The 64,657-nt window shown below is 40.4% G+C and overlaps 1 protein-coding gene across 2 annotated transcripts; it reads right to left on the bottom strand.

Moving 5' to 3' along the window:
- Positions 1-22,600: 22,600 nt before the first annotated feature.
- Positions 22,601-56,945, bottom strand: LOC114680710 (solute carrier family 22 member 19-like). Of its 2 annotated transcripts, XM_028853799.2 has the most exons (10): positions 56,349-56,944; positions 53,846-53,949; positions 53,343-53,497; positions 53,074-53,242; positions 52,202-52,325; positions 48,245-48,360; positions 46,732-46,946; positions 39,177-39,285; positions 23,980-24,183; positions 22,601-22,796 (listed from the first exon to the last, which is right to left on the bottom strand). In XM_028853799.2, the coding sequence occupies exons 1-10, from the start codon at positions 56,748-56,750 to the stop codon at positions 22,736-22,738; spliced, it is 1,659 nt and encodes a 552-aa protein (XP_028709632.1). In that variant the 5' UTR covers positions 56,751-56,944; the 3' UTR covers positions 22,601-22,735. The 2 variants fall into 2 exon arrangements, with proteins under 2 accessions (XP_028709632.1, XP_037063467.1); XM_037207572.1 differs by lacking the exon at positions 53,846-53,949 and having other exon boundaries at positions 53,383-53,497; positions 56,349-56,945.
- Positions 56,946-64,657: the final 7,712 nt, after the last annotated feature.

Here is a 64,657-nt window from a genome sequence, read left to right as displayed (position 1 = left end):
GGCCTGAATGTCCCTGTTGGCCGCTGCCGGGCCTGTCTACCTCTGTGGGCCGCCGCTGGGCCTGAATGTCCCTGTCAGCTGCCGCCACCAGGCCCATCTACCTCAGCGGGCCGCCGCTGGGCCCCGTCTACCTCTGCGGGCCGGCGCTGCAGGCCTACCTGCGTCTGCTTGTCTCCGCTGCGGAGCCCGTCTACTTCTATGGACCGCCGCTGGGCCCGTCTACCTCCGTGGGCCGCCGCTGGGCCTGAATGTCCCTGTCGGCTGCCGCCACCGGGCCCATCTACCTCAGCGGGCCGCCGCTGGGCCCCGTCTACCTCTGCGGGCCGGCGCTGCAGGCCTACCTGCGTCTGCTTGTCTCCGCTGCCGAGCCTGTCTACTTCTATGGGCCGCCGCTGGGCCCGTCTACCTCCGTGGGCCGCCGCCACAGGCCTACCTGTGTCTGCTTGTTTCCGCCGACAGGCCTGTCTACCTCTGTGGGCCGTCACTGGGCCTGAATGTCTCTGCTGGCTGCCGCCGGGACTGAATGTCCCTGTTGGCTGCTGCCGCCGGGCCCGTCTACCTCTGCGGGCCGCCGCTGCAGACCTACCTGCGTCTGCTTGTCTCTGCTGCCGGGGCCCGTCTACCTTCAGGATGATTTTTTCTAGATCCATCCATTTGCCTGCAAACCTCATGATGTCATTGTTTTTCTCTGCTGAGTAGTATTCCATTGTGTATGAGCCACAATTTATTTATCCATTCTTCAGTTGAAGGGCATCTAGGTTGTTTCCAGGTTTTGGCTATTACAAACAATGCTGATATAAACATAGCTGAGCAAGTGCTCTTGTGGTATGATTGAACATTTCTTGGGTATATGCCCAAGAGTGAGATAGCTGGATCTTGGGGGAGACTGATTCCCAATTTTCTAAGAAAGCGCTATATTGATTTCCAAAGTTGTTGTACAAGCTTGCATTCCCACCAGCAGTGGAGGAGAGTTCCCCTAGTTCCACATCCTCTTCAGCATAAAGTGTCCTCAGTGTTTTTGATTTTAGCCATTCTGAAAGGCGTAAGGTGGTATCTCAGAGTTGTTTTGATTTGCATTTCCCTGATGATTAGGGATGTTGAGCAATTCCTTAAATGTCTTTCAGCCATTTGAGTTTCCTCTGTTGAGAATTCTCTGTTTAGTTCTATAGCCCATTTCTTAATTGGACTGTTGGTTGTTTTGATGTCTAATTTCTTGAGTTCCTTATATATTCTGGGTAACCAACTATTCTAAACAATGACAAATATCCATAACCCATTGAATGACCAAAAACTACCCACTCCGCCTCTTGGGAATGTGGGCATTGTGTTCTTAAAAATTACTTGTTGCTGTCTGGGGGCAACAGCATCTGTAGGGGATCCTGAAAAGAAAAATTTGGGTTAATTGTCATGTCCTGGGAGAGGTAGCTGTATCATTTGTTGTCCAGTCTACTCATAATGGGAAAGGGCAGGGCTTGTCTCAAGTCCTGGCTAGAGTAATCTATGAGGCTATATCATCTCAGCTAGCCACCTCAAAATTGTCCTCTGAGCAGTTTGTAGTCTGAAGCCAATCTTTAGGTGTTGTCAGCTTAGTGGTGTTATCATAGTCCATGTGGAATCTTCATTGTGGAACCCAATCATCCTTTTGGAGACTTCAAAGATTGCTGTTAGGCATAGTCATGACTCACTGCAGAAAATGGGTAGAGACTCAAACCCAAAATCATGTACAGGAATCTAGATGAAGCTTTTTTTTTTATAGAATAAGTTAGTGCTCTATATGACCATTAATATCATGACAAAAAGTTTATATATACATATATTGAACTTATAAATTTTGAGATAATATTAATACCTTGAGAAAGTTTTAAAGAGTCAAAGTAAAATCAAAGGATTATGAGATTAGTAACAATAGAATAGCCCCTTAATTTTGATTTTTCTTCTGTCCCATATCAGGTGGCTATTCTGACATGAGACAGAGATTTTGGATTTTACTTTAACAAGGATGCTTGGGTTTAGAGAAGGAGAGAGCCATACTCCAACTCCAAAGCCAGCTTTAATTTTCAATTGAACTGGGACTACGAAAAGATTATTTGCTTTATGCATCTGTAGAAAACAGCAGAAACAAACATTTAGGAAGATTTATGAAATTTATTCTGTTGGAGATGTGATATATCAATATGCCAATTTACTCTTTTTCTTGGGACTTTAAAAAAATTCTGGATGATTTGTTGTTTTTCTTCACATCTCATTTGTCCAGTGGTGTTCAGATTCCTTAGCTGGTTGCCTTTATTCTCCCGAAAAGACAAAAGCAAAACCCTGCCCCAACCCTAACTTTGGGGAGGTTCCCTTTTAGCAAGTTATATCTGATCAAATGAAAAGCATTTATTAGTGGTATAAGTTAGTTTAAATTGAATGGCCATGGTGTTTGATGAACTATCATCTTTTCTAAGAGGTCTCTCGTTTAAATTGAACCTTTATCAATTTTGTTGGTATCCATAGCTTTTCTTCTCCTGTGGAAACAAAACCAAAACCTTTCCCCCAATGTAACACATATTCTAGTTTCCATTATGAGGTCAACACATCTTTAAAGTATATAGGCTGATTTAATTCCATAATTTTTTTCTATTATCCAATGTCTCTCCACAGCTGTTGTTGCTTTCTCATTAGCATTTAGAAAATTCAAAGTTAATAAAGCATTATGCAATCTATTTCTGGGGATCTTTATTATCCCTTTCTTTTTATTTAGCGTATCTTTTAGAGTTCAATTTGATCTTTCTATAACTGCTTGTCCTACAGGATTATGTGATATACCTGTAATATGCTTTATAATGTAATAAGCAAAAAACTTTCATTTTACTAGAGACATATTCTGGAGCATTGTCAGTCTTAATTTGTACAGGTATTCCCATGATGGCCATAACTTCTAGCAAATGTGTGATTATAGAATCAGCCTTTTCAGAACTCAAAGCAGTTCCCAATTGAAATCCTAAATAGGTATCAATGGTGTGGTGTACATATTTTAATTTTTCAAATTCTACAAAATGAAACACATCCATTTGCCAGATTTCATTCCTTTGAGCACCCTTTGTGTTACTTCCTGCAGGTAGTGGAGTTTGGTTTTATAAAGAACAAGTAGAACATTCCCTTATAATTTCCATGGCTTGTGATGGATAAATCCCTTTCAAACCCTTGCTACTGATATGATTTTTTTTAAATGAAACTCTGAGGCTTCTAGCACATTTTCTACCAACAGTTGATCAATTTCTTCATTATCTTGTGCTAGAGGGCCTGTCAGATCTGTATGGGATTGGATGTGTGTTATATATAAGGGATGATTCCTATTCCTGATTATTTCTTGTAACTGAATAAATAATGAAGTTAATTTTGACTCATCAGGAATAAATTAAGCAGTTTCAATGTATAAAACAACTCTTTCTGCATACTGAGAGTCAGTAATTATGTTAAGAGGTTCTGTAAAATCCATTAAAACCATCAGAATAGCATACAATTTTGACTTTTGAACAGAATAATAAGGACTTTGAGTCACTTTACTTAAATTTCCTGATGTATAATCTGCCTTTCCTGATTTGTTTGCATCAGTATAGAAGTAGGGGCTCCAGAAATTGGTGTTCCCTGTACAATATGAGGAAGAATCCAGTTAGTTCTCTATAAATTTAATTCTCTTGCTTTTGGCATATTTGTTATTAATCTCTCCTAAAAAATTACTGCAAGCTCTTTGCCAAGGGTTACTTCCTGCCCATAATTTGTCAGTTTCATCATTAGTAAAAGGTACTATAATTTCTGCTGGGTCTATTTCTGCTAATTGACAAAGTCTCAATTTTCCTTTTAGAATCAACTCAGAGAACTTTTCCACATAAGTTTTAATTTTTCACTCTGTTTATGTCATGAAAAGACACATTCTAAGATAATATCTTCCCTCTGCACTAAAATTCCTGTAGGAGAACACATAGAGGGTAAAATAACCAGAATGCAATCAGGCTCTGGATCCAAATGATCCACATGTGCATCCTGTAATTTTTTTCCACCAAAGTCAATTCTTTCTCAGCTTCAGCTGATAATTCTCTTGCACTGCTTAAGTCATTGCCACCATTTAAGGTTTTGAACAAATTACTCAGTCATCATTTTTTTTTTTATTCCAATAGTGGCTGTAGATTGGAAATGTCTCCTAGGAATCTTTGAAAGTCAGTAAGAGTCTGCAAACAATCTCTCCTAATTTTGTACCTTTGGTTTCTAAATTTTTTGTAGACCTACTTTATATCCTAAATAATTAATAGAATTTCCTCTTTGTATTTTTTCAGAAGCAATTTGTAATCCCCAGCAAGGCAAAACTTTCTTTACTTCTTCAAACATGTTTTCTAAGGTATCTAACTTTGGATCAGCTAATAAGATATCATCCATATAACGGTAGATTATAGATTGTGGAAATTTTGCACAAATTATCTCCAATGGTTTTTACACAAAATATTGGCACAAGGTAGGGCTATTTAACATTCCTTGTGGGAGGACCTTCCATTGATATCTCTTGACTGGCTGGGAAATGATATAAATAGGTACTGTGAAGGCAAATTTTTCTCTATCCTTTTCTTGTAGAGATATGGTAAAGAAACAGTCTTTTAAGTCAATAACTGTAATAGGCCATTCTTTGGGTAACAGAGAGGGCAAGGGCATCCCATTCTGTAGGGAGCCCATAGGCTGAATTACTTATTTGTGGCTCTCAGATCAATAAGCATTCTCTAATTACCAGACTTCTTTCTAATAATAAGTACAGGGGAATTCCAAGGGCTGGTAGATTCTTCAATGTGTTGAGCATTTAACTGCTCTTGAACCAGCTGTTCTAAAGCTTGTAGCTTCTCTTTTGTCAAAGGCCATTGTCCAACCCAGACAGGTGTATCAGTTAGCCATTTTAAAGATAGGGCTGTTGGCCTTTCTGAGAGTTTGACAGCAGTTGTGTTCTGTTTATGTACAGCCTGAATGGTTGGTGGCTGCTTTTTATAGTATCTTATAATTTTATCTCTAGAAACGTGAATTGGTCTGTATTCCATTTCTGAGACTGTAGAAAATTTAATCTGAGTATTCCACTGCTTTAACAGATCTTGGCCCCAAAGAGTCACTGCTACATTTGCCACATATGGCTTCAGCCTTCCTCTCTGTCCTTCTGACCCTATGCATTCAACCCATCTCTAACTTTGTTTTCACCTGAGATAGGGTTCCAATCCCTAGAAATTGGATATTTTCCCCTTTGAAGAGTCCAATTCAGATGCCATGATTTTGATGTAATTATAGTCATGTCTGCACCTGTGTATACCAGGCCCTCCAGAACAACACCATTAATTTGTACTCTAAGCTTTAGTCTTTGTTCATTTATGGAAGTCTGCCAAAATATTCATTTTATGGTGTTTTTTTGGCATTTTGATCCATCTATCAGAGCTGTTCTAATCATCCACTGCAGTATAATTTTTTACATGAGATATTGGGTTATTAATTGTCCTGGAGGAATTTCCTCCACAATGACTGGAGATGTTTGGACCATGTTCAATTTGGGGGCCTATGAGAGGCCCCCCTCAAGGTGTTTCTCACTGGTAAAGGGTTGCCTTGTATATCTATTGTTGATATAAATTCATTGGTCCAATATCAGCCTTTGCCACATCTTCTGCATAATCCAGAAGGTTAGGGTCTCCCATTTGGGTTATTTCTAGAAGGAGTATTACTACTAGGAGCACCCTGTGTACAGTTTCTTTTCATATGACATGGTGTACCACAGTTAAAACATTTGATAGCACGAGTCCTCCTTCCTCCTCTGGAAATTGCCTCTCCTATCCAAGCCTTAGTTAGTTAAGAGACTCAACACCATTTGTATATTAAATCCATTCCTCCAAAGGTGCTGACCTGACCTTTAAAGGTATAAGTATTCTTTTCCATTTTGTATCAGCATTATCAAAAGCCAAAGATTGAGTTAATACTTGTCTTAATTGTGGGTCTGACACTGCTTTGTTTACAGCTGTGGTTAGCCTTTGTATAAAATCAGTAAAAGGCTCTTGTGTTCCTTGAAAAATTTTTGTATATAGCTCAGTTGCTTTCCCTGGTTCTAGAATTTCCCCCCAAGCATTTAAAGCTGCTGTATGACATAGGGATATTGTATGCTCATCAAAAGTAGTTTGTACATTTCTATCAGCAAAACATCCATACCTATAATTTGATCTTGGGAGATCTCAAAACCTCTGACCTTTCCCTGCTGTTCCAGGCTTCTAGCTTTCTCTCTCAACCAGCTTTTCCATTGTAACTGCTGGCTACATTCTAGAACAGCTGAGATTAACTGATTTTGGTCATCTGATATGATTCTATTTGTGGAAGACCACATATTTAACATCTGTTTTACATATGTTGAGTGTATACCATAGGTGACCACTGCTTCCTTAATGGTTTTTAAATCTCTCATATTAATAGGTTGTAAAATATATTCTACATTGGCTCAGGATGTGTATCATCTGCTGGCTTCTCATGGATGGTGTCAGGATAAGACATTGTATGAGAGCCATCTGGTGAAGTTATGACTTGTATAGCCTTGCCCTTCTGGTTATTAGTTTCTTTGTCATACTTACTTACTGATTCTTCCAGAGCTTGCAATTGAGCAACTACAGTCTGTTGCAGCATTTGAACCTCCTCTGTTGTAAAGGTCTAGAGATTTCATGGACTCACACAACTTTTTATATTCTTCTGAAACATATGATCCATAGACTTTATTTTATCAATTATTAATAATCTTTCCTCCTTATAAATTATCTCAATAGTGTTAACAGTTCCCTGGAAACTTATTGTTTTATCCATTAAGTATTCATATTTATTATCAATATGTAGCATGAATCTTAAAAGGTCTTATTAATAGAAACAAACCTCGAGCCAGGTATTGGGGTGAATGCTGAAAGATCAGAGAAGCAGAACAAGCCACAGCTACCTCACCTTGCCAATTCCTCAGCTGATCCTGTTTCCTCAGACTGGAAGCCTCTGAGTCCTCATCCAGAATGAATCTCAGCTGAACTGTTGCTCAAAAGCCTAAAAGCTTAACCAACCTAGTTCCTGGTTTTCATGCCTTATATACCTTTTTGCTTTCTGCCACTACTTCCTGGGATTAAAGGCGTGAGTCACCATGCCTGGCTATTTCCAGTGTGGCTTTGAACTCACAGAGATCCAGATGGATCTCTGCCTCCAGAAGTCTAGGATTAAAGATGTGAGTGCCACCATTTTCTGGCCTCTATGTCTGTCTAGTGGCTGTTCTGTTCTCTGACCCCAGATAAATTTATTAGGGCACACAATATATTGGGGAGCATAATATCACCACATTCCCCCTTTTTTGTCTAAAATTAAAAAGCTTATAATTAATGCAAGAAAAACTATATCCAATAAGTATATACAATATATACAGTCAAGAATTACATTAACAATGTCTAGTCCATTAACATTTGGCAGATTCAGACAAAAAACTCCATTATATATATTAACAATGTCAAGTCCAGTAACATTTGATAATCTCAGACAAAAATTTTCATTACTTATCCTATTTAAAGCAAGTAGTTCCTTTTTAAAAGTAGATTCAATAATTGACCTTTTTAATCTTATCATACAATAATCTACCATTTGTCATTTTTATATCTCCCCCTTTTCTTTTTAGAGTAGATTCAATGATCTACCCATTTATCCTATTATTCCTTCATCTTTTTTTCTGAGTAGATTTAATGATCTACCTCATATCTATATTCTCTTTTTTATTTTTTTCAAACAAAAACTCTGAATCTAATCTCCTCATTCAGCTTTTTTCCTGACCACCAACAATTAACAACTTGTAACCAACCATCATAAACAATGACACTATCCATAACTCATTAAACAACCAAAAGCCACCACCCCACCTCTTGGGAATGTAGGCATTGTTTTCTTAAAATTACTTCCTGCTTTCTGGGGGCAAAGACATCTTTAGGGAATCCTGAAAAGAAAATTTTTGGGTTAATTGTCAAGTTCTGGGAGAGGTAGCTGTATCATTTGTTGTCTAGTCTCAGCATAATGGGAAAGTGTAGGGCTTGTCTCAAGTCCTTGCTTGAGTTATCTGTGAATCTGGATCATCTCAGCTAGCCATCTCAAAACTGTCCTGAGCAGTTTGTAGTCCAAAGTCAATCTTTCCGTGGTGTTAATGGCTTTACCATAGTCCACGTGGAATCATCATTGTGGGATCCTGTCACCTTTTGAAGATTTCAAAGTTACTGTTAGTTGTGGGCATGGTTCCCTGAAGACTTTTTTGTGTCTCCTGTGTGGTTTGGAGCAATCACAGTCTGATAACAGTGAATATTATATACATTCCAGTAAGGTCGTATATGTCCTGTAGAAATTCATTAATCATACAAGCAAAAAAAAATTTAAATTCCTGGATGTAGTATTTTTGCCATTTTTTTGAGAAGTATTCAAAATTTGTAAAGAAAATGTTATTACTTTTCTATTTTATTAACCAGTTTAAAGTGTAAAATTATCAGATAATTTACCTCAGATAAATCCTCAGAAGATTATCCTTTTAATCTTTTGTGTCCAGATGTCATTGACCAGGTTGAGTGAATGGTGGTTTGTTTAATGATTTTTGGATGCAGTATTGTTGCTTGGCCAGTGGATGTCCTAAGTGCACCCCCAAAACAGGTCTAGTGTGAGCTGACTCAGCTCTCTGAATGTGCACTGTGAATGAAACACTAACCCAGGTAATCCCTACCCATGAGTACTAGGCAGAGCTACCAGGATCACAACAGATGAGGCAATACACTGAACAATTAGAAGCGCTGCCTGGGATACCTGTAGACACTCTGGGGGACCGGCTGTGTGCATGTGCTCCACTGCAGCTGTGCACAAAACGGCAGCGGTGGCACACAAACTGGTGGTGGCAGTGGGAGTTTCAAAAGATGGAGTTGGCAGCAGTTACACAGAGCAGTTTTAAAAGTAAAGGAATAGACTGCTGGTAGTCTCTAACCAGGTGTGTGTGTGGGGGTCTGACCTGATCTGGCCACTACAAGCATGGAACTAGAAAGGTCCCTAGTGCAGGCACCTTTCTCTGGTGCTCTAGCTGCCTAAGAATGCACATGCTTCTAGTAGTGGTTACAAGAACCACTGCCTTGTGAATTGCCTGGCCAGAAAGTGACTGACTCACACGCCACTTGAGCTGCCTGGTCTACAGGCTCCCTGCAGGGCTGCTATATGCAGCTGGTCACCTGAGCAGGAGCCAGGTCATTCCTGGGGAGTTTTGGCTGTACACACTCTGCAGGGCAGAGAAACGCCAGTAGCTACCCATGTTTGTTAGTGTTTGGTCACACAGGTAGCCCCAGTAGGGTTGGGTGGGGCTCAGATCCACATGTTTGGGACTGAGTGGCTCAGGGGTGCTAGTGAGGCTGACCTGCAGCAAGCACACAAGCCTCTGAGCAACCTGTCACTGCTGCTGCAGAGGCTTGGGGCAGGAGCTACAGAGAGTGTGGGGTCTTTTTGTCATGTGGGTGCCACTTATTATGACCAATCCATGTGAGTCTATTAAACAGGTAATAGAATATATTAAGATATAAATTGAGGGAATACACTCATGATTAAAGAATGGAGTAGACAGATGAAGTTGTCCTCTGATCTGAAGGGGGAGGGGGTGAATCTACCTTGCAGGCAGGAGCAGGGAGAAGAGGATTGTGACCCTTCTCCAACTCCTTATAAGAGGTCACACACAAAGGCAGGAAACACTGCCTCTTTGGGCCATATAGCCCAAGGTCACGGGCAGAGCAAATACCACTACACTGCTCCTTACCTGAGGGGTGGTCCTAGCATCCCAGACTGAAAAGCTCAGCTACCACCCAGGCCACTCCTGGGCCTTGGATTGGGACACCCTAGCATCTACCCCATCTATGATCTGCTGGAGCATGTGAAGGGACTGATCCTGCAGAACCATAGTCACAGGATTTCCATGACTTGGGGCAACAGAAGGATATCCAAGATGAGTTTCGGTGAGGGTCCAGTGATGATGGTGTGCCAGAGGCCAGAGGCCTTGAACTAGACCAATGACTCATTGCAATGAACATTTGTGGATAGGGCTGATTGGACAAAAGGTTGTACTGTGTGTCTTAGTTAGGGTTTCTATTGCTGTGAGACACCATGACCAAAGCAATTCTTATAAAGGAATACATTTAATTTGGGGAGAGTTTACATTTTCAGAGGTTTCGTCCATTATCATCATGGTGTGACATGGTGGCATGCAGGCAGGCATGGTGCTGGAGTAGCTGCTCCATCCTGATATGTAGGCAACAGGAAGTGGACTGAGACACTGGGAGGTATCTTGAGCATATATGAGACTTCAAAGTCTGCCTCCACAGTGACACAGTTCCTCCCAACAAGACCACACCTACTCCAACAAGGCCATACCTCCTAATAGTGCCACTCCCTTTGGGGGCCATTTTTCTTTCAAACCACCACACCGTGTGACACACCATAGCTCCCAATGCCACCAGGATGAATGAAGAGGTGTTGGAGAGGTGGGAAGATGGAGGAGTGAGGTGTTTTTTGTTTATTTTAATTAACTTTTTGGGGTTTCCTTTATGCGTGGATGCTGCAAGGTGAATGGCAGATATGGAGGGACTGTGAGGTGAGCAGGATTAGGGTGCATAATGTGAAATTCCCAAAGAATCAATAAAGAATTATGTTATTAAATTTTTTTCTCCCAAGGGTTTAGACAAGACTATGGGGGTTTGCTCTCAAAGGAAAAACTGTACACTTTTTGTGAGATTGACTGGCTCTCCTTAAACATGATGGCCATTTACCAGATCTCAAAGTCAGTCCGGGTAAAGGTCTCAGGGAACCCAGTGCACTCTGATCAGTTCCCTTATATTGATCAATTGTTGAAACTTGTTCAAATCTTATCACCTAGGCTTAAGATTTATACTATTAGGGATTATTCTACTGTTTGGGTTTCTAAAGAACTCCCTGTAACTCATCTCTTGCCACCTTTTCTGCCACCTTCAGATGCCTAGGACCATCCGACAAGTTCTCTTACCCTTCCCTAAAACCACATTCACATCTCTCATCCTCATGCCAACCTCCTTTTCCTCCTCTCTCTCCAACCCCAGACTCCTCCATCCTTTCCCACCCTGCTCTATCTACTTCTGTCCTTTACCTCTATCCCTACTCCCCCACTTCCTGTCCTGGATCTATACCACTTATTTCCTCCCCCTCTCCTACTGTAACCATGACAATCCCATCTGTTGGAGACATTTCATTTCCTTACCCCATCCACACTTTCTTGGCTGCTTTTGGTCTTGTTTGAATGCCTACAATGTTCTGGACTCAGTCCTTGACCCTGTCTTTCTGCAGTCTCCTGGAAGAGGGGCAGGCATAGACTTAGGGGAAGGATGCTACCATTTTCAAGTCTGTATCACATTTTCTACTTCAGAGCTATATGACTGGAAATCATTCCCCCCATTTTCTGACAAATTCAAAGCCATAACTGTCCTCCTGGCATCTGTCCTCTGCATCCATGGCCTGACCTATGATTGCCAGTAACTCCTTCTGCCTCTGTTTACTTAAAGAGAAAAGAAACATATTGGGGCAGTGCTGTGGGATGTTCTATATGGCAAATGTGTTGCTCTGATTGGTCAATAAATAAAATACTGATTGGCCAGTGGCTAGGCAGGAAGTATAGGTGGGACTAACAGAGAGGAGAAATAAAAGAACAGGAAGGCAGAAGGAGTCACTGCCAGCTGCCACCATGACAAGCAGCATGAAAAGATACCGGTAAGCCACGAGCCACATGGCAAGGTATAGATTTATGGAAATGGATTAATTTAAGCTATAAGAACAGCTAGCAAGAAGCCTGCCATGGCCATACAGTTTGTAAGCAATATAAGTCTCTGTGTTTACTTGGTTGGGTCTGAGCGGCTGTGGGACTGGCGGGTGACAAAGATTTGTCTTGACTGTGGGCAAGGCAGGAAAACTCTAGCTACAGGGCAGAGGCAATGAAGGCCTTTATTTCTTTAGCCACTGATACAGATGCTGTTGTTGTTTGAAAGAAAATGGTCCCAAAAGGGAGTGGCACTATTAGGAAGCATGGCCTTTGTTGGAGGAAGTGTGTCACTGTGGAGGTGGGCTTAGAGGTCTCTTTCTCAAGCTTTACTCAGTGTGACAGTCAGTCGACCTCCTGTTGCCTGTAATATGTAGCACTCTCAGCTCTAGCACCACGTCTGCCTGCATACTGTCATGCTTCCCATCATGATGATAATGGGTTGAACCCCTGAAACTGTAAGCAAGCCATCCCAATTAAATATTTTCTTTATAAGAGTTGTTGTGGTCATGGTGTCTCTTCACAGCAGTAAAAACCCTAACCAAGACAGAGGTTGGTACCAGGAACTGGGGTATTGCTGTAATAGGCCTGGCCATTCTTTTGTTTGGAGTAATATGGACTTCAGTAGATTGGGTTAGGAAAGCAGTGGAATGCTTTAAGCACTGCTTAATGGGCCATACTAGTAGGAGCATGGAAGAGGATGGTGCTGATAATGATTTGAAATGTCGGGAGCTGACTCAAGAGGTTTCATAGAAGGATTTTAGTATGTTGCCTAGAGTTCATTCTTGTAACAGTTTGGTGAAGAATGTGGCTGCATTTTGCCCTTGTCTGAAGAGTCTGCCTGAGGCTAAAGTGAGTTTTGGATGAATTCCATTGGCAGAAGAAATCTCAAAACAGCCTAGTATAGACTCTGTCTTGTGGATATTAGTGGTGACTCTAATGAAGATAGATAATGAAAAGGAGCAAGAAAAAAATACTTGAGAAAAAAGGGCACCAGAAAGTGGAATGCAGCTAAATCCTGTGTTCAAGAAGGTAAATTGATTAAGACATGGGATAAAGGGAGCGGTGACCTTAGGGCATGATCCCACCCAGCTAAATTTCCAACTGGTGAAAAGGAACTGAAGAAAAACTTAGAGCTGTGTGTGGTGGGGCACATCTTTAATGACAGATTTGCGAAGGGCAGAGGCTGGCAGATCTCTGAGTTTGAGGCCAGCCTGGAGTACAAAACAAGTTTCAGGACAGCCAAGCTTCAACAGTGAAAGACAGGAAGCTGGTGAAGATGTAATTGAATGCAGGGGCCATGGTCCAGCCCAGTAAGCAGCAGAACTTGGCAGCTTCAACTACATGGTTCTGGCTTTAGAGTTAAGGATAAAAAGAAAAGAGTTATGGAATAAAGCCATTAAGTCCAGGCCTGTGTCAAGTGTGTCCCTGAATGGAGGCCTAGTAGAGAGGCCATTGTGTGAAGCTGTGAAGTTAAAGCCTGAATTACCTTGGAGAACCCAAGAAGTTAGAGCTGCCAGAGTCCTGGGATGCCTTCCCAGCAGAGCTGCCAACAGGAAGTGAAAGCAGCCCAAGAGAAAGAAGTGTGTTGCAGTCAACAAAGCTGAATGGAATTGGAGATGTGGAGAGTATTTTGACATCAGACATAGAGATGTAGAGTATGGCGTTTGCCTATCTGATTTTCGGTCTTGCTTTGGTCTAGCATTTCCATTGTGCTCCCTTCCCTGTGTTTTGGAACAGTAATGTATTTCCTGTGCCATTATATGTTGGAAGCATGTAATCTGCTTTTTGATTTTGATTTTTACAGGTGATTACAGTTAAGAGATTGCCATGAGTCTCATTTGGACTTTGAAATGAGTTTGAGATTGTTCTAGACTATGGGGACTTTTGAAGTTGGACTGAATGCATTTTTGCATTATGATATAAATGCTATAAGCTTTTGGGGTCCAGGGAATGGAATGTATGGTTTGAAAGAAAATGGGCCCCAAAGGGATTGGCACTATTAGGAAGTGTGGCTTTGTTGGAGGAAGTGTGTCACTGTGGGGGTGGGCTTTGAGGTCTTTTTCTCAAGCTTCATTCAGTGTGACAGTCAGTCGACCTCCTGTTGCCTGCAGGCTGTAGCACTCTCAGCTCCAGCACCGTCTGCCTGTACATGACTATGCTCCGCATCACGATGATAATGAGCTGAACCTCTGAAACCCTAAGCAAGTATCCTAAATAAATGTTTTCTTTATACATTTGCCATGGTCATGGCATCTCTTCATAGCAATAAAAACCTGAACTAAGACAGATGCTGAAAAGCCACTCAACTTTGAGGCAGTTTTGCTAACCAAGTATCCTTATCGGGACTCTAGTACACATGCTTGTTTTCAGGCCCTGGATACTTTTTCCCCCCTTTTATTTTATTTTACAATACCATTCAGTTCTACATATCAGTCACAGGTTCCCCTGTTCTCCCCCTCCCACCCCCTCCCCTTACCCCCACCCTACCCTCCATTCCCACAGGACTGGAATTCAGGGTGCAGCTCAAAATCCACTAATTTAAGTCCACAGAGATTCTCTAGGGTCCAGAGGACTCTCCTGGGCAATCTCTTAAGCCATTCCAAGAAGCTTCCTGAATGTATAGCTCTTTCAACCTACTGGCTCCAGAAAAAGCTAGGGTATTAAATTTGATTTTTATCACTCAGTTACCCTTAGACATTCACACAAGTCTCTAATGGGGCTAGTTACAAATGAAAAGTAGCCAGTCGAGGAATTCATGAGTACCATTAAACATACCTGGAACAGAAACAGGAGACTTACTCCTTTGTGGTGGTCTCAAATTGCCTTTCTCCCTTCTGGGCAGAGGTCTTCTACAAAAATTAGGCACCACCATCATCTTTACTCCTCAGAAAGCTAAATTTTCTTTGCATCTGCTTACCAGCTTAGGTTAACTGACTCTCTGGAGGTCTGTACAATATGTCTTAGTTCTTCCAGATTCCATAGCAGAAACAAATCCAGACCCAGGGGCCCTGATTCAGGACTTGCAACAATTTCTTAGTGTATTGGCCAAGGAAAATCCTCTGGGCTTGGCAACACACTATCCCGTAACTGAGGTAAGTCTCTTGGCTACAGCTAAACAGGTAAGGGTCTAACAATAACCCATGAACCAAAAGGCTAGACTTGGAATTGCTTCCCATATTGAGAGTCCGCTTGGAAGCTAACATCTTTACCCCAAGCCTGTTGGCTTAGAATCATCTTTCTTGCCTGTCCATAAACTAGAGACCTCAGATTACCTTCTAGTCCCAGATCACTGGGAGATAAATAAGTGGGGTGATATAATTTGCCCAACTATTCCAAACCTGTACACTTTTCTCAGTCTCCTCCCACCAGATGTGTATGGTCCTAGACTTTAAGTACCCTTTCTTTCTTACTCCCTTGCTTCCAGTAAGCCAGCCTATATTTGTCATTGAATGGACTGATCCACTGTCCAATGATGCTAATCATCTACCTTGGACACACTACCCCAAGGGTTCCTAAATTCCCCCATGCTCTTTGGGGAAGCACCACAAAAAGATTTAAGAGGATTCAGGGTGTCCCATCCTGACTCAACTCTGCTCGGTAAAAGTATGAACTTTTACTGGCAGCAATCGACACAGCCACCTGCTCGAAAGATACTAAGGACTTACTCCAGTTGTTGCAGATATTGGGATATGGTGTCTCCATGGAAAGGCTCATTTCTGTTAGACAGAGTCTCCTATCTGGGATACAAGCTTACTCAAGGTGGGAGAACTGGCAGGAGAACTCTCAGTGCTGCTCAGAAGGAAACCATTTTTTGGATCCCCACTCTCCAATACAAGAAGCAGGTATGTGAATTTCTGGATCAGAGAGGCTTCAGGATATTACAGGCTTTGTACTCATGGGTTTGTTGAAATAGCTACTTTTTCTGCCTCTACATGAGACCTGCCTTTGAAATGGGTTGAAACCGAGGGACAAGCCTTTCAAGAACTAAAGTAGTCTCTATCCTCGGCCCCAACTTTGGCCCCACCGGATGTCATTAAATCATTGTACATTTTTATTCACAGAACTTGGTGACTGCAAAGGGTGTTTTAACTCAGACCCTGGGACTTGACAGAGGCCCATAACATATCTGTCTAAGCGTCTGGATCCAGTGGTCTCCAGTTGATCATCCTGTTTGCATGTCATAGCTTCAACCACTGTACTAGTAAGGGAAGCTGAAATGTTCACTTTAGACTAGAATCTCACTCTAATGGGTCCCCATACTGTTGAAACTCTCTTATGAGGGGCTAATGACTGGAGTGTACACATCACTCAATATAAGTGTCTTTTACTTGAGCAGCCTGATCTGAATTTTACTGCTGTAGAGAATCTCAACCCTATGACATTGATGCCTGATGACAACTCTGATGTCCCTTTCCATGACTGTAAGGACTTGCTGGAAATTTCTCAGGCCAGTTGCCTAGATCTCTAGGACACTTCCTTGTGTGAGGTAGAGGCTGATCATTTTACCCATGGAATCAGTCTGGTCATCAATAGATTCAGGAGAGCAGGGGCAGCAGTAACTACCTAATGGATCACCAAACGGGCACCAGCCTTTCCACAGGGCACTCAGCCCAAAAGGCTGCACTGATTGTTCTCACTCAAGCTCTACACTGGGGAAAGGACAAGTGAGTAAACACACAGACAGCATGTATGTCTTTGCTAACCTTCATGTCCATGCCATGATTTATAAGGAGAGAGGCTCATTAATTATTGAAGGAAAAAGTGTTAAAAACCGAGGAAATTATGTATCTCCTTGAAGTGGCCTGGCTTCCCAAGGAGGCAGCAGTCATCCATTGGACCGGACATTAAACAGCCAACACACTTGAAGTCAAAGAACTCAGAGGGCAGATCAGGATGTCCAACAAGCAGCAAAGATGCCTGTGGATCCCATTTCTGTCTTGATCCTTGCCTTTCCACAGCTCCATCTCCAACCCATCTACCCCCAGAAGGCAGAGGACCAGGCCCATTCCCAAGTTGGAACACAGGATCTGAGTGGGTGGTGGATCTTGCCAGACTCAAGAATTATTCTCCTTGTGGCCAGCCCTTGGGCAACTTTTGTGCATCAACTACACCAGATCACACATCTGGGTGCCACTGACTGACTGAGTTGTTGTCTTCCAGGTAGCAGATTCTGCATCTCTGTGAACCTTCAATCAAATCACAAAGTACTTAGTTACTCCTCTGATGTTTCTGCCATGATTGCACCAGTTAGCATGTCTAGGCCAGCCATTCTTTTACCTTGCAGGGTTTACAACTGGGTAAAATTGATGATTACCTTTCTCTTCTGATAGCAAGGCACATTCCAGTCCTTTGAATGCTAGCCAGTAGGGATAAAACTTCCAGGCCAATCAATTTGCTTCATTTTGACATGTTCTATGACTCAAGCATGTGGTCTCTTCAGAAATAGGATCTTACTGGCAAGAGCAATGGCATCAGCCTGTAATGTTTGGGGGTCTATGGAACCTCACTGTCTCAAAATTCCAAAAGAACCCATTTCTGGCTCTGGGCTTTTTATTTGTTAGTTTCTGGTGTCTAGTGGGAGAATTGTTGTCCTTTCACAGTATAACTCTTTTACATTGTTTTTCAATACAAAAGAAAACAGACTAACAGCATTATCAATTTTAGGTAAATTTGAATTTTCTTCAAGGTGTTTAAAAAATGTTGTTATTATTCTTAATACACCAATTTGTCCTTCTATAAACTGTGGAAGATCCATGTTTTTAAACCTAATCTATTGGTTTGTTACAGTTTAGATAAGGATCTCACAATTTCTTCTGTGGAAGAATTGGTCCTTGGTGTTAGTACTTTTGTAAAGGTACTGATAACTTTGTAAGTTGGGGTTTGTTTTAGTTATAGTTTCTATTGCTATGAAGAGACACCATAACCATGGCAACTCTTGCAAAGAAAACATTTAATTGTGGTGTCTCAATTTCAGTTTCAGATGATCAGTCCATTAGCACCATGGCAGAGCATGGCAGCAAGTAGGCAGTTGTGGTCTTGGAGGAGTAGCTGAGAGTCCTACATCTTGCAGGCAACTGGAAGTTGACTGAAACACTAGCAACATCCTGAACATAGGAAACCTCAAATCCCACCACATAGTGTCACACTTCCTCCCTAGGGCCATTCCCACTCCAACAAAGTCATACCTCCTAATAGTGCCACAGCCTACAAGATTATGGTGGCCAACTCCATTTAAACTACCACAGTTTCCATAGTCTATAACAGTCTCAAACTTATTCAGAAGTATAAAGTTCAAAATCTCTTCTGAGATTGCTACAATTTCTTAACTGTAATCCCATGTAAAATCAAAATAAAAAAATGATCACATACTTTTAACTTAAAATGGAAAAGGATATACATTACCATTCCAAAATGGAGGGAAGACAGTATAGTGAAAAAAATACTGGAACAAAGCAAGACAGAAAACCGGTTGGGCAACCTTTATGTTCTGTATCTCCATGTCTGATTTCAAAATGTTCTTCAGTTCTCCAACTCCTTCCATCTTTGTGGACTGCAACATATTTCTTTCTCTTGGACTGGCTCCACTTCCCACTAGCAGCTCTCCTTAGCAGTATCCCACAACTCTGGCATCTCTAACATCTTGAGTTCTCCAAGACAATGCAGGCTTCAATTCCACAGCTTCATGCAATGGCCTCTCTAGCCCTCCATTCAGAGACACCCTTGACACATGCCTGGCCTCACCAGTTTTCCTTAATCTGAGGGGCAAATTCTATAACCCGTTTCTTTTATCCTTAACTCTAAAGCCTAAACCATGTGGCCAAAGCTGCCAAGTTCTGCTTCTTACTGTGGCTGGAACATGCCCTTCTTGTTCAATTACATCTTTACTAGCTTTCTGTCCTTCACTGCCTAAGGGTGGCAGTCCTGAAACTGGATCTCTAGACCAGGCTGGCCTCTAACTCAACAGGGAAGGGAGAGACTACTGGCCTCTCCCTTCCCTGTGCTGGCATTAAAGACATGCACTACCTCACCTGGCTCTAAGCTTTTCTTTAATTCCTTTTCACAAGTTGGAAATCTGCTGGGTGAGATCTTGGCCTGAGGCCACCACTTCCTTTATTCTACCTCTTAATCCATTTATCTCCTTGAGCACAGGATTATCTCTATTCCAGTCCCGGAGCCTCTTTTCTTAACATGTAAATTTTATATTTTTATTTGCTCAGCTTGCTACTTTTCATTATATATCTTTGTTAGAGTTACCACTAATAATCCCACAACAAAGTCTAGGCTAGACTGTTTTGAGATTTCTTCTGCCAACAGAATTAATCAAAAAAAATCTTCACTTTAGCCTCAGGCAGATTCTTCAGACAAGGGCAAAAAGCAGCCACATACTTCACCAAACTATTACAAGAATGATTTCTAGGGAAAATACTAAAATTCCTCTCCTCTGAAACATCTTGAGCCAGACCCCTGACAGTTTAAATCATTCTCAGTACTACTGTCTTCCATACTCCTAGTAGTGTGGGCCATTGAGCAGTGCTTAAAGCATTTCACTGCTTTCCTAACCCAATGTCTAAATTCCTTCAATCCAAAGAATGGTCAGGCCTATCAGAGCAATGCCCCAGTCCCTGGTATCATCTTCTGTCATCATTAGGGTTTCTATTGCTATGAATAGACACCATAACCATGACAATTCCTATAAAGGAAAACATTTAATTGGGTGGCTCACTTACAACTCAGAGCTTTAGTACATTATCGTCATGGTGGGACTTGGTGCTGGAGAAGGAGCTGAGAGTCCTACATGTCTCAGGCATCAGGAAGTGGTCTGTGACATTGAGAGCAGCTACAGCATATTGGAGACCTCAAAGTGTGCTCCACAGTGACACACTTCTTGCCACAATATCTCATCTCTCCAACAAAGACACACCTCCTAACAGAGTCACTCCTTTTGGGGCCATTTTCTTTCAAACCACCACAGGGGTGTATTTGGAGGCAGAAGCTTACTGGGGCACACCTTTGAAAGGAGTGTTTGGTTCTTGGCTTCTTTCCACTTTTATATTCTTGTTATTTTCCTCTTTCTCTTCTTCTTTATTACCCCCTGTCCCTCCTCATGCTCCTTCCCCGCACACCTTACTGCCCACTGGAAATAAGTAGCTTTCCTTCAGAAATCCTTCTGCTGTTGTACACCACTTCACACAGGCCTTAGATACTGCAGATAATGGCCAGGACTAGACACCAGTGAAAGGGTCAGCCATGACGATCTGTCTGAGGTACTACATCAGAGCTAAGGGAAGATGACCACCCCTATACTATCCAGAAACTTGGCCATTGTCTCTGACTATAAAAATACTCTGTCAGAATTTTGTTTATATATTGTTACTTTCTTCACAATTCTTTCTTTTCAATTTTTTTATTGATTCTTTGTGAATTTCACATCATGCACCCCGATTTCACTCAGCTCCCCATCCCTCCGTATCTGCCTTCCACTCTTGCATCTCCCAAAAAACAGACAGACAGACAGACAAACAAAAACCTCTCTGGAAGCTGCAGTGTGTCTCAGGGTGTCACATAATATACCCTTTTGCTCAAGTTGTTTTACTTGCAAATGCTCATTGTAATGAATCATTGGACTGGTTTGAGGCCTCTGGCTTCTACTACACTATCAATATTGTATTCTTATGAGGATCCCTCTCAGATATCCTGTTGTCCTGTGTCATGGAGATCCTGGGATGGTCCCTTCATATGCTCCAGCAGTTCTTAGATGGGGGAAATGTTAGAGTGTGCCAGCTTAATGCCCTGATCAGGGCCTGCATGGTGGCTGAGTTGGTCAGTCCATCTGCACTCCTGCACACAAGCGCCAGGGTCAGTTCTCCTACTTTGCCCAGGTGAGGAGTCTGGCCAGCTCTCCTGCCTGTGGTAGCTATAAAGTGGTGGGACCAGCTCTCCCATGCTATCAGGGCTATCTTTCTCTCACCTACATAATGAGAGCCAGCTCTCCAGCATTGCCCAGTGAGGGGGAGGACCAGCTCACCTGAGTGCCACAGCCAGCAAGAGGAAGGGCAATATCTCCCACTCTCACACCGTCAGGCTGGCTCTCCTGTGCCCATGGCACCATGGCCAGCTGTACTGTGCTGCCCAGGTAAGGTGTGGGGCTTGTTGTATGGTATTTTGTTTGTGTTATGACAAATAAAGCTTGCCTGGAGATCAGAGGCTTGAGCTAGCCACTAGTTAACCATAGAGCCGGGTGGTGGTCATACATGCCTTTAATCCCAGCACATGGGAGGCTCAGTCCTTTAATCCCAGCACATTGGGAGGTCAAGACAGGAATATAAGGTGGGTGAAGACAGGATCTTGGCCCCATTTGGTCAAAGGATCTGAGGAGGTAAGAAGTCTCTGGTGGCTGGTCCTTTGCTTCTCTGATCTTTCAGGTTATTACCCTGATACTTGACTCCTGGTTTTTATTGATAAGACAAAATATATTCATGCTTCAGGGGCTTGCTCTCTAGCATGCTACAGCTAGCAAATGAAGTGGCCAGCTCACTGGCCCTCATGCTTTCCAGGTCAGCTTTTCCACACTGCCCAGGTGAAGGATGAGACCAGCTCTCTGGAGTTCACACACTCAGAGCTGGCTCACTGGTACCTGTGCCACCAAGTCCAGTTCTACAGTGCAGCCCAGGTGAGGAGTGGGGCCTGATCTCCTGAGTGCTGCATCTGGGAAGGGGTGGGGCAGTTTTCCCACTCTAAAGACCTGTTCTCCCACCAGCCATCGGTGGCATCTCTTCCAAGTCTAATTCACAACAGGGCCTACAGGGGTTGGGGTTAGCTCTCCCAAGCTCATTCCATCAGAGCCAGCTCTCCTCTACTGCCCAGGCAACGGGTGAGGCCAGCCCTCCTGAGTACTGCAGCTGGTGAGGGGTCGAACTAGATCTCTTGTATCCAGTGAAGGGTGGTGTCAGATAAGCATGGCTTCAGGTGGCAGCAGAGACCATGGACTCCTGCATATCCACTCAGCCTTCAGTGGTAACACATGCTATGGACATCAACACGGACTCCGGCTAAAGTAGGACCATGGACCCATGGCCCTCATTTGCACCCCAGGCCCAGATATCCTCATGGCAGCACAGACCACAGTCATCCAAACGACCCTTGGTTGCAACCCAGGCCTCAGTTTTCAACATAGACCCCAGCAACTGTAGGGCTGCAGACCCAAACATGGCCCTCGGTAGCTGCTGGTTCTGGATGTAACTATGGCTTCAGGTGGCAGGACAGACCATGGAGTACTGTATGTCCTTTGGTGGTAACTCAGGCCATGGACATCAACACAGATTCAGGCTACAGTAAGTCCTTGGACCCAGATGTGGCCCTCAGCAGCAGCCTGGACCAGGACATCACCATGACCACATTGAGGTAGCAGCACAGGCCACTCAATCAGTGTGGTCCAGCTAACAGCAGGGCCCCAGGACATCAACATGGCTTTAAGAGGCAGCAAAGGCTCCTCATATCTGTCTGTTCCTCACAGCCTTTGAACCTCCACCTCTATCCACAGCACATGAACTGCTGTACTTCTCTTTCTCTCCCATCTCTACCACATGCTTTGTCTTTCCCATGTCTCCATCACACATTTGTTCATTGTAGTGGCATCTGCTGCCCCAATCTGTGGGACGAGGGCAGGCACTTGAGTGTCATCTCCACATTTCTTACTGTGAATAATTATAGGTGTTTCATGTATAATAATTTAGTAAAATGGTATAAAATACAATCCATATTTGCATCAGCATTTATTGAAAAATTTGCTAATAGCTAGGAATATTCCTGGGACAGCACATTCTGAGTGACTTTTTTCATTATCCTGCTATTTGACCAGAGGCCAGTTCTCAGAGTTCCTTAAAACGGTGTCACTTTGATGATGGCACCTTCCTCATTTGTATGCCTTGAACCTTTCCACCTAGAACACACACAACAAATACCATCAACGTGTAAACGAACCTGAAAGGACACAGAGAATAAAGTTATATCCCTAATTCATAAGAACAATCTCACCCTTTACCCATCATCTTTTGTAAAGTCTAAGATTTCTACCAAAGGATTTAAGTATCTGGGGAAATAAAAACCAACTCCTCCCTAGTAACCTCTAAGAGTCAGCTTTGATACTTACTACCTTGGTGGTCATAGCATTCTCCAAGGAGGTTTGAAGGAAAAATAGCCCAGGAAATACACCCACATTTAAAAATCCTGCTCATTCTTTTTGTTTAATCTTATTATTGACCTTGTCATTCTTTCTGTTGTGAACTTTTCATACTTAATGAAACCAAGATGATCTGAATCTCACAGCAAAAACTCACTGTCACCTCTGTCGGGTTCTATTTCCTCTAAGTTACTGAGTGATCATGGCAGACCCCTAAGCCTCCAGAAACTGTCAGTTTCAAACAGCTTGACAGCACTCACTGGGCTGACAGATGATTCTGATTCTTAAGGATGAAATGCCATTTGTATTTGTGCATAATTGTGAAATATAGGCAAGAACATCTGTTTCATGGTTTAATGGGTAAGCTCAGTGCATTGAGTATTTTCTGCAAAAGAAGCAGTTCCTGAGTTCAAATCCTAGGAACTTGTGTAAAAAGCTGGGCATGGACACAAATGCTTCTAATTGCAGTATTGTGGTACTCTTTGGTCACCATCCCAGCTCCTGGTTCATTGATGGAATCCTCAGAATGGGAAAAGAATGAGTTGAACATCTAATGCCCTTCTCTGTCCTCTCTCTGTATATATATATATATACACACACACACACACACACACATTACACATGCAACACATTAACACATATGCTTTATGTGTTTTACATAAAGGCATAGTGGGCAGAAGACATCAATTTGCCTATTTATTAATAAATTTCCTAGTACATCCTAGTAGAGCTGGTCTTTGTGTCCAGAGAAATCCAACCCCATTTGCAACTACCTTATGAAGCAATACAGGATAGACTCCTATGCCAAACTCAATGACCACATGGGAAAAAGTCTCAATGTCTGATCATTGGAAGAGAGATGGTCTGAATGCTATTTTGCTTTCCACATCATAGACCATTGACATACAAGTCCCCTCAAGTGGGAGGTAGAGGTGTTACTTACTCATTTTCCACATCTTGGATGGAGTCAGGCAGAGGCTTATTCTTGGTCTCAGGAAGGAGAAGAGGAACAAAGCCAGCAAGGATGGAGATGACTCCATAGATGATCCAGGGTAAAGAGGCAGAGTACATCGTGAGGGTCATTAAAACAGGAGCCACGGCTGCCCCCACATTACCAGCAGTACCAATGACTCCTAATGCTCTTGCCCTTGGAAAATAAAACATAATTCAGAAAAAAATCTAGCAAACTGGAACTCAATGTACTTGTGATTACATTAACCATGATTCAATGTGCAGAATAATTTTACTTAAGATTTTTGTTACTTGCTTTGGAAATTTGTTTTATTTGATAGTAATTTTGTCAAGGTCAAAGAATAAAGTCATTTATAAAGTGCTCAGAAAGATAAATACCATATGTGTTCTCTTACATGCAGGTCTTACATTTTAGCTTTTATGGAACTTTGTGTGATTTTGTGTGTGTGTGTGTGTGTGTGTGTGTGTGTGTGTGTGTGTGTGTGTGTGTGATATGGGTATAGGGTGTAAACTAGGAATGTCAACAGGAAGGGGATAGAAAAAAATCACTAAAGGAGAAGAGATTAGGTGTTTCTGTAGGACCAGAGAGGAGCAGGTGTCCAGGTTTCCAGTTTCTCAGGAAGACTAAACTCTGGGTAAACAACCTTAAGTTTCTGAGAGATAATAGATCACCAGGTGATCAGGCCTCCAGCTACAACAGGACCAGAGAGCACAAGGCACTCAGGCTTCCCATTATTGCAGGGTCACAGAGGAATCTGCAACCTGATCTCCAGCCCAGTGCTCTCAGAGTTCAGTGTAGAGTTGTCTCCAGGGTTCCCAGCATCCCTTGTGGAACTGGAGCTTTGGTTTTAGTCATCTCTGAGGTCATTATTGGTGCAGAGTTCTGAAGTTTCCAGTGTTAAAGGTCACTCCAGGACCAAGAGTCTATATTTCTGTAGTCCTATAGTTTACTTTGGCCTGTGGGGCCAACCACATCCCTCTGATAGCAGACAGATTTCATTTCTTAAGTTTGGTATCTTGCCTCCAGCAGGTTCATAGAATCTAAAAGGCCAAGATTTGATTCCAGCTGGTCACTTTGGTGCTTAGTATCCAGCCCCACCCTTGGTCCTCAGGCACACAACCATGACAACTTTATCAACTCATTCAATATCATCATGTTTCATCAGTCCTCATAGCTGAATGCCATGAAGACATTCCTTTAAGAAGACACAAAAGACAGCATATCCCAATAGGTTCTGAGACATGTCCAAGAGGCCCAAACCCAAGAATTTCTGGTATAGAAGAAGAAAAAGAAAAATGTAATGGAATAGACAATCCATTATGTAAATTATAGCAGAAAACTCCCCAATGTGTAGTGTAGCATGAATCTTAGAGGGTCTTATTAATAAAAACAAACCTGAGGCCAGTTATTGGGGTGAATGCTGAAAGATCAGAGAAGCAGAACAAGCCACAGCTATCTCACCTCACCAATTCCTCAACTGATTTTGCACGGGCTGCTCTTTTTTTTTTTTTTTTCCCCTAGAGCTGAGGACCAAAACCAGGGCTTTGTGCTTGCTAGGCAAGCGCTCTACCACTGAGATAAATCCCCAACCCCTTAGGTATTTATTGCTTATAGTTATCCTACTTTTGTATATAGTTTTTCTTATATTAGTTACAACTTTCCTTTTTTTTTATTAAAATAGAAAAGGGGAAATATGGTGATATTTATTTGTACTGAAATGTGATTTTAATTGTATATTAATAAATAAAGTTGCCTGGGGATCAGAGCTAATAGCAAGACATAGCAGAAGTCTGACGGTGGTAGCACATGCCCTTAATCCCGATCACACGACAGGCAGATCTCTGTGTGTTCAAGGATACCACCAGCATGAAGACATACTCCTTTAATCTCAATACCAACCATAGAAGATCTGGAGGTCTGTATAGATGGGCAGTGATGAGGAGGTCATGTGGTTGTGTTTACAACCAATGAGAAAGCAAAACAGAAAGTCTATAAGAAGACAGAGTCACAGGAAGGAGGTCTCTTGGCAGAGGGAAGGACAGGAGTGTCAGTGAAAGTAAGGTTTTTAGTGCTTAGCTATTACTCTGACCTCTTGGGCTTTCATCTCTGCATTGGCTGTGTTTCTTATTTAACAAGATGGTTACATCTACATCACAGAAGGCAGGCATCCAAATTCAAGATGTTATAGAACTCCGAACAGACAAACTAAGAGAAGAAATGCTCCATGATATATTACAGTCAGGACATCGAAATACACGTAACAAAGGAACCCAGAAAGCAGCAAGAGAAAGGCCTCCACTCACACACAAAGGCCCCACTGCAGAATTATCCCAGACTTTAGCCAGCAACCATACAACTCAGAAGAGCATCAGATGAAATATTCCAGGCTTTGAATATAAACAAATGTGAGCACAAAACGCCATAGCCAGTAAATTTATCTTTCAAAACCAATGGAGAAATGAGGACGTTTCAAGACAAATACAAATGAAAGTGATTCCTGACAACCAGGTGAGCAATGCAGAAAGTTCTTAGTTAATGATTTGCAGGGAGGGAGAGGAGAGGCAGCTTTCTTCAAGTGAATACATGCATGCATACACTTAATCAAAAGCACAGATGAATAAAGTACATTTGGGAAAGAAACAATCATGTCCAACATAGCAACTCATCAAACCCTCAAAATCAATATTGGAGGAAGAAAATAAATATCCACTGTTGGGAGCCAGGCCTGTCCAAGCCTTTCTTAACTGCCTTGATGAAAGAACAAAGGGAATGCTAATTCTGTGTCCTTGTCTAGGGGCAGACTTGGCAGGGTCCTGTCTGGAGCTGGGTCTTATTAGTCCCAAGGCTTCTTTGTCATTGGTCTCTGACATATCTTGTGATCTCTTTTCACAACATTGCTTGATTAGGTTCTTGTTCACTTTATCCCATCATGTGTTAGCTTTCTGATGACTCTGTCCCATTTTCCCCTGCAAACAGTATTTTATATGCTGTACCTTTTCATTCAACTTGCTGTCATGAGTCATCAGCTAATGTAGACCTCCTGACCCAGCTTTCTGTCCTCATTATACTCTCACCATTGTCCTCCCCTCTTGACACCTCTCCATCTGGGACCCTTATTCCTTCAGGTTCCAGTCAATCAATAATGCAGAAATCCAGACTATCACCTAACAAATTGTTAGGGAATATCAACCATTTCCATAATAAACTTAAGTGTAATTAGCTTGAATTCACCACTAAAAAGACACAGATTAATTGAGAGAATTAAAAAACAAGAACCAATTGCATGTTGTGGTCAAGAAACACTCTCATCCAGCAAATACTAAAAAACTCACTGTCAAATGATGGAAAACAAACTGCCAAACAAATGTAAACAAGCAGGTGTAGCTATATCATGGAAACCAAACTTCAAATCAAAGCTACATAGAGGAGATAAAAATGGACACTATGTATTGATAAGAGAAACAATTAATCAAAATAATATATAATTGTAAACTTTTATGCATCAAACATTAGGGCTTCTAATTTCGTAAAATGAACATTAAAAAGACGTAAAATATCATAGTGGTTCTGATGCAATAATAGTGAGTGATTTTAATACTCTACTCTCAAATTTAGTTTGGTCTTCCAAAGTATAAATAGAAACTTTAGAGCTAATGTATACTTTGAACTTAACACACACATATATATACAGAATATTCCATCCAACATGTAGGAAATATGCATTTTTTCGGCAGTAAATGGAACCTTCTCCAAAACTGGTCACATCACAGGACACAAAGTCAAATCTAAGAAGTAAAAAATTGAGTCAATTCCTTGTCTTCTATCAGACAATAATTCAAAAAAAAAAAACCCAGAAATCAACTATAAGAAATACTACAGAAACCACAAAAAAACTTGGACACTAAATAACATGTTTTTGACTGAACAGTTGGTTATCCAAGAAATCAGAGATGAAATTAAAAACTTCCTAGAGACAAGTGAAAATTATAACACATCCTATCAGAACATCTGGGAAGCTGTCAAGAAGTCCTAAGAGAAAAGTTTATAGCAACAAAGTTTCATATGAAAATCTTAGACATATCAATTAAATAACCCAATGATGTACCTCATGGCTCTTCAAAACAACAAGCAGCCAACTAAACACACTAGATGGCAAGACATAATAAAGAGTAAGAAATAAATTAATGCAATTGAGATTGAAAGAACAATTTACAAAGCCAAACAAAGACTTTGTTCTTTCAAAAAGTTAATAATATTGATAAACACTTAGCTAATCTGATGAAAACAAAGAGGGAGAAGATGAAAATTATTAAGATCAGAGCTCAGAAGGGTGTCATTGCAACTGACTCCAGTGAAATACAGAACATCATTAGAACTGATTGCAAAAACTTACACTATGAAAAACTGGACAATCCATAAGAGATGAAGGAACTTCTAAATGAATATCACCTATCAAAATTAAGCCCCTGAGATATGAAAACTTAAACAGATCGATCACAGGCAATGATATTGGAGCTGTTATTAAAAGTCTTTCCTCTAAGAAAAGCCTAGGACCAGATGGATTTACTGCTGAATTCCATTAAACTTTCAAGGAAGACACTAGACCTACCATTCTTAATTTGTTCCATAAAATGGAAAATAAAGGAATATTACCAAATCCATTCAATAAATACAGTAATATCATGATACCACAATCACACAAAAACACCACAAAAGAAAGAAGAGATAAGAAAACTAGAGACCAATTTCTTTCTTTTTATTTTGTTTTACAACACTATTCAGTTCTACATAACAGACACAGATTCCCTTGTTCTCCCTCTTCCTGCCCCCTCCCCTTCCCCCCAGTCCACCCCCCATTCCCACCTCCTCCAGAGCAAGGCCTCCCCTGAGGACTGAGATCGACCTGATAGACTCAGTCCAGGCAGGTCCAGTCCCCTCCTCCCAGATTGAGCCAAGTGTCCCTGCATAAGTCCCAGGTTTCAAACAGCTAACTCATGCAATGAGCCCAGGACCTGGTACCACTGCCTAGATGCCTCCCAAACAGATCAAGGCAATCAACTGTTTCACCTATTCAGAGGGCCTGATCTTGGTTCATAGTTCATGTGTTTCCATTCATTTGGCTATTTGTCCCTGTGCTTTATCCAACCTTGGTTTCAACAATTCTCGCTCATATAAACCCTCCTCTTTCTCGCTAATTAGACTCCTGGCGCTCCACCCAGGGCCTAGCTGTGGATCTCTGCATCCAGATCCCTCAGTCCTTGGATAAGGTTTCTGGCACAACTATTAGGGTGTTTGGCCATCCCATCACCAGAGTAGGTCAGTCCCGGCTGTCTCTCAGAGACCAATTTCTTTGATTAACATATGAAAAAAATCTTAACAAAATACTTGCAAACTGAATTCAGGAATACATGAAGAAGAATGTATATTGTGACCAAGTGGATTTCATCTCAGGAAGGCAAGTTTGATTCAATATATGTAAATAAAAACATAATACACTATATAAATCAACTGAAGGACAGAAATCACATAATTACTTCAGTTGATGCTAGAAAGACACTTGACAAGTTCACTATGCTTAAATCATAAAAGTTCTGAAAACTTTAGGATTACATGGAATATATCTCAAAATAATAAGGGTTACATTAAATAATTACATGGAGAAAATCTGAGAGCAATACTTCTAAAATCAAGAATGAGACAAGAATGCACACACTGTTCTCTCTTATTTTATATAGTGCTTGAAGTTTTAGCTATAACAATTAGGACACGAGAAACACACAAAACAGATAACATCAGTAAAGGAAGAAGTCAAATTGTCCCTATTCGCATATGACATGATTCTTTACTTAAAAGATTGTGGAGGCCCACAGAAGCTTCCTGGTAAGACCTTACTCAATGTCAGAGAATCTGAGCTTGCTTTACCCAGCAGGGATGCATAATGAAATGATTTGGCCACAGGTGTGGTTTACCAGGTGTTCTGAAGGGTCTACACTTGGCTGTACGTTGTGCTTTGATCTTGAAAGGGGGAGGTCTTTTACCTTGCTCCTTGACATTGTATAAAAAGCCTTTTGGAATAAATCTCAAGGTGGCTGGCCCGAAGCTATCCTGTGTCTCTGTCTTTCCACATAATACTCCCTCATTCCCCTCTTCTCGCCTCAAGAACCCTTTGACAGGTCAGAGTTGGACTCTGACAGACCCTGACAAAAGATCTTATTAACTATACCAGAAAACTCTTTAACCTACTAAATGCTTACAGTGATGTTGCAGAACAGAAATCATTATAAAAACTCAGTAGCCTTCATTTATACCATCAGTCTACTCTCAGTGAAAGAAACTAGGAAAAATATCCTATTCAAAATAATTCCCCCAAACAGGATTTAGGAATATATCTAACCAAAGAGGTGAAAGATCTCCTCAATGAAAGTTAAATGTATGGAGGAAATAAAAGAAGAATCTAGATGATTGGAAGACATCTCACAATACTGAATTAACAGAATTGATATTGTGGAAATGGCCATACTACTAAAATTAATTTACAGAATAAATATAATACCTCTCAAAATTTGTGTTATATTTCACATGTTTAGAAAAAAAACTATACAAGAATTCATATGGATCCACAGAGGCTGTGAATAGTGAAAGGAATCCTAAGAGTAAGAACAATGCTGGGCGTATTCTAATACTCAGTCTCAAATTACACTATAGAGCTATAGTGAAAAAGACTGCTTGGGACTCACATAAAAGCAGGCACAGTAGACCAGCGGAAAAGAATAGAGGACATGGAAATAAAATGTCAAAATTTTGCTAAAACAAAGTGATTTTTTTTACAAGGGAGGAAGAAATAAACACTGGAAAAAAGATAACCTATTCAACCAATGGTGCTGGCCAACTACCAGCAGAAGAATAAAACTTGATGCTTTCACTTTGTGCAAAAATCATTTCAAAATTGAATAAACACCTTTGACTTTAAACCTAAAATCTGAAATGTCTAGAACAAACATAAGGGAGACCATTTAAGATACTGAGGCAAGCCAACTTTCCAAACACCAATAGAACACCAATGGCACAGAATCGAATCCTGTTACCAACAGAGGAGACTAAGTGAAAACATGATTTCTGCACAGCAAAAGAAATGATTAGCAGAGTAAAGAGACAGCCTGCAGCTTTGAAGAAAAGCTTTATCAGCTACACTTCAGAAAACGATGGAATATCCAGAAAATACAAATTGCAGAAATTAAACACCAAATAAATAAACCTGTTGATTAACAAATGAGAAAATATACTGAATAGATAACTTTTAAAAGGAAAGAAACACAAATGGCCAATAGTATTTTAAAAGATGTTCAATATCCCTAGCAGTATAGGAAAGACAAATTTAAACTACTTTGAGATATCACCTCACCTTGATCAGAATAACTATCACCAAGACATCTGACAACAAATATACCTGAGAAAATGTGCTGAGAAAGGATCATGAATTCACTGTTGGTATGGTGCAAATTAATACAACCATTGTGAAAATCAGTTTGGAGATTTCTCAAAAAGTTAAGACTATAACTACCAAAAGACCTAGCAATTGCACTTTTGGACATAAACCCTTGCACCTCCACATTCAGTTACAGAAATATCTGCACCCTCATGTATATTGCTGACATATTTATGACAGGAAAGAACTGGAATGAAAGGAGTTGTTCTGCAACAGTTGAATGGGTAATGGAAATGTGCTGTATAAATACATATAAAAATGGAATACTACTCTGCTCTCCAGAAAAACGAAATTACAAAATTTGTAGGAAAATGGATGGACTTAGAATGCATGACATCACCCAGCTCTGAAAGAAAAATGCTATCCCTCATTTGCATATTGTTGTCAATTATATATATATATATACACACACACATACATACAAGTATACATATTGTTGTCAATAATATATATATATATACACACACACACATACATACAAGTATACATGGTTGTACAGTATAACAAGTAGAAAAGAGAATGAGACAGATGTAATATTAGGGAATGAGGAAGGAAGGAATTCTTATAATGGACAGGAGATATAAAAGAGGATATAAAGGTATCACACTGTTTTGTCAGTTCCAACTGTGTCATAGAATTTTTTCATTTTTGGTGGTGGATGAGTATAGAAAATTTTATTTAATAGTGAAAGTGTAAAATTGAATGTGAAGCTCCACAGCTCCAGAATTGTTATTCTAACTGGATAGAAGCTCATTGAAATGCATATATTTTGAATCTGACTAATTTTTGTGTGTGATGTTCATTTTGTTTGCAATGATTTTCTGTAATAAAATTTATAATGTTAAAATGATAAAAGAGGGGGGAGATTGGTAGCACACATTAAAATGAAATGATGAGGACAAGGGGATTCTACTGGCAGGAAGAAGGGCTTGCAAAACAGGGAACAAACAGATGGAAGAGTATTTTTAAAAATGTGATGAGCAGACCCTCTGAGACTGAAACTGCTCCCTGAGATAGCCTGCCAGTGCCAATTGGACTAAGAGGTGAATCTTTGTCCTCATAGCTGAACACTCCAACCTCGAGGCTTTGGGCCCAGGGGCACAACCCTGCACCCCCACACCCTCACCAATTGCAGTTCCAAATTCTGGCCAGCAGACAGGTCTCCTGCAGACAGGTTGGACTACCACCATCACCCAACAGACCCTGTAACCCACAAGCTCACCTCTCCCTAACCTACCCACCCACTGAATCTGCAGCTGCTCACTGAGACAGAGCCTGTCAGCACCAATTGGGCTTAGAGCTGCTCCCTGAGACACAGAATCCATCAGCAATGATTGGACAAAGTGCTCCAATTAGACCAAGTGCTCCCATTGGACCAAGAGTATCGATCAGACCAAGAGAGGCTCCCTCAGACACAGACACTGCTTGCACTGAGTGGAGGAAGAGATGGGTAGATGCCAGTGCAAAAATACAGTCAACAACATAAAGACCAATATGGCACCATCAGAACCTAATGGCTCTACATCAGCAAGACCTGAACATCCCAACACAGAAGAAGCAGAAGAAATTGACCTTAAAATTGACTTTAAGAAGATGATATATGTCTTTAAAGAGAAAATGAAAAATTCCCTTAAAGAAATGGAGGAAAAAAAAAACAAAAATGGAAGAAATCAATAAATCCCTTAAAGAAAGCCAAGAAAAAGCAAGTAAACAGGTGAAGGAAACAGTTCAAGTTTTAAAAACTGAAATAGAGATAATAAAGAAGACATAAACTGAGGGAATGCTGAAAATGGAAAATCTGAGTAAACGAACAAGAACTATAGATGCATATCCAACAGAATGCAAGAGATAGAAGAGAGAATCTCTGGCATTGAAGTTATGATAGAGGAAATAGATTTGGCAGTTAAAGAAAACACTAGAGCCAACAAAATCATAATACAAAATGTCCAGGATATTTGGGACATCATGAAAAGACCAAACCTAAGAATAATAGGGATAGAAGCAGAAGAATACCAACTCAAAGCCCAGAAAATATATTCAACAAAATCAGAGAAGAAAACTTTCCAACTTAAAGAAGGAAATGCCTATAAAGATACAAGCATCTTACAGAACATCAAATAGACTAGATCAAAAAAAAAGGTTCCCTCGCCACATAATAATCAAACCACTAAACATACAGAATAAAGAAAAAATATTAAGAGCTGCAAAGGAAAAAGGCCAAGTAACATATAAAGGCAGACCAATCAGAATAACACCTGACTTCTCAATGGAGACTATGAAAGCCAGGAGGTCCTGGACAAATGTTATTCAGACACTAAGAAACTACAGATGCCAACCCAGATTATTATACCCAGCAAAATTCCCAATTTCAATAGATAGAGTAAACAAAATATTCCATGATAAAACCAGATTTAAACAAAACCTATCCACAAATCCAGCCCTACATAAAGCACTAGAAGGAAAAAATCCAACCCAAGGAAGTTAGATACACCCATGAAAAAATAGGCATTAGATAATGCCACACCAACAAATACTAAAGAAGGGAAACACACAACACTTCCCCGGAAAAATAACAGGAATTAACAACCACTGGTCATTAATATCCATTGTCTCAATTTGACTATAAAAAGACACAGGCTAACACAATGGATACAAAAACAGGATACATCCTTCTGTTGCATACAAGAAACACACATCAACTTCAAAGACAGACACTACCTCAGAGTAAAAGGCTGGGAAAAGACTTTCCAATCAAATGAACTTAAGAAACAAGCTGGTGTAGCTACCCTAATATCTAATAAAATAGATTTCAAACTAAAATCAATCAAGAGACTGGGAAGGACATTAAATATTTGTCACAGGGAAAATCCAAGAAGATGAAGTCTCAATTCTGAACATTTATGCCCCAAATACAAGGGCATTCACATTTGTAAAAGAGAGATTACTAAAGCTCAAATAGCACATCAAACCCTATACACTAGTAGTGGGAGACTTCAGCATCCCACTATCACCAACTGATAGGCCTTCCAGACAGAAACTTAACAGAGAAATAAAGGAAGTAACAGACATTACAACCCAAATGGACTTAATAGATATCTACAGATCATTCCACCCTAACACAAAAGAATATACCTTCTCCTCAGCATTCCATGGAAACTTCTCTAAAATTGATGTGATCAGTCACAAAGCAAATCTCAACAGATACAAAAAAATTGGAATAACTTCCTGTGTTCTATCAAACCACCATGGCTTAAAGTGAGATTTCAACAACAATAAAAATTACAGAAAGCCTACAAGTTCATGGAAACTGAATAATGCCCAATGAATCACCAAAGGGTCCAGGAAGAAATAAAAGATTTCCTAGAATTCAATGAGAACGAATGTACAACATACCCAAACTTATGGGACACTATGAAAGCAGTGCTAAGAGGAAAATTCATAGTACAAAATGCACACATAAAGAAGATGGAGAAATCTCACACTAGCAACTTAAGAGCACACCTGAAAGCTCTAGAACAAAAATAAGCAAACTCATCCAGAGAGAATAGACACTAGAAAATAATCAAATTGAGAGCTGAAATCAATAAAATAGAAACAAAGAGAACAATACAAGGAAACAATGAGAAAAAGAGTTGATTCCTTGGGAAAATCAGCAAGATAGACAAGCCCTTATCCAAATTAACCAAAAGGCAGTGAGAGAGAGAGAGAGAGAGAGAGAGAGAGAGAGAGAGAGAGAGAGAGAGAGAGAGAGAGAGAAGAGAGACATAACAACAGACAATGAGGAAATCCAGAGAATCATCAGGTCATACTTCAAAAACCTCTACTCCACAAATGTGGAAAATGTGAAAGAAATGGACAATTTTCTGGATTGGTACTATATACCAAAGTTAAGTCAAGACCAGATAAACTATTTAAATAGACCAATAACCCCTAAGGAGATAGAAACAGTTATTAAAAGTATCCTAACCAAAAAAAGGCCAGGACCAGATGGTTTCAGCACAGAAATCTACCAGAGTTTCAAAGAAGAGCTAATACCAATACTCTTCAAATTGTTCCACACACTAGAAACAGAAGGAACATTACCAAACTCTTTTTATGAGACTAGTTACCCTGGTACCCAAATTTTACAAAAAAAGAAACAAAGAAAGAGAATTATAGACCAATCTCCCACATAAACATTGATGTAAAAATACCCAACAAAATACTGGCTAACCAAATCCAAGAAAACATCCAAAAAATTATCCACCATGACCAAGTAGGCTTCATGTCAGAGATGCAAGAATGGTTCAACACATGAAAATCTGTCAATGTAATATACCATATAAACAAACTGAAAGAAAAAAAAAACACATGATAATCTCATTAGATGCTTGGAAAAGCCTGTGAGAAAATCCAACACGCCTTCATGTCTCCTATGGGCAGTCAGCAGAGCCCGGCACACTGAGCCTAGGCAGGTCCAAGCCCCTTCCTACTGTACCAAGGCTGCTCAAGGTGCCAAGCACAGGCCCGGATTCCCAAAAGTTTGCCCATGCACCAGGGATGGATCCCGATCCCTCTGCCTGGGTGCTCCCCAAACAGTTCAAGCCAAACAACTGTCTTCCGTAGTATGATAAGAAATTTAAGTTTCTGAAGAAAAAATTGAAGAAGATATCAGAAATGGAAAGATCTCCTATGCTCATGGATAGGTAGGATTAACATAGTAAAAATGGCAATCTTACCAAATGCAATCTACAGATTCAGTGCAATCCCCATTAAAATCTCAACACAATTCTTCATAGACTTAGAAAGAAAAATACTCAACTTTGTATGGAAAAACAAAAAAACCCAGGATAGCTAAAATAATCCTGTACAATAGACTAAGCTCTGGAGGCATCACGATCCCTGACCATAAGCTGTACTATAGAACTATAGTAATAAAAACAGCTTAGTATTGGCATAAAAAGTGACTTGTGGACCAATGGAATTGAATTGAAGACCCTGACATTAGTCTGTACACCTATGAACACCTGTTTTTGACAAAGAAGCCAAAACTGTACCATGGAAAAACGAAAGCATCTTTAGCAAATGGTTCTGTCATAACTGGGTATATGCATAACATGTAGAAGATTGCAAATAGATCTATATCTGTTGCCATGTACAAAACTCAAGTCTAAGTGGATCAAGGACCTCAACATAAATCCAGTTACACTGAACTTGATAGAAGAGAAAGTAGGAAGTAGTCTTGAATGCATTGGCACAGGAGGCCACTTCCTAAATATAACACCAGTAGCACAGACACTGAGAGCAACAATTAATAAATGGGACCTCCTGAAAATTAGAAGCTTTTGTAGTACAAAGGACATGGTCAATAAGACAAAATGATAGCCTACAGAATGGGAAAAGATCTTCACCAAACCCACATCTGACAGAGGGCTGATCTTCAAAGTATATAAAGAACTCAAGAAACTAGACATCAAAATACTGAACAATCCAATTAAAAAATGGGCTACAGAGCTGAATCTCAAGTGGCTCAAAGACATTTAAGGAATTGTTCAAAATCCTTAGTCATGAGGGAAATGCAAATCAAAATGACTCTGAGATACCATCTTCCACCTGTCAGAATGGCTATGATCAAAATCACTGAAGACAGCTTATGTCAGAGAAGATGTGGAGCAAGGGGAACACTCCTCCATGTTTGGTGTAAGTGCAAACTTGTGCAGCCACTTTGGAAACCTGTATGGCAGTTTCTCAGAAAACTGGGAATCAATCTACCTCAAGACCTAGCTATACCACTCTTGGGCATATAGCCAAGGAATGCTCAATCTTACCACACAGACACATGCTAAACTATGTTCACAGCAGCATTATTTGTAATAGCCAGAACCTGGAAACAACCTAGATGTCCCTCAATTGAAGAGTGGATAAAGAAAATGTGGCACATATACACAATGGAGTACTACACAGCAGTAAGAAAAAATGATACCATGAAATTTGCATGCAAATGGATGAAACTAGAAAATACCATCCTGAGTGAGGTAACCCAGACTTAGTAGGAGAAACATGGTATGTACTCACTCATAAGTGACTACCAGTTGTAAAGCAAAGGATAACCAGACTACAACCCATAGCTCCAGAGAAGCTAGCTAACAAGGAGGACCCTAATGAGGACAAATAGATAGCCCAGTGAAGGAGAAATAGATGAGATCTGCATGAGCAAACTGGGGGTGAGGGGGGCAATGGAGGGCAAGGAATGGGGATGAGAACATAAGGGAATGGGAGGTTCAAGCTGGAACAGGGACAAAGTGGGAGAGCAATGAAAGAGATACTGTGATAAATGGAAACATCATAGTAATAGGGAAAAACAAAGTACTAGGGAAGTTCCCAGGAATCCAAAAGGATGACCCTACCTTAGACTACTAGCAATAGTCAAGAGGGTGTCTGAACTCGCCTACTCCAGTAATCAGATTAGTGAATACCCTAACTGTCATCATAGAGACTTCATCCAGTGACTGATGGAAGCAGATGCAGAGATCCATGGCCAGGCCCCAGGCCAAGCTCCAGGACTCCAATTGATGAAAGAGAGAGGAGGGATCATATGAGCAAGTGACATTGAGATCATGATGGGAAAATATACAGAGATAGACAGCCAAACTAGTGGAAACCCATGAACTGTGGACCAATAGCTGTGGAGCCCCCATAGGACTGGACTAAACAGCGAATCAGTTGTTCAGCTTGAACTGTTTAGGGGACCCCCAGGTAGTGGTATTGGGATCCATCCCTGGTGCATGATCAGGCTTTTTGGAGCCCAGTGCCTATGGGGGACACCTTGCACAGCCTTGGTACAGGGGGGAGTGGCTTAGATCTGCCTCTACTGAATGTACCAGGCTATGCTGACTGCCCATGGGAGGCCTTGCCTTGGAGGATGTGGGAATTGGGGGTGGGTTGGGGGCAGGAGGAGCAAGGAGAGGGGGATCTGTGGTTGATATGTAAAATGAATAGAAAATTTCTCTCTCTGTCTCTGTCTCTCTCTCTCGGTTTTTTAAGACAGGGTTTCTCTGTGTAGCTTTGTGCCTTTCCTGGATCTTGCTCTGTAGACCAGGCTGGCCTCCAACTCACAAAGATCCACCTGCCTCTGCCTCCCAAGTGCTGAGATTAAAGGAGTGTGTTACTACCACCTGGCAAATAGAAAATTTCTTAATAGTAAAAATTAAAAAAAAAAGTGATGACCAAACACATTACTTACACCCAATTTACGGCATGTACATGAGCGTATGCAGGGGTGCTTGAGTGCATGTGTGCATGTGTGCACACATGCACACACACCTGCATACAAATGAATGCAAAGATGTAATGGTAGATGTGGTACCAGCTGAGAAGAAGGAATTCAGCAGGAATGGTACATAGGTAAGAGTGATAGAGAACACAACCACAATCAATATCTACATGAAACTGCTAAAACAAAATAAATGTGAAAAAACATAATTGTAAGTGAAAGATACAGAAGTCTTATTTCTCACAGCACTTATGTTTTGGGTGGCTCCAAATATTTACATGAGATCTTTATTAGTTAATACAACCAGTTCACAGCTGGACTTAATCTATCTTGCAAAAAGAAAACTTCAGATAAACTTTGGTCACTCCTGTAATCACTACTATTGATTGCTGTTGATAACTACCCAGGTGTTTACACCAAATCATGTACCTGATCACGGTGGGGAGTAGCTCTTGTGAGTGTATGATATTATTGCTAGTCATCACAGCAGAGTTTGCTCCTGCCAGTGTTATCAAAACCACACGCAGGGTCTGCATTCCTGTGGAGAGGAAAATCAGGGACAATGGTCATTCTGAGGTGAAGGAATTCACTTTCCATTTGTAAGTGGCGAATACAGAGTGGAGAAACTGCAGAGAGTAAAAGTCCTCAGTTGCTGTGAAATGTCGTTCTGTATGCTGTGGATGTATGTTGCTCAGATTGGTTGATAAATAAGATCCTGATTGATCAGTAGCCAGGCAGGATGTATAGGCAGAATAAGCAGACAAAGAGAATTCTGGGAAGAGGAAGGCTGATTCAGGAGTTGCCAGCCAGACACAGAGGAAGCAAGATGACAAGGCAGAACTGAGAAAAGGTACCAAGCCACATGGCTAAATATAAATAAGAATTATGGGTGAATTTAAGTGTAAGAGCTGGTCAGCAATGAGCTTAAGCTAATGGCTGAGCAGTTGTAATTAATATAAGCCTCTACATGTTTACTTTGGGGATGTGAGTGGGAAAGACTTGCCCTGACCACTAGCTAGGAGGGACCCAATAAATTGCCAGCTACAAATGGAGCCCAATGTGGGGTACCACTTGTATCTGAAGTTTTCCTGGTCCCACCTGGCTCCTGTGGCCCTGTGGTCCTGTAGCCACTCAGACCCAAATAAACACACACAGGCTTATATTATTTTTAAACTACGGCCATGGCAGATTTCTTGCTAACTAGCTCTTATATCTCAAATTAACCAATTTCTATAAATCTATACTTTGCCATGTGACTTGTGGCTTACCAGTGTCTTCACATCTTGCTTCTCCTGGCAGCAGCTAGCAGCGTCTCCTCTGCTCTCCTCTTCTAAATGAGCCTGAGCTAATGGCTGAGCAGTTATAATTAATATAAGCCTCTGTGTGTTTACTTGGGGGGGGGACGTGAGCAGGAAAGACTTGTCCCAACCGCCAGCCAGGCAGGACCTGAGAAATTCCCGGCTACATTTGGTGCTCACCATCAGGCATTGAGCCATATAGACCTAAGAAAGTTTAAAAACTGTAAATGCACAGAAGTGGAGACACACTGGGCTTCCTAGTCTCACACTCCCGTGCCAGTAGCAGCACAAACTCGCCTCCTGACAGCTGCTGTGAGAAGGAGCTGGCTGCCAGCCTCTGTGAGCTAAGCAGCACAGCTGTGGGTTCCTGCTGCAGTACATAGAGGCATCTCCAAGTCACACAGTGTGGTGTGTGGTGGATTTAGCCTTTGCTAGTACAAACAGAAAAAAAAGGAAAGAAAGAAAAGGTTTTTGGGCTACATGCTGTTGGATGGAAGCATAGGCACACTGTTTCCTGGTTTTGGCAGTAGGCATACTTCTGCCATGTTGGGAAGCTGAGGTAGGCAGAGTCGGCAGCCAAGGCTGTTGTGTTGGTCCTAGCCAAGCAGTTTAACAATTTAAAGCCTCTCCTGGTCAGAGAAAGATTATAGATCCACAATAAGACAGATGCAGATGAAATAAAACTCTAAACTTTTTACAATGTGTGCAAAAATGTATGTAGGTTTGGAAGAAAAAGACAGTTACATAAAGAAATAAATTATTTTAAAAATAAAGTCTTTAAAGAGACAGTAAAAGTAATATAAAAAATAATCCACATAAAAATGGGAAATCACATAGAGAGTCTGGATTATATTGTCTTTGGGATTTTTAACTGCAGAGAGACATTTGTTTGTAAAAACTGCTGAGTTAAATCAATATGTATATTTTAAAGGTATCTTGATTTCAAAATTTATGTTTCAGGATATGTTGCTTTAGAAAAGAGGTTCTGCTTTTGTTTCCACAGAAGATGAGAACCTGTGGATTGCTTCCAGCCTCATATGGTTTGATCAAGGAAGACCCCCTGAGAGGCCCAGATGATCCAACATCCGAAAACAGCTTCAAGGCAACTGGCTTAGAGAATACAGCATCACTACTACTCCAGTCAGGTCTTTACCATAACTCTTAGTTTTCTCAGAATCCCCATTAGATTGCCAGTGCCTTTACCCAGCAGCAAACAGTATGAGAAGCTATGCCCAAATTCCCAAAATACTGTTTATAAATGTTCATTTTTATTTAAAGGGGGTTATTATAAATACAACCTCTTTCTAAAAGAAGAAAGGGGGATGATATAGAAATATAGGGTAAATGTTTTACATTGCTATAGATTTTAGTTTCTTACAAATTTAAAGTTAATTTTGTTCTATTGTGTGTATATTTCTACTCTTGTTTAAGGTATGTTTGTGAAGCTCATTTAAAATTGTAATGTATAATTAAGAAATACAGATTAATAATTAGTTATCTATGATAATCAAATTTGTAGTCATGTTAGTTAATTTTTCTAGATATACATAGATATATTTCAATCAGGTATATAATCTTCAAACACTTCAAAGACCTACAGAATATAGCATTTAAAATGTTGTAAGAACTTAGACTTTTCTGGACAATGAGACATGTCTGCTCCTAATTACTTCAAGGAGGCGAATGGGTGTCGAAGATACTCCATATGGAGTTTATCTTATTCATGGCAAAGTTAGCCATTTGTGTAAGAAACTGTTCTTTCCTAGACTGCTTGACAAAATGTTGTATAAATTGGACATGCAGGACCCATAGGAAGGTGTCCACTGAACTTTTTAAGGCGAGATGGTTCTTCAGTTTCCTGCTTTACAGAAGAAACTGCCAAATATTCTACAGGACATAGAGAGAAGTGATTAAAAAACTCTAGGCCTATTGGCTGAAGATGGATGCCCCAATGTTACAGAAGAAATTTGGATGACTGTCCAGGCAGGCAGCTGTCTCTGTCATTTCCAGAATTTTGGAAGTTGCTAACAATACATTTCCTGTTTACTTAGGTAATATATTCTTCTGAGGTCTTTGATGTATTTGAAGACTAGATAGTTATAATTTTCCTTGGTTATGATAAAACTTAAAAGCTTACATATGAAACCTTAGACTCACAAATATAGGATAGATAGAATATTTTATTTAATTTTGCCAAATATAAATAGACTAGATATTGTAACTGTAATTCTTGCTCAATAACTGTTTTGCCACATGTAATTTTACTGTTAAAGTTAAAACCTTCCTTTTTTATTAGAAAGAAAAGGGGAAGTGCTGTGGGATGTCATTTTGTATGCTGTGAATGTGTGTTTCTCTGATTGGCTGATAAATAAAATACTGATTGACCTGTAGCCTGGCAGGAAGCATAGGTGGGATAAGCAGACAAGGAGAATTCTGGGAGGAGGAAGGTTGAGTCAGGAGTTGCCAGCTAGACACAGAGGAAGCAAGATGGCAGACAAGGCAGAACTGAGAAAAGGTACCAAGCCATCTGGTTAAACATAAATAAGAATTATGAATGAATTTAAGTGTAAGATCTAGTCAGCAATGAGCCTGAGCTAATGGCCGAGCAGTTATAGTTAATATAAGCCTCTGTGTGTTTGCTTGGGAGATGCAAGTGGAAAAGACTTGTCCCTCTAGGCAGGACCTGAGAAATTTCTGGCTGCACTCAGTGGGTAATAATTTAAGGAAGGTGACCCATCTGCAAGTACTGGTTTATGGAGAGTCAACACTGTGGTTCACTGTATTCCTACACCTGGTATCTCTGACACATTTCAGAAGTAGAGAGCTTGATGAATCAAGGAGATACTCATCAACTTCCCTGGTTTCTACTCAGCATCTCACTGTCCTTCCAACAGAATGTAGGGCTGTCATAGGGAAATTACAGAGGACTGTGTGCTCATTTGAATATTCAGCAGGAATGTGCCATGGATAAGAATGATGGAGGGTGAACCTGACCATAGTACATTCTATCTACACCTGCATGTATGTCAGAAACAAAAGTAATTGTTATAAAAACATAATAAAAATTAGAAGAATAGAAGTTGTATATCTTATGACATTTGCATTTTGAGTGGCTCCAAATATTCACATGAGATGTTTATTCATTTTCTATGTCAATATGATAGAAGGGCGTCATGGAAGGACAGACATGGGCAAGCTGGGCATCAAGCTCGATTTGAAATGATATTTCAATATTCAAGAATAAGGGCTTCTATATGACACTCATCAGCCCTTTCATAGAGCCATTTTCTACTAAGTAAGAGAAGTTTCATGAACACTTCAAACATTGGAAGGTGCTTTGAGAAAAGGCAGAAAATGGGAGTTGCTGTTGACATTCAAGAGAGATCCCCAGAAATCCACAAAGATACCTCCACCGTAGACTACTGGCAATGGTCGAGAGAGTGCTTGAGCTGACCTACTCTGGTGATTGAATGGCTGAACACTCTGTCATGATAGAACTCTCATTCAGTGACTGATGGAAGCAGATGCAGAGATCCATGGACAAGCCCCAGGTGGAGCTCCAGGAGTCCAATCAGTGAGAGAGAGGAAGGATTATATGAACAAGAGATATTGAGACCATGATGGGAAAAAGCACAGGGACAAATAGCCAAACTAGTAGAAACACATGAACTGTGAACCAATAGTTGAGGAGCTCCCATGGAATTGGACCAGACCCTCTGGATAAGTGAGACAGTAGATTAGCTTGAACTGTTTGGGAGGTCCCCAGGCAGTGGGACTAGGACCTGTCCTTGGTGCATGAGTGGGCTTTTTGGAACCTAGTGCCTATGCTGAGACACTTTGCTCAGCCTTGGTGTAGGGAGGAGGGGACTACACCTGCCTCAAGAATCTACAAGACTGGGCTGACTCCCCAGGGGAGACCTTGCCTTGGAAGAGGTGGGAATGGGGGTGGATTGGTGAGCCATTAGCTCAGGCTCATTTAGAAGAGGAGAGCAGAGGAGACATTGCTAGCTGCTGCCATGAGAAGCAAGATGTAAAGTACCAGTAAGCCACAAGCCATGCGAAAACTTATAGATGAATAGAAATGGGTTAATTTAAGATGTAAGACCTAGGTAGCAAGAAGCCTGCCATAGCCATACAGTTTATAAGTAATATAAGTCTCTGTGTTGTTTACTTGGCTATGGGACTGGCAGGTGGGAGAGATTTGTCCTGACTGTGGGCCAGGCAGGACCAGGAAAACTTCAGCTATGAATGGTGCCCAATGTGGGGCAAGACTTTCCACCTAAAACCTGAGAAAGCTTAAAAAAAAGATTCTAAAACAGAGCTGAGCCGGGCGGTGGTGGCGGCGCACGCCTTTAATCCCAGCACTCGGGAGGCAGAGCCAGGCGGATCTCTGTGAGTTCGAGGCCAGCCTGGGCTACCAAGTGAGTCCCAGGAAAGGCGCAAAGCTACACAGAGAAACCCTGTCTCGAAAAACCAAAAACAAACAAACAAACAAACAAACAAAAAACAAAAAACCAAAAAAAAAAAAAATCAGAGCTGAAATAGCTTCCTAGTTGTCTCTTTCAAGTTAGTCACAGCCTGCATGCTTGAGCTACTATATGGTGGTGGATGGCAGTGTCTCCCTCTTCAGCCTTCTACCTCCCAGAATTCTCCTCTCTCTTTGTTTTGCCTATACCTCCTGCCTGGCTACCGGCCAATCAGCATTTTATTTATTAACCAATCAGAGCAACACATTCACAGCATCCCTAGCACTTCCCCTTTACTTTTTTCAAAGGGAAGGTTTTAACTTTAACATAGTAAAATTACATATAGCAAAACAATTATCAAGCAAGAATTACAGTTACAATATCTAGTCTATTTATAATATCTATAAGGATGGGCATTGAAGACACTCTATATGGAGTTTATCTTCTTCTTGGCAAAAATATCCATTTGGGTAAGAAACTGTTCTTGCCTGGACTGCTTCACAAAACGTTACATTTACTGGACATGCAGGATCCATAGGAAGGTGACCACTGAACTTTGCTTGGCAAAATGGTCCTTCAGGTTCCTGCCTTGCAGAGGAAACTGCCAGGCATTCTACAGGACACAGAGAGAAGTGACTGAGAGACTCTATCCCTGTAGGCTGAAGACAGATGCCCCAACTTTACAAAGTAACATTAGGTGGCTGTCCAGGCTGTCAGCTGTCTCTGTCTACCCTGCAAGACTCCTAAAAGTTGCTTACATCCTTCTCCCATTTCTCAGGTAATATATCCTTCTGAGGTCTTTGATGTAGTTGAAGACTAGATAGTTATAATTTCCTTAGTTATGATAAAAGATAAGTTAGATATAAAACCTTAGATTCACAAAAATATAGGATAGATAGGATACAAATAGACTAGATATTATAAATAGACTAGATATTGTAACTGTAATTCTTGCTTGATAATTGTTTTGCTATATGTAATTTTACTATGTTAAAGTTAAAACATTCCCTTTTGAAAAAAAGAAAAGGGGGGGGCTAGAGAGATGGCTCAGAGGTTAAGAGCACTGCTTGTTCTTCCAAAGGTCCTGAGTTCAATTCCCAGCAACCACATGGTGGCTCACAACCATCTGTAATGAGATCTGGTGCCCTCTTCTGACTTGTAGGGATATGTGTGACAGAACACTGTATACATAATAAATAAATATATCTTAAAAAAAAAAGAAAAGAAAAGAAAAGGGGAAGTGCTGGGGATGCTGTGAATGTGTTACTCTTATTGATTGATAAATAAAATGGTGATTGGCCAGTAGCCAGGCAGGAAGTATAGTGTAGGTGGGACAAGCAGAGAGGAGAATTCTGGGAGGTAGAAGGCTGAGTCAGGAGATGCTGCTAGCTGCTGCCATGAGGAGCAGAATGTAAAGTACCAGTAAGCCATGAGCTACGTGGCAAGGTATAGATTTATAGAAATGGGTTAATTTAAGATATAAGAACTAGAAAACAAGAAGTCTGAGCCACACAGCCATGTAATTTATAAATAATATAAGAATCTGTGTGTTTATTTGAGTCTGAGCAGCTGTGGGATTGGCAGGCTAGAGAGATTTTTTTTTTTTTTTGGTTTTTCGAGACAGGGTTTCTCTGTGTAGCTTTGTGCCTTTCCTGGAACTCACTCTGTAGACCAGGCTGGCCTTGAACTCACAGAGATCCGACTGGCTCTGCCTCCCAAGTGCTGGGATTAAAGGCATGTGCCACCACTGCCCGGCAGGTTAGAGAGATTTGTCCTGACTGTGGGCCAGGTAGGACCAGGAGATAACCCCACCTACATACATGACTGCTATGAAAATGTCATTGAGAACAAATGAGGGAAGGGCAGATACTTCAGAGGGATTGGAGAGAGGACAATGAAATAGAAAATGATGTAATTACATTTTAATTAAAAATGTAATTGAACAATGAGTAAATGATCTATTACTGACCTGTAGAAACTTGGGAATAAATGGCTCCAATGTTCCAGATACTTCTTGAATGTACTAGACTTTCACATATTTAAACCAAACTTACTGATTTTGGCTTTTCTCCCAGTGTCTGAATGGCCGAAAGTTTCCTAAATGTCTGCTTACAGAAAAATCTCTGGATATATATATATTTTTTCTGATAAGTAGGACCTGAAAAACACTGATGAAAAGTACTGGATATTCCCCCCCCCCACCATCAAGGCGTTATTCACCTTCAGGAACAAACACTGTAGCCAGGATGGTGATTCCAAACAGGAAACAGAAGAATAGTTGACTTATTCTACGGCCAATGTGGTTCAGTAAAAACACTGCAGCAACACAGACTGGGATGGATACTGAACTATAGAGACATTGCATTAGGAAGACATTACTTTTCAGGTGTTGGAGATGGATGCTGAAGCCAAAAAAAGATATTGCTGTTGAAAATCTGTAAGAAACAAAGAGGAGAGTCCCATCATACTACTTTGAGTTGACGTCCAAAGCCAAGAATATGATTATCCCAAGAAGATGGTTTTAGCTGTTATAGTATGATGGCCTATCTGTATTTTGACTTATTTGTATTTGCTTGAGTGAAAATGTAATAACCATCATAAAATCATTCTTTCCTGACAGGTTATTACTGTTGGAATTTTAAGGAGAGGCAGAGTATTTGTGGAATGCATAATAGAGCCAATCAGCTTTTTAGAGTTTTTTTCTTTAACTTGATCTTAGTGAAGGTTATAACATTTTTTAAATTTAAATAATATTTTCTTAATTTTTTGACAAATACATACAATGTATGTTGATGATATTCTTCCCTAATTCTTCATCACAATTTCTCCCTAGTCCACTCGCACATCCTGACCACTCCCAGCTTCAAGGCTTCTTTTCATTAAAAATAGGTATATTTTAATATAACATATTATGATTAAATTCCCCCCAAACTCCTCCCAGTTCTTCCTCACTTTCCCTTCCATGAAGGTCCACACCATTTCTGTCTCTTTTTAGAAAGCACACAGACATCTAAGGAATCATAATAAACTAAGGTGAGATGAAACAAAAACAGGTCTGAATAGGACAAAGGAGCAGATAGAACAAAAGAGCAAAAGAGTAAAGCACAAGAAACACATACAGATACAGAGACACACATGTTCACACACACAGGATCCTATACAAACATGGAAAGACATAATGTATACACAAATGATATGTAAGATTAGAAAAATGCCCTGACACAACAATATGAAACAAAAAAACCCTCCAAAGATACCACTGTGGGTTTTTTTGTGTGTGTGTGTGCTGGCCATGTACTGTTGGTAATAGAGCTTACCCTTAAGAGTGGTTTCTTTCCCTAGTGAGACTCCATTGGAGAAAACTAATTTTTCATTTACAAGTGGACTTGGTCCTTAAATGGGCTTTTCTCAAGTGAGGATATTATCACTGTACAATTGTATATATTATTGAAAAGTATATACTTGTGTAATTTACAAATTAGAAAATTTATTTCCATTGAAATGGAGAATGACAAATGGCAAATGCAGAGAAGTCTGGAACATGATTGAAGATTCATTGATAACCCTACCAGGGTGCTGTAAAACATACCCCTCACTCTATAATTAGTTCTGTGTTTCTATATTCTAAACTTCTAGAATACCACCAGATACAGAAATCCCTCATTTTTTCTTCAACTCCGAGTTGGGAAAATTCATCTCTCTGTTGTTTTAAGAGTCACTGTATGAAGCCTACCTCAAAAGGCACAGGAGAAACACACGCTTTCGCAAGTTGGGGGTACGGAATAAGTCACTCAGAGAAGTTTTTGTTTGTGTTGCCTCCAGCTCTTCCCTCATGGTGGTTCTCACAACCTTCAGCAAGAGCATCAAGAACTGTTTAGTTTTCACAAAATGATGAGCATTTTGGAGCATACTGGGCACTCACAGAATACCAGGTCAGAATCTACTATGTATTGTTGTTTTTACTCTTTCCTTGGGAGGCCTGCCACCCAGCTCCCAAATAAATTCCACATGGAGGCTTATTCTTAATTATCAATGCCTGGCCTTAGCTTGGCTTAGTTTCTAGCCAGCTTTCTTTAACTTAAAATATCCCGAGTACATTTTACCTCTGGGCTTTTCTTTTTCTCTAAATTCCATAAATGTTACTCTTACTCTGTTGCTTGCTCTGTAGTTGGGTGTCTGGCCCCTGGAGTCCTCCTCTGGCTGCTCGATCTTCCATCTGTCCTCCCAGTTTTCTCCTTCTATATATACTCGCTGCTTGCCAGCCCTGCCTAGCCTTTCTCCTGCCTTGCTATTGGCCAGTTTTTTTTATTTTAATTAAACCATCAGGTGTTTTACACAGGCATGGTTACACAGCTTTACAGAGTGAAACAAATGCAATATAAACAGAAGTAACACACTTTAAAATATTCTACTGCAACTACTTCTGTCTAGTGAAAACACAGACATCAAGAGACTTATGGCAAGCATAATAAAATGTTAAGAAGTGAGAGCCAAGGAGTTAAAGGAAATGTTTGTTATTTCTAGAGAGGACCATTTAAACAGTAGGTGACTACAGAATGTTGACAACAAGTAAAGAGTTATTTATATTCTGGTCCAAATCTTCAGTCACATCATAATGAATTTGAATGATATAGCAACTTAGCATGGTTCTCTGATTTGTGCATTCGTGTGTGTGTGTGTGTGTGTGTGTGTGTGTGTGTGTGTGTGTGTGTGCATGTCTGCCTGTTTTCTTTGATTTATTTCTTTTTGTCTCATTCTTCTTTAATGAGCACCCCATGTTTAGTCATTCTACCATTGATGGAAAAATAGACTCAGAAAAATGAGTCTTTAAGTCCATTTTGGAATCCTGATATTTGAAAGAATACATTGAACGAATATTGAGATGCTGGGTCTCTGTCTGGTTGTATGTTCAGAGGCTGAGGAACTCTTAGGAGTTAAAGCTTACCTCATGGGGGGGGGGCTTTGATGTGATAAGAATTTGCCACAAAGTTCTGTCTCAGTATTGTCATGCCTGTTCACTATGATTAACTGAATGTTGTGAATCCATGAGCCCAAATTCTTTTTATTCCATTTTTTTTTTTGTTTCTGTCATGAGACTTGGTCACATCGATCTTGGTAATAGCAAAGCAAATGTAGCCAACAGAATAATATGGTGCCATATGTGCAGTTGTTATTCTTAAAAATCTGACCATGGTGTAGACCATGTGTTGTGGTTTGGTGGTGGATTTTGGGAGAGTTTTCAGAGGCAGGGTAGAGAGAATGTTTCTTTGGAAGTTCACTATACTGAAATGCTGATACAAATCTTAACAGTGAAGCCCTTCTCCATGAGGTTTCAGATGGGAAAGGGCACATCATTGAGAATTTGGGAGGAGGACATTCAACTATCCCCTTTGAAGAACAACAAAAACAACAAATTCTGGCAGATTTCTGACCGTATTCTGAAAATGTGAGTGAGACTGAAGTCAAAGCAGTGCACTAATTTATTTACAGAGGAAATTTAAGACTGCACAGCATTTGGACATGACATGGTGAAGAAGAGGGGGCCATGAATGCCTATGCTGAGCTAGGTTTCTGTTTATATACTCTGAGACACAAGTTCAGGGCTGGTCTTCTGTCCTTTAGGGTGGATGTTCCCTCCTCAGTTAACATAATCAGGATAATCCCACACAGGCATGGCTAGAGGTGAACTAAACTAAGTCATCCCTCACAGATGTGCCTGGAGGTTTTCTCCTATATCTTGTAGAGCTGACAATCACAATTCACCATCACAGCTCTACTTTTTGTCAACTTCACATCAGAACACATTACCTTTGACCCATAACTTTCCAACTCTTATCTCCATGTTCTGATAGGAATTAATCTATGGAGAAATACAAATCATTTAAAAGTCCAAAGTCCAAGGTTCATCTGAGACTCAAGGGAGTTTCTTTTTTTCTCAGTGCCCTGTGAAATACTTCTTTATTTTGAAAATCAATAAAATATGTCAACAATGCTTTTCCCTTCATAATCCAAACTTTTATATAATAAACTATATGTTATACTTCTAGTATTCAAGAGAACAGAATAAATGTTCCTATTTCAAAAGAGAAGTGTGGGGATATAAGAACAAATGACTGTACTTATGCAGGACTGAACCTCAGAAATGAAAACATCTAATACTGAAGGTCCATGTCTGGCATCTGGGGCTCATAATGGAATCTTCTAAGCACTAAAAAATTAAGTAGTCTTTAAATATCTTTGTTCATGGCCATAGGTTAGTGCTCCTGTCAGCCTTAATAAAGATTTTGTATTTAGTGAGTAGCAGTCATTGAAGACTCACAATTGTCAAAGTAAGTGACTATTCAGTATTTATCTCCAAGGGAAATGTCTCCATCTCTCTTTTCCATGTTACAGAAACATCATGGAAAAGGGGGAGGAAAGGTCTAGAAGAAGTGGTTGAAAATGTGTGGTTTTATCTTACAGACATGCATTGGACTATGAACTTTCATCAACTGTGGTTACCTGCATAAGACTTGTCAAAGTTATGCTAGTCAATATACAATCTGTGGGGGTAGATGGTATATTTTTGTTAAAATGGCAGAAGAGAGGCCTTGGTGGTTTTGAGCCAAGGTGCCCCATGGCAGGTGAGGGAAACATACCATGCAGACATGGCCAGCAGTGGCCAAGGGGGCATGGTGGAAAGTCATTCACACCATGCAGACATAGTGCCCACATGGAATGTTTTACTGGGGGAAAGGGAAAAGGGAAGAGATGGAAAGAGAGGAAAAGAGAGATATTGAAAGAGAGAGAAAGAAAGGGAGTGAAAGGGAGGGAGGAAGAGAGAGAGGAGAGAGACAGAGACAGAGACAGCAATAGAGAGGTGTGTGTTCCTTTTTGAGCAAGGGATATCTATCTATCTATCTATCTATCTATATATATCTATATATATAATATAAAGAGAGAGAGAAAGAGAGAGAGAGAGAGAGAGAGAGAGAGAGAGAGAGAGAGAGAGAGAGAAAATGGGAGAGGTTTTCTCTTAAAGAGGACTTTACATAAGATGATGTTGTCAGGATCCTGGCCAGGTCTCCAATAGGCATGTCTGAATGCTAACATTATTGAGAGAAGAGCTCATGAGCCCCATCTCAGTTTCACAACCTGTATGTAGTTAGTCATTATTAGTGCATAGGGGCTCATAAAGCCATACTCCCTCCTGAGGATATTTTGGCAGCTAATGTTTGCTGAGGGATAGATAGACATGTCTCCATTGTGTACCCACATTTAAGTTGCCCATGTTCTTGTAGGTAAATTCTCAACATTTTTCTGTAAGTGACCTAAATTAAACAAAATAGATCACAAAAAAGAAGACACAAAAAGAGAGACTAGGATACTATAAGGTAGATAGATATAGGACTAGTTAAGAAGTTTATAAGAATCATGAGGTTTGGTAATAATGAGGGGGTATAAATAAATCAATACATTATATGCATGTATAAAATTTCAGACTTGATGCACTATGTATAACTTATATATCCTAATAAAATGTTTAAATGAAAGAAATCATCAATGAAGGATTTTGTTTTACAAAGTCCTCTATGAATGAAATAACTGTATTCAATGATTTAATGATGGCACATTATTTCCTGGGCTCTAACTCATACACATGTCAAGCTTGTGTTTCCTTTCTGTCATAACAAACTTGCATTATGCTCACCTCCATGGTTAGGGCATCTCCAGAATTCTTCACTCCATTCCTGCATGCAACTTTTCTAAGTTCCTGTAAGCCCTTCTGGGGTTTGTTGTTCACAATCAGCCACCTAGCTGACTCTGACATCCACCTACTCAAGAAGATATTGTTCATAAATTCTCAGGAAGTCAATTTCCATATTAAATTTATCCTTGAATAGTTGTGTTAAAATTGAATACCTATTGCTGGGTGGTGGTGGCGGCAGCTGCAGTGACACACACCTTTAATCCCAGCACTCGGGAGGCAGAGGCAGGTGGATCTCTGTGAGTTTGAGGCCAGCCTGAGCTACCAAGTGAGTTCCAATGAAAGGCTCAAGCTACACAGAGAAACCTTGTCTCGAAAAACAAAAAACAAAACAAAAAATTGAATAACTATCAGTTATTCAGTTATAACAAAATGTATAATCTTATATCATGAGGTACATTGCCTAAGAAAACAGGAAATGATTCAGCCATGCAGTGCATCTAAACTCCTAGAATGAAGACTTGGAGTCACATTGTTCTGTCCCTGTTGCTTGGATACAGGTTTTAATGGAGATCATAGAACTAGAATGTGAAGGATGTTTCTCCAGATAATTTTCAAATTTCTTGTTAGACTATAGGGAATATTTCTTCATCATATATGTCTGTTCCCTAAATTAAGAACCCAAGAATAATTTTTCCCCTAATTATATCATCCAGAGGAGCAATCATACAATGAAACATTGTCTTCCAGACACAACAGGACTGACACATATATGAACTCACAGAGACAGTGACAAATGCATTTCTTATGTCCTAATTTAATGGACATGGTCATCTCAGGAGTGCAAAACATAGAGGAGGAAAGAAAACTCATACCTTGTGGGTATAAGGAAGAAAAATATTGGCACAGACATTACCAGCTGGAGGTGGTGCCAGTTTCGAAATGCAAATGCCAGGCCTGCCATTACTATGCTTCCAAAACTGTAAGCACACATTGTCAAGGTTGTCACCAAGGCTTTGAATTTAGGGCTTGTCCATTCTATCACTGAAAGGAAAGAAAAATGAATCTTGATTTCTGCTAAAGGTGGGAAGGACATCAACATCAAACAAAGCTTGAACAATGTCCATCAAAAGCTCTGACTTACTGAGCAAAACACTATTCATGTATAAGGGTAAGGCACAAACCCCTTTCAGGAAGTGAAGTAAGCAGTAGATGGAGAAGGTGGGAGCCAAAGCTGCACAGGTCCCAGTGATGGCCATTGGAAGTAAAGCACATGTGAAGGTTAGTCTCCTCCCAAACCTGAGGAAAAAACAAAGACTCCTTCAGTGGAATAATGCAGTTGTTAAAAAGAAGAGACAGGAAGCACTTTATGTAATCCTTGTGGTTAATTTTTCTCTAAGCCATGTTTTTTTTTGTCTCTTAATCTTTTATGACCTCTTCCATGTTTAATAGACTGTTAGTTCTGTGTCAACAAAATACATAGACTTTTAAACACCAACTGAAATGTCTGTTTGTGTTTCGTGATCTCTAGTGTCAAAGGTACAACCCAGAGGAATATAATCTGCAATGACTGTTTTCTAGAGTGAATGAGTTGTAGATGATGAAAATACTCACATGTAGAGAGAACTGCAAAGCACAGACACTCACCTGTCTGATAAATGGCCACCTAGGAAACCTCCTACCAAAATTCCAATCATGAGTATGAATTTAGCCACTGAACCCAGTACCTGAGATCCACATACCAGGTCCCACTAAAAGAGAAGGAAATCAGCATGACAACCTCTCAGTGTAATTTGCTCAAAATTATTCAACATGAGCTTCCAATTCCACTGAATCCATCTTCCTCTCCAGCTTCCTTTTCATTATTACATGATTTCTACCATCCAGTTATAGCTTTAATAAATCTGTCCCCAGTAGGTTTTCTGTAATTATATAGGTTATAGTAGTAACTTGTAACCTATGCTAAGAAGTTCTCAAATGTGGCCCTAGAATGCAATGATTTATGAGCCTATTTTTTTCAATCCAGGTCCTATTCATCAGTGCACAGCCTCTTCTATGACTTCTCTCAGAGTACCACACAGTTAGAGTCTGATCATTGTTTTTGTTGTTGTGGATATCGCTGTGTATAAATAAAACACTGATTGACCAGTAGCCAGGCAGGAAGTATAGGTGGGACAAGGAGAGAGGAGAATTCTGGGAAGTGGAAGGCTGAGTCAGAGAGACGCTGCCAGCCACCTCCATGAGAAGATGTTAAGATACCGGTAAGCCAGGAGACATGTGGCAACTTATAGATTAATAGAAATGGGTTAATTTAAGATATAAGAACAGCTAGATAGAAGCCTGAGCCATTAGGCCAAACAATTTAAATAATATAAGAGTCTGTGTGTTGATTTTATAAGTGGGTTGCAGGACTGCCTGGGCTTGGTGGGGGCTGGAGAGAAACTCTCCAGCTACATTTTGTTTTACTTACTTACTTGTAAACTTTCGTCAATACAGAGGATGGAGCTCAGGGCAACTGCATGGGTGCAGTGTACTAGCAATCACCCACATTCTGGTCTATAAGGAAATGTGAACTACTGGGATTTTTTTTTTTGCAGTGTTCAGTACTGAATCTTGGTCCTCACAAGTGCTGCAGATGCATTCTGTCATGGACCTACATATTTAGCCATCACTGTGGCTTTGTATAACTTTCTAGATGTTTTACATTTAAATCAAAGCTGAATAGTGCTTGCTTGTCACAACACTTGGGCATTTAAACTAATTAGACACACAAGAATTATGTTTTTTACATACATTTTGTGATTATTATTTATTTTATTCTTTGAAATTTCATGCATGTATACAAAACACTATGATAATATCCAACCTTTATATCCCCTACAACTACCTCCAAAATATCTGAACATATCCTTTTCCAAACCTCATGTCTTTTTTCTTTTTTCTATAGTCTACTATTTGCTTAATGTTACCCATATGTACACAGGCACATAGGTAACCTAGTACTGGCCATGCCCCTAAAGTAGGGTAATAGTTCCTCCCCTAGCAACCATCAACTCCTAATAGATCTTCAGCTAGGAGTGGGGCCTTCTGAGTTCTGCTCTAATCTATGCTGGAATTTTGATTGGCTTGATCTTGTGCTGTTCTTGTGCAATTATTCAATGTTTCTGTGAATCATGTATAAGGATGTTTTCTATTCTTTCCAATTCTTTTTAACTGCTTGTAAAAATTTTAAACTAAAATATAATCATATAAGTTCCATCCTTCCCATTCTTTCCTCCAACACCCTCTCCAGCATCTCTCTGAAGGATGTCTATTATGGAAATTCACTGTTGAGTAAGCTAATTTCAAAATAAAATTTAAAATAAGGAATTTGAAAGGAAGTACAATATTTGGTCGGACAATGATGCTCCAAAAAGACCTGCAATGTTAAGCAGTAATCCCAGTGCCAGGCATACAGAATAATGTTATATGAGTTACTGGTCAGAGAGGTCCCACGGGTCTCCAAAACTACACAGGCCATTACTATTACATATGGTTACATACAGTAACTAAATGTTAAGACCCTATTCCTGAAGACATCACACACATTTTTTTTTTGCATAACATAGAGAACACTGTCAAATCAAACTGGACACTTTCTCCTTGTTGGCTACCTTTCATAGTTGCAGATGTTGCTATGCAGACTGTAGGTAGAAAAAGGATATCAACGGCCTTACCTAGCACTTTACCCTACACACTGCAATACCACCCTACAAGGCAGTGTGGTCATTGGTGCAATAGTGACATAACTTATATGAAAACAACCATTTCTGATTGGATTTGACCTTCTACAGAGGAAGAAAGCCATGCCTGAAAATGTAAGGTTACTTAGAATCCCATGACTTAGAAGGAGATTGGTGCTGAGAAAGAAGCTACTGTTGTTATTTTACTAAATGGTTCTGTTGTCAAAATTCCTTCTAAGTATTACTTCTTGATATGAGCTCATTACTAGAACAAAAGGATCAGAAACATACATCTTTATTTAAGTTTGAGTCATTAAAATTATTGAATAAGACTCTTGCATTTAACCAGGCAGTAAATAAGTTCCAATAACACACACTATTTGTGATATTGCCGAATTGCAGAGGTTGATATTATAGAAGGCACTTACCTCAGTCACAGTGGTGGAGAGGAAGGTGCTTTGGTCGTATACCCAACCATCTACACAGGGCTCTGTGTCTGGCTCTGTCACATTGGAGAAGGTGCCATTCAGATGAAGCAGATGCCACTGTGGTTGGACAAAGCGACGGCACTTGTCTGGCCTCAGGTTCGAGTCCAGTGGGATGGAGATCCTCAGGAGGTCATCTTGGCTCAGGGTTCCACTGTCACTGTCAGAGACAGTGTCATTGTCAAGGATGTGGACCCAGCAGCGATGACCGGGGATGGCTGCAGTGAAGTTCTCCAAAATAGTATGAGGAGTCACCACGACATTGCAAATCAGAAGGAAAGCCATCTGAAGGATCTGGTATCTCCCCATACTTCCAGCTTGATTCAAGAGATCTTGAAAGGCCATTGATGCTGAATGACTGTCTCCAGTGGGAAGCAGAAATGCCTACACCCAGGGGAGTATAAATATTTAAGTAAAGTTCTGTTTCACAGAAACACACTAAATAGGGTCGTTCTTGAGCTCTTCTTAATATGCCCATCTTCACGTCACACCAGTCACAGAACTGTGATTTGTTGTGTTGTTGATACCAGGGAGGGACCTGTTTTCTACCAAGTAACCCAAATATCTTGCTAATATTTTTTTCTGCAATCCAGTCTGTTAAACATTTACTTTATTAGAAACCTTGACCACCACCCCCATGGTCAACTCTGGAAAATGACCTGTAACTCATTGAAAGTAAACCAGAGTTAACCTGTTCCAAGGCATCCAGCCATTGGTGGATTATACAAATTTCCAGGAACTACAGTGGAGCATTTTTCATTTTCTGTTCCTTGGGAGTAATTTGTTTCACCTTGAATCTGTTTAACAGAGTTAATGAAAGGAATCTGGAAGTTAATGCAAAAGAATTATGGTGCAATTCTCCACCTTTGCTATCTGACATGATTTAGATCAATTAATTCCTACTGTATACATATTCATAGTTGTGAGAGGCTGGTCAAAGACAGGCCTTAAAGTGCTCCAGTGCAAAACTCACCTAGAAGTTTGATGATTCAGATAGTAAATGTGAAGACTACTTGTGTTCTAATACCAGAAATGCAGTAAGTGAGAGATAAGTGCTGGAGATCTTACAGTTCAGTGAGTAACAGAGAGGCACACAAGGAGGTATATTCTGCTATTTTAAATTAATCTCTATGTGTATAATATACACACTTACCTACCTACAAATATACACATGTGAATGAAATTTCCTGGAAAGAAACTGTTACTACAATGGCTGTTCAGCTGATCTGAACTTTATTGATGTGGAGAGGTGGAATGTTGCAGGTGCAGAGCTGAGTCACTCTGGGCCATCTCTCACCCTCCTGATAACCATTTACTGCCCTCACTATTTGTGAGCAAATGACTTCGTGACCATTTTAAAGTGTTTGGAATCTACAAACTGACCCTCATTTTCTAACAACCAAAAGGCAGATACTGCCATCTGATAGCATCCGAGGCCCATAGTTGAGATTTTCCCACATTTCTCTGACCAGCTTATCTGATGTAAAATGTCCTGATTCATGATTTTCTTCTTTCTGTGAGTATAAACTGCAGGAAACTGTTACCAGATAGGAACATGGGATTTGGCACAAGCAAACTCTATAGTCCTGAGCTCTGGTCATTCGTATTTGGGTCCAGTGTGTTTCTTTGTCTGCTTTCAGAAGAGTGTTGTGTTTTCGCATTGACATATACATGAGCTTTAACACATACTATATACATTGACCTAACATTCTTTTCTCTTGATGTTACTTCTTTGGCATTCTTTATCCATTTTTCATTCTGATATCTTCTATGAGCCTGTTTTCTTTTTAATTTTTTCATATAATATATTTTGATTATTCTATTTCTTCATCTGCTTAAAACCTCCAAGATCTCGCTCACTTCCCAACCCACCCAACTTTATGATTTTTCTTTCTCAAAAACAAAACAAATCAACCATACAAAAATCAAAAGTGAAAAAATTCCTGAATGGGGACTGGAGAGATGCTAAAGTTGTTAAGATCACTGGCTGTTCTTCCAATGCCCTGATTTGATTCCCTGCACCTACATGGTGGCTTATATCTGTCTAACAGCTGTTCCAGGGGAGCCTGATGCTGTTTTCTTTCCTTCATGGGAACCAGATGTACAAGTAGTACACAGTCATAATTCAGACCAAATGTACACATAAAATAAAAACCTTTCAAAAACCATTTGAGCCGGGTGGTGGTGGCGCACGGCTTTAATCCCAGCACTCGGGAGGCAGAGGCAGGCGGATCTCTGTGAGTTCGAGGCCAGCCTGGGCTACCAAGTGAGTCCCAGGAAAGGCACAAAGCTACACAGAGAAACCCTGTCTTGAAAAACCAAAAAAAAAAAAAAAAAAAAAAAACATTTGAAAATCAAAACAAAAAAATGCAATAGAATCAAAACAACAAGAAGAACATCAACAAAACACAAAGCAAAACAAAAGAAAATGAGACAAACCCTGTTCCTCAGCTTGATATGCTATGCTTTGCTAATGCCCATGGGAGACCTGCCCCTTTCTGAGAGAACATGGAAGAGAGATGGATTGAGCAGAGGGGGAGGGAGTGGGAGGAGAGGAGGGAGGGGAGGCTGCAGTTGGGATGTAAAATAAATAAATACATTATAGAAAAGCAAACCCTGCCCCCACCACAAACCCATCCAGTTTGTCTTGTGTTGGTTCCACTTGTTGAAAATAAATATTTAGTATCAGGAGCACGAGACTTATTTCCTTTCTTTGCTGCTCAATCAGTTAGTAGTGGTCAGGTTCATGAGCCCCAGTAGGTTCTGTAATCCCAAGTGTTCAGCCCTAAATGAATGGACGATGAGTAACACTTAATCGACTCAATAGGTTTCACATATATACACATGTGTGTGTATGTAACAACAATAAATAAAGGAGAGATCATGCATTTGAGAGGAAGTTGGGGACATGGGAGGAATTGTTTGTGAGAAGGGGGGTTAGAAATTTTGTACATACACTACTCCTGTATCAATTCTAAACAGTTTATTTAAATTAAAAATAATCCCTGGGAGATTCTGGTCACAGTGGTGTCCTTCAATCCCAGTACTTGGCTGTAGAGGCAGGTACAACTCTATGAGTTCAAGGCCAGCCTGGTTTACATAACAAGTTCTAGGTTAGCCAGGGCTACACACTGGTGACCTGTCTAAAAACACATAAACAGCTATTTCTGTGGTTTTCCCCCACCATAGTCCTGACCCCCCTTGCTCTTATAACCCTTCCTCCTTCTCTTCAATTGAACTCCAGGATTTTGGCCAAATACTTGGCTGTGGGTCTCTGCATCTGCATTCATCAGTCACTGGATGTAGGTTCTATGATGATAATTAGGGTAGACACTAGTCTGAGTGCAGGGGAAGGCTTGTTCAAACACACTCTCCACCATTGCTATAAGTCTTGGTTGGGGATAATCTTGTGAATTCCTGGGTTTTTCCCTAGCTGCAGATTTCTCTCCATCCCCTAAAAGAAACACTCTGTGAAGATACCTCTTTCATTGCTCTCCCCTTGACTATCCTCCATTTTCCCACCTCCCATTTCCTCCTATCTCTTTTCCTCTCTTCCCTGCTCCCAGTTTACTCAGGTGATCTTAACTCTTTCCCCTTCCTGTAGCGATCCATGTGTGTCCCTCTTAGTGTCCTCTTCTTTACCTAGTTGCTCTGGGGTTGTAGATTGTAGTCTGGTTATCCTTTTCTTTGCATCTACTCATTCACTTATGAGTGAATACATACCGTGTTTGTCTTTCTGAGTCTGGGTTACCTCACTCAGGATGTTTTTTTTCTAGTTACATTCATTTGCCTACAGATTTCATGATGACATTGTTTTTCACTGCTGTGTAATACTCCATTGTGTAAATGTACCACATTATCTTTATCCATTCTTTGGTTGCAGGACATCCATGTTGTTTCCAGGTTCTGGCTATTACAAATAATGCTACTAATGGGAAAACCCACAGAAATAGCTGACCCAAGCTAATGGGAGCTCATGTACTCTGGACTGAGTGCTGGGGAGCCTGCTTGGGATTGAACTAGGCCCTCTGAATGTGGTTGAAAGTTGCTTGGCTTGATGTGTTTGTGGGTCCCCTGACAATGGGACCAGGACTTATCCTGGGTACACGAGCTGGCTTTTTAGGGCCCATTCTCTATGGTGCAATGCCTTACTCAGCCTTAATGTGGGATGGGGGTGGGGATGGGGGAGAGTCTTCATCTGGCTCCAATTTGGTATGCCACCTGTGTTGACTACCCAAGGGAGGCCTGCTCTGGATATCGCTCTGTATAAATAAAATACTGATTGGCCAGTAGTCAGGCAGGAAGTATAGGCGGGACAAGTAGAGAAGAGAATTCTGGGAACAGGAAGGCTGAGGCAGAAAGACGCTGCCAGCCACCAGGAGGAGAAGCATTGTGTAAGATTCTGGTAAGCCACGAGCCACATGGCAAGGTATAGAGTAATAGAAATGGGTTAATTTAAGATATGAGAACAGACAGCAAGAAGCCTGCCATGGCCATACAGTTTATAAGCAATATAAGTCTCTGTGTGTTTACTTGGTTGGGTCTGAGCAGCTTCGGGACTGGCAGGTGAGAGAGATTTGTCCTGATCGTGGGCCAGGCAGGACCAGGAAAACTCTAGTTACAGAGGCCTCATCCTCTATGAGGAGGGGATGGGGGTTGGTGGCGGGGAGCAGGTGAAGAGGAAGGAGAGGGAACAGGGGTTAGTATGTGAAAGGAAAGAAAAAATTTTTAAATAAAAAAACTATAAAATAAAATAAAAAACCCATAAAAACAGAAACAAAAACAAAAAACTATTGGGAGAGTTAGTAAACCCGAGTTCACTGTGTACTTAATAGTCCATTCCTTCCTTTTTTCATGAAAGATTTTAATGAACTGAATAAAGACATAATATAAACTCCTGTCTTGGTGTATTGTAGGCCAGTTAAGTGTGGGACATTCTGTCATATTGATCAGAAATGTAGTCTTAGCTTTGCTATGCTATCTTGACCAGATGTGGTCATTAGTCCATCATTATTTCATTGGCTTTCCCCCATTAGTTTAAGAGTTCTGACTTTATTGGCCCAGACATTAAATATAGGTTAATGTTGAATCCTGTCATAAACACAGGAACTGGCCGAATAGTGCTTTTAAAGTCTGTGGAACTTATGATCTAATGTGAGTTAAGCTTTGTAATATGATTCTGCATTCTTTATTCCCACAATATATTTACAACAAATTTTTCCCTTGAGTGTTGTGTTACTGTATTTTAGTATAGCTCAGTGTCCAACATTGTTAAAGGGTTGAGGCTAGTATTTTGTCTTGTGGCTAGTCACTGAGTTATTTGTTATTGTCTCCTTTCTGTAATAATTACATGGGAATTCTGCTTTCTTTAAAAGGAACTTATGTTTTAAAATTTATTCTTCTCACATATAATACATCCTGACTACAGCCTCCCCTCTCTCCCCTTCTCCCAATTCACTCCCACCTCCCCTTTTCCCTAGATGCACAGCTCCTTTGTTTCCCTTCAGAAAAGAGTAGACCTCCCAGTGATATCAATGAAATATTGATATCAATGAAACACAGTATAACAAGATACAATAGGACTAGGCATTAACCCTCATATCAAGGTTTGGTGAGGTAACCCAGTAGGAGGGAAAAGGTCTGATGAAAAGGCAAGAGTAGAAACCCCCTGACTCTCTTTGTTAGGAGTCCAACAAAAACCCCAAGATAAACAGTCACAGCATAAATGCCTGGTGCAGACCCATGCAGGCTCTGTGGTTGCCATTCCAGTTGCTATGAGCCCCTATGAGCCCTGCTTAGTTGACTTTGTGGGCTGTGTTCTCCTTGTGTCCTTGACCCATCTGACTCCAAAAATCTTTCTTTCACCTCTTCTGCAGGTTCTACAAATTCTGCCTAATGTTTGTCTGTGAGTCTCTTCATCTTCCATCAGCTGCTATAGGAAGCCTCTCCGATGACAATTGGGCTAGGGCATTGATCTATGAGTACAACAGAATGTTACTAGGAATCATTTTGTGCCTTATTTTTTGTCAGTCATATTTGGTTCTATCCTAGGTCTCTGAGCCCTCCAACTTCTGATTCCAGGCTATCTATTTATGAGTATATCATGTTTTATGGGGTTAGTTTTTTTCGTGTTTGGAGAGTGGCCCTGTCTGGAAGTTCTAGAGTTGACCTACTTCATCATATTGGGATGACAGATTTCAGACTCCTCATTATCCTTTCTTTATATTGTTTGTGTGCCTGCACTGTTGCATTTTGTAGTATTCCATACATTTAGCTCATAGGACTAATGTGTTTTATGTATCCACACCACAGGTTCTTTGGTTCAGTTACCTCTTCTTTACCACTGTAGAGGTGGTAGGACCTGGGAGAATGGAGCTGAAATGAGGTGGACTGAAGTCTCATGCAATAGCCAACTTTATTCAGAGCATTAGACATCTTACATTCTGAGGGTCAAGAGGAGTCAAATGAGCAAATTGTACAATCAATTTGGGCAAGCTGCATGTGACAGAGAAGCCATACATGGTAGACAAGCTGCACGTGGTAGAAACATGTTTTCCCACCGAGGCATATAAACAAATAGCAATAGCCAGCTGTAATGAACAATCCAAAGTAAACTCACTTTTATCCACTACTCCTGGGAGGAATATGAAAGCATAATCCAATAACAATTCTGTGTTTTTGAAGAAACTTAGGTCATAAGATTCTTGTCTTGGTTTCTTGGAGTTGTCTTACAAGCACTCAGAAATCTCCTCACATAAATCCATTCTTGGACTGTGTTCTGAAATCTCCCTCTTATTAATTTTTTAAATGCAGGATATCAAGAATGATTATGATTTGAGATTTTGCAGATTAATTAGTTATCATTTGATGTATGAGTATTATATAAGAAAGCAAATTATAGAGGCAGGCGGATCTCTGTGAGTTTGAGGCCAGCCTGGTCTTCAAAGCGAGTTCCAGGAAAGGTGCAAAGCTACACAGAGAAACCCTGTCTGGAAAAACAAAAAACAAAAACAAAAACAAAAAAAAGAAAACAAATTATAAGCATAGGGAATAATATTAGAACAATGAAAGCATTGTGCATAATACTCTGTCATCAGGAACAAGGATATAGACTATGTTCAGTACTATTGGTTACATTATCATATTGATCAGAAAAATCTAGAGAATAGCTTGAAATGAGACCCATATGATTAGTAGTTCTGACATCTTATAGGGCATAAGCCCTATTTGTCCTTTAATAGGAACAAAATTATTATGATGTCCTATGCAAAGAGGAAGTGATTCAAATCCCAAGTGAAAATTAAATACAATCCTTTCTTCAGATGTCCTAAGGTCCACTCATAAGCACAGAGTCATTAATAAAGGTAACATGAACTGGATCTATCCAATGTACAAGTTGAAGCAAGGGGGATGAAGAGCATAAGACCAGTATCTGTGCTCAGGGGCACTCCCTGCAGACACAGGTCAAAGTAGCTAGCATTACAAGAAAGATTCTCAGGTGGCATAGGACTCTCTGTGTTATAGAGAATAGCTTCTCCCTTGGTGCCTAGGGCCTTGACTGGCCACAGGTAGGCAAATTGACTTCTGAACACATGTTCAGTATCTCCTTTTGTCATTTAGCTGGAGGTTTGCTATCTTTTTTTCTAATATTTTTATTGATTGTACTCAGACTTTTCTTTGGGTTGCCAGCTCACAAACAACAACACAGAGACTTATTATTAATAATGAAAGGTTGGCCTTAGCTTAGGCTCATACCCAACTATCTCTTATAACTCAAATTAAGCTGTTCCTATTAATCTCTGTTGCTACATGACTCAATTACTTCTCCTCTGTACCATATGTCTGAGTTCTTTAGTGTCTTACTGAAATCTCTTGTGCAGCTAGATTCATCCTGAGATCCTCTGTCTGCCTGGAAGTCCCACCTATTCTCCTCTGCCTAGCTATTGGACATTTAGCTCCTTATTAATCCAATCACAGTGACACATCTTCACACAGTGTAAACAAATATTCTGCAATGATTATTTGGGAATTTCACACCATGAATCCCCTGAGTACACATACTTCCCAGTCCTCCCAGGTCCACCCCATCACCCTTGTGATAACCACCCCCCACCAAAAAAAAGAGTGAAAAGAAAAAAGCAAGCAAGCAAACAACAACAAAAAAGACCCATTTGCATTACCCATATACTCACTGCAGCATGTTCATACTCATGATTGTCAGCCCTTAAAGAAAATGAGTCCTTTCCCACCTG

This window comes from Peromyscus leucopus, chromosome 1 (genome assembly GCF_004664715.2).
Source record: "Peromyscus leucopus breed LL Stock chromosome 1, UCI_PerLeu_2.1, whole genome shotgun sequence".
Lineage (NCBI taxonomy): Eukaryota > Metazoa > Chordata > Mammalia > Rodentia > Cricetidae > Peromyscus > Peromyscus leucopus.
Note: the sequence above shows the minus strand (reverse complement) of the source record. Positions and strands in the feature narration are given on the sequence as shown.

Excerpts from the sequence above, each read along its gene's own strand:
- LOC114680710 (XM_028853799.2), bottom strand. The coding sequence starts at position 56,750 with ATGGCCTTTCAAGATCTCTTGAATCAAGCTGGAAGTATGGGGAGATAC. Across the intron at positions 46,947-48,244 it reads TTTCTCCTGTGCCTTTTGAG|ATTTTCAACAGCAATATCTT; the intron begins GTAGGCTTCATA and ends TGTTTCTTACAG. Across the intron at positions 22,797-23,979 it reads ATCCAAGATGTGGAAAATGA|GTGGAAAGGTTCAAGGCATA; the intron begins GTAAGTAACACC and ends TGTGTGTTCTAG.